The sequence below is a fragment of the Dasypus novemcinctus genome, chromosome 23, assembly GCF_030445035.2.
Source record: "Dasypus novemcinctus isolate mDasNov1 chromosome 23, mDasNov1.1.hap2, whole genome shotgun sequence".
In the NCBI taxonomy this organism is placed as follows: Eukaryota; Metazoa; Chordata; class Mammalia; order Cingulata; family Dasypodidae; genus Dasypus; species Dasypus novemcinctus.
The window spans coordinates 35,347,309-35,419,397 of NC_080695.1; the positions used below are offsets into that span (position 1 = coordinate 35,347,309).

Sequence of the window (72,089 nt, forward strand, 5' to 3'; positions counted from 1 at the left end):
TGGTCTGTCCTGGCTGCTCTGTAGGGCAGCGCTAGGGCCGTATGGTGGCAGTGGAGGAAGAAGCCTGTGATCCTCCTGGACAGCCATTCTCCATGGGGGCATGTTCTCTTTGGCCTGGGCCCACTCCCTCGACAGGCACTCAGCACCTCCATAAAGAGAGCCCACGAGACTGCCCTGCACCTGCTTGGTCCGCACCTTTCTTCTGGTGCCTCTCAAGCCCACCGCCAGTGGGCTGACTCCCTGGGGGCAGCAGAGTACCACGCTTGGAGGCCTGCAGGCCTTGGGGCATGGGGCTGTGGCAGCTGTGGGGAGAGTGAGTCTGGGCATGGCACTGGCGCTGTGAACGACCAGCAGCAGCTGGCCAACTTGGCTCCCATCCAACCAAGATCCTGCCCTTTGAGTTGGCCCAGCCCAACATCTACTCCATCGGTGAGCTGCTGGAGTGCGTGGAGGAGCCGGTGCTGCAGATACAGGTCTGGAAGGAGGTCATGGTCATTTGATCCTGAAGACTGTTGCAAGCTCTAGACACTCCAGCTTGTAAAATTCTTCTTTAGTCTATTCTGAATCGTTCCTTTAATATGTCATGTGTCAACTTAGTAAAGTTTATCTGGAATTTCAAGGGGAAATAAACTATGTCTTTATGAAAAACAAAAAAGGAAAGCAATGAAAAGCACAAAGCAATAAACATCCTTTAAAACGCCAAAAACTGAAAACCAGGAACTTCCATCGCTAGAGTCACAGTAGTTCTATAGCAGAATACCAGTGAGTCCACTTTAATGTATAATTTATTCCTCCATCCTGCGGACCCTGGGTTGGTTATGTCCACTCCAACTCTCAGTGAAGAGGGGGCTTTGACCCCACATGGTTGGGGGATGTCATTCTCCTGCTTGCAGGTGTAGATACTCTCATTTCCCTGGTGTGGTGGGTGACCATCTTCATCTTCCTCTTAGCTCACCTGAGTAAGTCCAATGAACTGGAAAGTAGGTTTTGTAACTCTGCTGAGGTTCAGGACCCAGCTGGCACATGGGCAGTCCAGAGACTCAAGACTCCTGAGTATACACAAACCCCAGTGCCAAACACAGCTTAAGTCAAAGTGACAGAAGAGGCATGTGTAGAAAGTCACATCAGAGTCCAACTCCATCACACTCAGGAGCACAATTTCCAAAGTAGGGCCCACTGGCAGGGCACTGAAATCTGGAGTCATCAGATATGAACGTAGACTGTGTGTCTCCTTAGCACTCAGGAGTACTAGTACCTGTGGTTGTACCTACTCAGCTGGTCCTCAGCAAGAAGGTGTAGTAGCAGAGAAGTCAGGTGTATGCAGTATTAAAGGCCAGGACATGAGAACTCTGGGAAGCAAGGTGGTTTATTTCAACCAGCCAGACTTGGCAGACTCCTGTGCTAATAAAAACTGAGTGCCTAATAGAATTTTTGGGTCCCTTTTATACAGAAGGAATAAGAGTGGGGGTCTAATGGTGTTTGTATGCCAAAGGACTTTTTGTTAGTTTCTTCAAGTGTTTTACCTGAGTATTAGATAGGTTATTTCCTCCAGGTAAGCTTGATTTAACACATATCCCCCACATTCAGGTAGGCTTGCCACATTTGGCTTGCATCCTTTCTGAATATCCAAAGCTTATAGAGTTTATACTTCTCAATTGGTTTTCTAGACATATTTGGATATAAAATAAGTTTGAATCTATGCACAGGCAATATTATTTCCTTCCTTTGATGCCTGCTTAAGGTTATTAAGCTTTGGCATCACTATTGTCAGAGTCTCTCTGGACTGACTGGTATGTATATACTGCCATGAGATGGGCAGCTGTCTGCCTTTTTACTATATCATTTATTAGGGTGCACATTCTGTTTATGATGAAAGGGAGGAGGCAAGGAAGTATGGTGCATTCTCCTATGATGAAGGCAATTATTCCCAGTAGAAACTTGAAAATTGTTTACTATTGGCTGCCAGCTTCCAATGGGATTACTTAAATTCTACCCATTCCAGCTCTGGACTGGAATATGAGCAATTTTTACCATTTTGCTTGTAATTTCATCAATAACCTTTCCAGTGCTGTCTAGTTCAAGGTAGCAGTTAGAGAGATTGAATTTTCCACACCTCCCCTTTCAGCTGCCAGGAGATAGTCTAGGGTGAGATGGTTTTGATAGATAGCATTTCTGAATTTAGTTTGCTGTTGGGCTAGTAGGTTTAGAGCATGGGCAGTTTCATTAGTTATTATTTCCACCATGGCTTGCAAGTGGATGATTCAGTTTAGCATATAGATAAGGGTTCGATAACTTCACATGTCATCCTCTGCCTGAGATGCTGGCCCACATAGTACTGGATGACACATTCAGGGGGCCATTCTTCACCTCTCTAGGTAATGACAGCCCTTTCTTATATTTTGATACACTGGCTAGCTTAGCTCTTTCCCTTCTGTTAAGGGAATGAGGAAGAAGGAGGGTTTTATTGTACTGAGCATACAAGTACCACACCAGTTTTGGGGAAGTTCTCAGAATGCAACTTTCCCACAAATCCAGTACAGACCATTTGGGGCATTAAAGGGGCCTTTTGCAGTGGAGTTCCACACTGTGATTAATTTGGGGAAAGTGCAATTTATGAGAGTGAGGTCAGATTCATTCCATGTTCCCCAGGCTCTGTTATATTGGTGGTATAATTTTGGAATTCTCCCCCTGTACATGTTAGGTTTCCAACAGATATAGAAGAGTTTAGGCAGGCCCTTGAAGCACAATATTTTCCTATGACAGAAGTTTACAAGGGTCACATGCTATCTCAGGGGGCAGCTAAGAGGCCAGTTTCATTATATGTTTGGCTGTAATTGTGTTCTCTAGTTTCCCAGGGCCATTGGTCTTCCATATTAGTACCTCCACATACATAGCACAAGGAGACATTTAAGCTGCCCCTCCTACTTCAGCTAGGCTTCTGAAGAGGCTTCTCACTCCTTGTAGAATGGAAAAGGGGTTTTCCATTTCTTCATAGTAAAGGAGTGGAACACAGAATGGGCTTTACTTGTGAGTGGGTATTCCCAATACCCAACCGAGATGTAGTCTCCTGGGTCCATTCCTCTACCATCAATGCAGAGACTCATTTGGACTCCCTGAGTCTGTCAGGATTCACTTTTAAGGATGGTGAGGTTTAAATGGTTACAATGACAGCATAAACAGCCAGGACCATTCCTTTGGTGAGGATGGCTGTTTAGTTGCATCTGTGTTCCACGTGGCCCAGGTGACACAGGACCAGTAGGGGCAGTAGTATGCACCTATGTATTTGCACCAGAAGGTCCCCCTTGGGTTGCACTTTTCATTTCTGGAGCACAAATATACTTATTGTTATGAGTATATTTTTCCTCCCTGCTAAGCCCTCTACAATTGGTGTTCCATGGTATCCCAGAGTCTATAACTTGGCATGCATCAAATAGAAGGGACACTCATTTGTTCTGGCTAGTGACTGGGGTAGAGCTAAGTAGCTCCCCATTTTGATTAAGCACCCTTATTTCCCATTTATGGGAGACTGTTGGAGGTTTGGGGTCATAGCAGGTTATTTGACCAGATATGTTACAGACACTATAGGAGATTCCTTGAAACTGGCAGGTGGCTATATGGCCCTTGCAGATGTAATGGTTATGATATATTAATGTGGTATTGACATGGGCCCCCATTCGCACCTTTTGGATAATGGCTCACACTCTGTGATGCCAACCTGGGACCATGGGAGGGTCAGGGCTATGAATAGGAAGAATAACCAAAGGGGCATTGTAACTGGGATTAAACTGGGTTCCTATTCTTTGGCTGTACATAGACCTATCAGTTTCTGGGGTGTGACTGGAGCAGAGCTCGGTGTCCCATCCTCAACCTTCAGCCATGCATGGACCAGTCAGCTTCTGGGGTGTGACTGGAGCAGGCTTGGTGTTTTGTTCCTTTGCAAGATGAGTTTGGTTGAGTTGTGGGCATCTGGAATACAGGTCCAGGACTCTGGGGCAGCTTGCTTGACCCAGCTATGGTGTATCCATGGGGTGCTTTCAGCTACTTTAATTGCACTGGGGGTGGATAAAATGACAAGATAGCGTCCCCACCATAGAGGGATTAGTGGAGCTGATTTCCAGTCTTTGACACAGACTGCATCTCCTGGCTTGTACAGGTGTATATAGTTGCTTAAGCTAATGGGAGCTCTTTCTTGGACCTAGTGTTGCAGGTTTTGTAAGGTTTTTCATAAGCTGATCATTTGCTGAGCTATTGATAAGTTTCCTCTTTCTCTGAGATCCCCTTCTATATTTTGGATTAAGGGAGTGGTTTCTGAAAGGATTTCAAAAGAGGTTAGGCTCGGCTTTCAGCTTGGGCTTGCCTGAACTTGGAGAAGATGACTCAGAAGTTCTTGCACCCATTTTGGCCCAGTTTCTTGGCAAATCTTGGCAATATAAGTCTTTATTGTATGGTTCATTCACTCTACTTTCCTGAGCTTTGAGGATGGGAAGAGGTGTGCAGTTTCCATCAGACGCTCAGTGCTTTGGCAATTTTTGAGTGATTTCAAAGACGAAGGTGGGTTCATTTGTCAGAATCAATTGAGAGGGGTAGCCCATATCTAGGAATGATTTCCCTGAGGAGAACTTTGGTTACTTCTTCAGCTCTTTCTGTTCAAGTGGGAAAGACTTCTACCCAGCCAGAAAAGGTGCAAACAAGGACTAGAAGATATTTATAACTTCCAGAGTGTGGCATTTCAGTGAAATCAACTACTAGATCTTCAAGAGGCATATTGTCAATTCTTTGGACTCCTGGGACTCCCATAGGCCCCCTGCCAAAGGTTTTATTTTTGCACTTGTGATGCACCACTGCCATATGGCATGGGTGATAGCAGCTAGACTTGGGATGTAGAAGAATCTTTCTTTAAAAAAAAAAAGATTTATTATTTATTTCCCCTCTCCCCCACCCCAGTTGTCTGTTCTCTGTGTCTATTTGCTGCATGTTCTTTGTCCGCTTCTGTTGTTGTCAGCAGCACAGAAATCTGTGTTTCTTTTGGTTGCATCATCTTGTTGTGTCAGCTCTCCGTGTGGGTGGCACCATTCTTAGGCAGGCTGCACTTTCTTTCGCACTGGGTGGCTCTCCTTACTGGTTGCATTCCTTGCGCGTGGGGCTCCCCTATGCGGGGGACACCCCTGCATGGCAGGGCACTCCTTGCACGCATCAGCACTGTGCATCGGCCAGCTGCACATGGGTCAAGGAGGCCCGGGATTTGAGCCACAGACCTCCCATGTGGTAGACGGATGCCCTCACCACTGGGCCAAGTCTGCCGCCTGAAGAATCTTTCTAAAACTTCTTTAAGATGGGTTTTTCCCAAGTGTGTCTTCTCATGGTAATGTTGAACTAGAGTTGTGGCTAATATTTGTGACACAACTATTGTGTGATCAAGCAATGTCCACCATCCATTTTCTCCTTATATCCCACCCTCAGAGAGTATCCACTCTCTCTTGGCTTGAGTATATTGCAGCTCTTGGTGATTCAGAGGCTGTGGGACAAGAGCAGGCAGTGCATACTGGAGTTTCTGATAATTAAAAGGTTGAGGAATGAGAGCAGTGGCCAGGTTTTTAGATAGGGATCCTTCCCATGCCACTCTTTTTGCTTCAGCATCTGCCCTCTGATTTCCCTGGGTGACAGGACTGTGGCTTGTCTGGTGTCCCTTGTAGTGCATTACAGCCACTTTGATAAGTTCCCAAACTGCTTCTAGTAGTTCCAGAATCTGTGTGCCATATTTAATGCTCTTTCCTCCTGAGTTAATGAGTCCTTTTTGTTTGTATAAGGCTCAGTGCATGTGCAGGGTAAAGAAGGCATATTTGGAGTCTGTGTAGATGTTAACCTTTGCTCCAGCTGCAAGTTGTAGGGCTTGGGTGAGGGCAATGAGTTTGGCTTTCCGTGCTGATGTGTTATCCAGGAGGCTCTGGGTCTCCTGATACCACAGCATGTCCCACTCACCGATTGCTGCCCTGCATAAAGCTACTCCCATCCATGAAGAACTCCATGTCAGAATTTGCCAGTGGCTGGTCTTGGAGGTCTGGCCTGCTGGAATATACTTCTTGTGATGTTTTCAGGCAGTTATGGGCTATAATCCCCAGCTCCATGGGTAGCAGAGTGGCAGGATTTAGGATTTTTACAAGTTCCAGTTGAAGGGATGGATTTTCACATAATGGGGTTTGATATTTAACCAGGCAGCTGTTAGTTAGCCGGTGTGTTCCTTTGGCTTCTAAGATTGTGGTTACTGCATGCAGAACCCAGACAATTAAAGGCTGACCAAGAGTTAATTTTATAGCTTCTAGCATAAAAATGACTGCAGCTGCTACAGTTTGCAGACATAAGAGCCCATCTTTGGGCTAGTGTCCAGTTGCTTGAATAGATAGGCTATGGGTCTTTGCCAGGAACCGAGGTATTGAGTTAGTGACCCTACTGCAATACTTTGGCAGTTGTGAACATAGAGGTAGAATGGTTTACTGAGATCTGGAAGCCTGAGGCTCAGTGCTTCCATTAGAGCTTGTTTGAGAGCAATGAAAGCATTTTTCTGTGGGCTTTCCCAGAACAGGGAATCATGATCTTTCCCTTTTGTGGCTTCATATAAAGGGCATGTGAGGACCCCAAAATTTGGGATCCAATTGCAGCAGAATCCTGCTTCTCTGAGGAACTGGCAGCTTCTGGTGGCTGTTGGGCTCAGGGAGACTACAGATTGCTTTCTTTCTTTCAAGTCCCAATTCATGGTGCCCCTGCATTATTTTTATAACCTAGATATTTGACCTGAGGTAGGCAGAGTTGGGCTTTTTTCTTAGACACTCGTTAACCTTTTTGCTGTAGATGCTTTAAAGGAGCATGGGTTCCACCAGCGCAGTCTTGGTAGGTGGGACTTCTGAGAATGAGGTCATCTACATAATGGAGAAGAAAACAGTTATGGCTTTCTGGTTTAAAGGATTTGAGATCACTAGCCAGACCTTGTCCAAAAATGGGGAGGGGGGGGAGCATTTCTAAACCCCTGAGGCAATCGCGTTCATGTTAGCTTCTGCTTTTCATCTGAGTTCAGATGGTCCCACCTAAAGGTGGGAATTGGCTGACTGCGGGGCACTACCCAAATGCAGAAGAAGGCATCCTTAAGATCTAGGCATGAAAAGTAGATTGCCAATGAGGGTATTAAGCTGAGAAAAGTATATGGATTAGAAACTGCAGAATGAAGGGCTATTACTGCTGAATTAACTGCTGGTAGGTCCTGGACTGGGCGGTAATCCCCATCAGCTTTTTTAACTGGAAAGTGTGGGGTGTTCCACAGAGACTGGCATGGCCTCAATATTCTTTCATTCAGTAATCTCTGAATAAGTAACTGGACATTTGCTTGTGCTTCATGTGGTACTGGATATTGCTTTATGCTTATTGGACTGGCTGTGGTCTTTATTTCAATAATAACTGGAGGAATGTCATGTGCCACCCCCATTGGGTTACCCTCTGCCCATACTTCAGGCACATCTTCAAAAGGGAGCTGCATGGGCATGGACTGGCCAGTTTCACTGAGGCAAAACAGTCTCCATTCCTCCTGCAGAGGAAGGGTTAACACTATTCTCAGAGGGTCCTGTGGCCCCAGTGTCAGTGTGGATTACCCCATGACATCAAAGGTAATTTGAGCTGCAGTTTAGACAGCAGGTCACAACCCAGGAGGGGGACTGTGCACTCTGGAAGATAAAGGAATTTGAGAGTGACCTCTTTTCTCCGGATGTTGCAGGTCCTGGCTTGCAGGAAGGGCCGTTGGGTATTTTTGCCAGTTGCACCTATGACAGTGGCCTGTCTCTTTGAGAGAGGCCCAATTGGCTTGGTCATTACAGAATGTTGAGCCCCAGTGTCAACCACCATATGTATGGTGTGGCCCCCAATTTGGACTCTGACCATAGGCTCTGCAGGACCGGGAGAATAGGAGCCTGGACTGTCCTAATAATCTCTATCAGAGTCCTCTATTCCTGCCAGCCCAATTATCTGATTTGTGGGGTTTTTTTCCTGAACTTTTTTGGACCCAGGTTTTGGTTTGTGATGCCCCACTAGCTTTCCTGGCTAATGTTTTGGCTGCAGTGGCAGGGTCGAGTGGCCAGCTGGGACACTCTTGCTTCCAATGCCCATCCTCTTTGCAGTACACACACTAATTTTGCCCTAGCATAGGCCCTTCCCTCTCCTTAGGGCAGGGGATTCCCAGTTTACTCTCCTTGACACAGGAATGGATTTTTCCATGATTGCTACTGTCAGAAGATCAGCCTTCTTCTTCATCTTCTGACTTCCTTCCCTCCTTGTTTCTACATCATGGTTGACACAGACTTTAGTAGCTACTTCCATGAGCTGAGAGATATTCAACCTAGCCATGTGCACCGTAAAAAATTGGGGTCCAGCCTTCATGGAGAGGTAGCTGGTAGGCAGGCTTTCTCTCTGCTTCCTCTGCCCCTGGGCTTCCTGTGGTTTAAGTTGCTACCTCTCAGCATCTCCCCCCTGAATGATTGGCAGCACTGCAGCAGCATTGCCAGGGGCAGTGGGCTGTAAAAGCTGCAGATCTGTATTTTCCATTGCAGAAGGTATCAAAAGACCACTGAGGAGATGGTAAAAGCTACTACAGGGATGACGTAGGCTCTCTGGTGCAGATGTCAATAAAGGCAACTGCAGGGATGGTATAGGTGCCCTCTCAGATGGTGATAAAAGCAGTGGTGGGGGAGGTATTGATGTGGGCTATGGGTGGCAGGCTCTTTGTCTCTTCAGAGATAATCTAAACTACCTGTGACTTGTGGGTGTGGGATGATTAAAGGCTGCAGTCCTGCCCTTGGGGAGCAGGAAACAGTTTAACAATGCAAGGTCTATAAACTTTAAGTATTCAGGGGAAATGCAAACCAAATATGCTAAAGGCTTATCTAGAATGTCTGGAGTCCATGCTAAAAGCTTACCTAAGATGTGGAAGATATATATGCTAATTGAAGCCTATTGAGAACTGAAACAAAGCGACCATTTGGCCTTTCCTCGCGGTATAAAAGACATTTGAAAATCTTGTTCAGGGCTCGGGATTCAAACAGAAAGCTCCCGAGTCCAGCTGGGCGTCAATAAACCATTTTTCCTTCTCAAAATCATTCCTGAGTCCTGGCCTCTCTATACTCAAATAATTGAACTTCTCTCAAATTCTACAACAGTATGGGTGTCACACTTCCCTGTGTGGATGATGACAATGGGGCACTGCTTAGGGAGACTAGCTCATTTTCATTCCTTAGTATTGCTGGGGCAGGAGTCTTTGCATAAGGCAGCAGAAATTCATGTTTGTATGGCCCTTCTAAAATGGGCAGATTGGCACTGGACTTGGGGTACACTTTCTCTGGGCCCTTTGCATGGTGATTGTTTGGTCTGGTACCTGGGACAGCACTCTGTGGTTTCTGTATTAGGCAAATTCTAGCTTCCATATTCATGCACTACCCTAACCAAGGTGGATTTTGGCTTACAGCATTTTCCTAAGGATCAATGTAGGGGAATTGTTCTGGGTTTCCTGGCTTTCCAGTTACTCCTGCAACATGGACTTTATGGATGATCCAGGTATCTAAAATGCCATCCTGGGGCCAGCCCATGCCAAAAGTTGGCCATTCTAATTCACAAAGCATCCTAAGCCTTCCTGGTTGGAACTTTATGCTGTATACCTCTTCATGGAATGCACGGGGGAAGTTTTTCAGTATACAATTGAACAGGGTCCTACTTTGTGTGTTTCCCATGTTTCCACCCTGTGCTGATGGTACACAATAGTCACTCAAGCCATACACTTAGTCCATCTCTGGTTGCGACCCTCATGGGAACTTTTGGCACCTCTTAACCTTAGCGGGTCTGTATAAGCCCCCAACTTGGAAGAGGGTGCAGGGACCCCCCCAGTCTGCCCTTGATCATATGAGGTCACCACAGATCCACAGATCAGGACTCTGCACTTGCCACACAGAAGTGACTTTCTACATCTCACCCAGTTGCCACAATCACATGCACACAACCACCCCCCTTTCCTTTTCTTGGACCTGGAGAGGATGTAGCTTCCTCCTGTATTCTCAGGAGTACTGGGGCCTCCCCTATTAGAGAGCTGATCAGTCTCCCTCCTTATTATAGAATTAGGCTTTTCCTGCACTATGCCCCTGGGGGTCTTACCCATCTGATGTGTGGTGCTCCTTGCTTCATTCTCAGGGTCTCTCAAATCCACTGGTGTTCTGGTTCTTCCAGGAGGGCTCTGGTGAAGACCACAACCTCTTTCTGGACTAAAAGGGGAGTCCAGGGGCACCCAGGGCTGGGTTTCACCTGGGCCCTCCCAGCCTCCTCAGAGACATCTGAAAGGGGCAAACAGTTGTTGCCACCTCTGACCTTCTCAGCACAATCCTGGACAAGCCCCCAGAATTGTAGTAGCAGAGAAGTCAGGTGTATGTGGTGTTGAAGGCCAGGACACGAGAACTCTGAGAAGGAAGTTTATTTATCATTTTTTTAGAGATTTATTTATTTAATTCCCCTCCCCCCACCCCAGTTGTCTGTTCTCTGTGTCTATTTGTTGCATCTTCTTTGTCCACTTCTGTTGTCGTCAGTGGCATGGGAATCTGTGTTTATTTTTATTGCATCATCTTGTTGTGTCAGATCTCTGTGTGTGCAGCACCATTCCTGGGCAGGCTGTACTTCCTTTTGTGCTGGGTGACTCTCCTTAAGGGGTGCGCTCCTTGTGTGTGGGGCTCCCCTATGTGGGGGACACCCCTGCATGGCATGGCACTCCTTGCACACATCAGCACTGCACATGGGCCAGCTCCACATGGGTCAAGGAGGCCCTGGGTTTCAACAGCAGACCTCCCATGTGGTAGGCAGACACCCTAACCACTGGGCCAAGTCCATCATCCGGAAGTTGATTTATTTTGACCAGCCAGACTTGGTGCACTCCTGTTCTAATAAAAACCGAGCCCCAAGTAGAATTTTTTTGGTCTCTTTTATACAGAGGAAATAAGAGTGGGAAGAAAAATTGTGCTTGTACATATGCAAAAAGATTTTTGTTAGTTTCTTCAAGTGTTTTATCTGAGTATTGGATTGGTTATTTTCCCCAGGTAAGCTTGAATTAATGCATATCCCCCACATTCCAAGTCAGCATTTAGCACTAACCTCCCACATTCCAGCTTACATCCTCCCTGAATATCCAAAGCCTACAGAGTTTATACTTTTCAATTGGCTTTCTAGGCATATTTGGAAATAAAAATAAGTTTGGATTTGTGCACAGGCTATATTACATCTGCTGCTTTCAGTCCTCCATTTACAAAGGACTCCAGCAAGAGGACCAATACCCACCCTAGACTCACTGAAGCAATCCAATCAAAGACCCCAAATTGAATCCAATTCAAGTTCTCAAGCCCACAGGAATGAATTAGCTCCAAGAATATGTGATCTTTCCTGAGCTCCACATAAAGTTTCAAAGTGCCCCAACATGAAGGTCAGTTTCTTTCTCTTGCCTAGTATTTTATTGTTGATTGGCTTTATATTAAAACTCTTCTCTAACACTTAGAAATGGCTGTATTTAATTGATCAAATTTTCTCAGTTCTTCATCTCATTCTAGCCCTGGATATTTGGTATAATTTTTAAGATTGTACTATTTGTGTAATTGTTTTACCCTAAGAAAAAAGATTCTTTCCTAGTTCCTTCTCTGAGAATATTGATCTGTTCTGTTTTGTTTTTTTTGTTGTTGTTGTTGTTGTTTTTACACACTCCTTTCATTGCCTCTAGCTGTTTTACATGATATGCAAAATCTTGGAGGATGGTCACCTCAGAAAGGACTTTCTGAAGTCAGTATTTCCAGTCAAATGAGGACCAGAGACTCACAAAAAGGGCTCAGACTAGCCCCAATGAGCCCTGGAGAGAGGTACAGGTAAGACACCAGAAGTCTTTTTCACAACTCAGTGAAGCTTGAATTCCTGGCCTGCCAAAAATATGGCACCCTTTAGAAAACTGTTCCCTGCAACCCCAAGGAGGCATTGTGCCTTTAAGCTTTAACTGCCTTCCTCCATGTCAGCAGTGGGGTTGAGTCAATGGCAGTGGCTGTCCTTGTCTAGGTTAGCTAAAACAGCAGTTCAGAACTGGAACTCAGTAATGAAAACTTGCTGATCAAAAGATATGCTGAACCTCACCATTCTCGGGGTAGACTTGCATGTTCCTCTCCACCAACAACAGCCAGCCAGGGACTAGATCCTAAGATAGCCCATATCATGAATGGGGGATGGGTGCCAGCTGTCACTGTAGAGTGAGCTACTCAATATTTTTTAAACTTGATAAAAATTGTAATTAGACTGTGTAGTGTTCTTTTTTAACAAATCAATTTTATTTATACATATTAATACAGCTTACAAAGTATAAAAACAGTGGAATTTGGTATGATCACATAGTTGTGCATTCATCACTTCAATCATTAGTGGAGTACTTCTATTATTTCAGTAATAATAAAAAACAAACAAGAAAATTTCTCACCTCTCAACCTCTCTATGATTCTCCTGCTGTACATAGCATAGTTGCTACTTCTGGCTACTCTTGCAAAATTATTTATTAGTTCATTAAGTTGTTTTTTTGAGATGTATTCACATACACTGTGATCTATCCAAAGTGTATAATCAATGGCTTTTATTATAATCATAATGTACATACAGTTTTTAGCACAATTTCTCAGCCTTTTCCATACACCATTCTCTGGATGCTGTATAATGCTCCTTTGGCCTCCTGAGCTCCAGAACAGTTGTTACAGACAGTTTCTGACTCTTCACTAGCTCTTTTGGAAGAGAAGTGAGTCCTGAATCTCCCTGCTCTGCCATCTTCCTGGAAATTCCTTTGCTAGTGTAAATATCTTTGGTATACATGGAACAAGATAATCTAGTACACATCTTCCTGGCCTAACATGGAGAAAAGTTTTATATATTTTCCCATATGGAAAATAAGCAATCCAATATGATCTAAAGTTAGGTTAAGATTAAATCCAGAAAACCACCTTGAATGTCTCTCTATTTGTATTTTTTTACCCTTTAAGGAGGTCATATAAGCATCAGCACATTGCCATTTTACAAGAGTCCATTAGTCCAAGAAAGAAGAAAGCACTCCTATTTAAATGATGTAACAATTCATGTATATTACTCCCAATTAAGTATGTTGAGTTTCCATTTTAAATATAACTTGAATATTGACTAACTCATGTTATGTAAGTTTATCGTATTGGGTAAAGAGTTAATGCAGGCATTACACATGCAAGTGGGATACTTGTCATTGAATCAATATCTAATTTAGTGATTTTCTTTGTTACATCAGTAAAAGTATCATTATTGGAGTCACTTTTAAGCTCTCTGTCTTTGAAAATGGGAGTCCCATCTCATTGTCTGAATCTAACCTGACTGATTGGTTATATACAACCAATATATACAACCAGTCTTATATATATCCAATTTTGGCCCGGTCTTATCACAGTTTTCTTGCATAAAGAAGAGTTTATAGTCACCAAATTATAAGTTGTGAAAAGCTAGGTAAAGCTTCAAATAAAGTGTCCCAATGCCAAATACATTTAACTTATTGATCTGTAACAAGGGCTGACTAATTTTTAACAGGATACCAAATCTTTTTATTAGACATTTACCTCTTTTTTTTGACCAATGATCACTTTTGCCTGAATGGAACATTATTTTAGGTCCATCTTTATCATTTAGATATTGGTGAACCCAGCAGTCAGTTAAATTTATAATGCTAGGAACCCTATAAATAACTGGAGTTGAGATAGATCTAACCTTAGAGAAGCAGCAGTGATTAATAGCATTGCTTTTTAAATTTTTAAAATCACTTAATAAGTTGTTTCTTTGTAAATCAATCAATAATATTTTACACCATGCTTTAAAATTTAGGTAATTAAGACCACATTAATAATCCATAGGCATTTAGAATGAGATTCCATTTGCTCAGAGTTTTGCATTGTAAGCAGCATAATCACTGCATAGATATACTCTGAATGTATATTAAATTATCTCATTTATACTAACTCTTCTTAGAAAGGATGTATTCTGTTTAGTTCTAGTTGGAGGTATCATAAATTAAAAATTAATTAAGCTCTACTGTATTTGAGAATAGCTTTGGCTTTATTACCAATACCTTCAGCTATTTGTTTTATATTTACATACGTATACATGGGTAAGTCATATGTGGATGTGTTTATTGTTTTTATGAAGTCTATCTATAACAATCTACTGCTAGTAACAGACAAACTATGTTGCTGTTTAAATTGTCCCTCAGTTCTATTCTAAACTCATAGTTCAGTTTATTTTATTGCCCTCAACCTGTCATAACCTGAAGCAAAACACTGGAACTTTAAATTAAAACTCAACTCCACTTATCTAAAGGTTTGTTTATTCATACTATTTTGCTGAAGGACTCATATGTATATATAAATCAATAAGTTAATCTGTGCAGTTTGACAGCAATATTAGAATCCCATGACCCTGTAATTCTTGAAGGAAGTGGTGTATATTTTCTGGATAACTTAGAGAAATGTTGACCTTTCCAGCTATTTTTAAAAAAATGAACAGTTCTTCCTTTTAACTGATTTACAAATTAATCTTCCTGAGTTCACTGGTTTCTGAAACTGGTCTTAAGCAAAGGTCTGATATCTAGGCAATTAATAGAGACTGTGTAATCCTGTCTAAGAAGACACTTCAAAGTGAATTAAACTGTTTTTCACTTGAGAGAAACAAACAATTCCCACCAAACCCTGAATATGTATGTCACATTGGACCTCCCAGGACAACTCCACATTTTACTACAGAGCTTTAAAAAAGTATTGGCTCTTCTGAAAGACTCTCAATGGACAACATCATCACCACCTATACCTGGAGAAGAAGTGGTACATTTTTTACTTCAGTAGCAGAGAATATAACTACCAATTTCTATTTATCTGAAAAGAATATTTTTTAAAGATTTTTTTCTCTCTCCTTCCTGCCCCCTGCCCCCAGTCATTTGTTCTCTGTGTCCATTTGCTGTGTGTTCTTGTTTTTGTTGGCTTCTGTTGTCAGCGGCATGGGAATCTGTGTCTCTTTTTGTTGCATCATCTTGCTGCATCAGCTCTCCATGTGTGTGGTGCCATCCCTGGGCAGGCTGCACTTTCTTTCATGCTGGGCAGCTCTCCTTATGGGACATGCTCCTTGCACATAGGCTCTCCTACACAGGGGACACCCCTGTGTGGCACAGCACTCCTTGTGCACATCAGCACTGCATGTGGGCCAGCTCCACACAGGTCAAGGAGGTCTGGGGTTTGAACTGTGGGCCTCCTATGTGGTAGACAGACACCCTAACCACTGGGCCAAGTCTGCTTCCCTGTAAAGAATATTTTAAGAGACTCTGAAAGAGCAGAGTAAGGATGAGAAGATTTAAGAGTATCTAAAATTTAAATAATAAATCTTTCTCACAAAATTTATCTCCTTAAAAGAAAGGTACTAAATAACGTGTATGTGAATACCCTACTTATATTTTGAAAAATCAGATATTTTTGTTTAAGTGAAGGTGGAAATGAATTAAAATATGAAGGATAGAATTAAATAACCAGCTATATAGCCAATTCAAATTACATTAAAACCCAAATATGAACTATAAACAGAAGTGAAATTTTCCTAAAATGAAATGAATATTCACTAAACCACATCCCCTCCCCAAGTAGGTAAATTACATTAAGGAGAAGAATTCTATATGGTCTGAGATACTTTTACACTTCAATATGTATAAAAACATAAAAATAAATTTAATGTTGCTAAAATAACTGTCTGAGTTTTTAGAGTTACATAGTTAGAAATATATAATTCTACTCTTACAAACAAGTCAACTAGAAGAAGTAAGTTAGCATAATCATTTGAACTAGCTGCCTACATATTGGGCAGGCCTTATTTTTTTTTTTTTTTAGCTTTTTTTGAACATGTAAAACAAGCCATAAGATGTCCTTTTTTGTCATGGATGATACAGTCAATTTTAGGTCACAAGGTTGAATGGCACAAAGATGGAAACTAGATTCCATGCATTTTTCTTTATCTTGTGTTTCATTCCTCTCAAACTCTCTGACAGCTTTATTTAATTTTTTTAATTTTTAAAGAAGCTTTAGATTATATAAATGTTTAATAAAAAATATAGGGGATTCCCATATTCCCCAACCCCTCACCCTAACCCTCCCACACTTTCCCAAATTAACATCTTTCATTAGTGTGGTAAATTTGCTACAACTGATGAACACATATTGAAGCATTGTTATTAACAATGTACTATAGTTTCTATTATAGCTTACACTCTGCCTTACCCAATTTTATAGGTTATGACCAAATGTAATGGCCTATACCTGTCATTGCAATGTCATGCAGGACAATTTCAGTGCTCCAAATGTCCCCATATTATATCTATTCTTCCCTCTCCCTCACCTCAGAACCTCTAGTGGCCACTACCTTTACATCAATGATAAAAGTTCTTCCATTGCTAGAATATATGAAGTCTATAATAGAATAATACTAAGCCTACTTTAGTCCATTGTTCACTCCCCAGTCTTGAGGATTTCAGGATGGTGATCCCACTCTGCTTCTACTTGAGAGGGGGCTTAAATCCCAATGGGCAGATGGTTGATATCTTCTTGACTGGTATATATGTTGCTACTAGAAGTTGATGGCTGAGAATAGCCCTCATTTTCTTGAGATTGGGAGTCTTGTGTGATTTTATTATTTTCCTCTATGTCATTTTTCTGAAATCAGGAATATTAAAGCCCTCTTCTATATGTGTTGAGTTTTCTAGTATGGCTTTCCCAGGTATTTTCCCTTTATCATTTCCTTTATCTTCAGGAAGCCAATCCTCACATCTGTTGTAATGCATTTCCACAAGGGGAGGATACATTTCATTGCATGAAGTACATTTCCCACAGAGAGCTAAGGAAATTTCAGGATTTTCTTCAGATGAGTCTGTATCACTCTCCCCTGCTTGATATACAGTAACTTGATAAACCTGATCATCTTCATATGAGAGTTCTTGTCCTTCACTAATCTTCTGAATCAAGAGATTCAACTTCAAATTATACACTGAACTGATCTGAAACTGAATCCTGATTCAACCAATCACCAGAATGTTCACTTAAACCAGTATCAAGATCCAGATTCGATAATCTCCATTGATTCACTCCTACAGAATCTTTTACACCATATCTTCCTTATTATACATAGAACAAGATTTTCATCAGAGGAAAGGTAAATGCTAGCAGATTTGTGGTGCTTTTTCTGTTGTCCACCAGCTAAGTCTTCTGAATTTTCTGTCTCGCTAATTACTCTCCTTTTAGATGAAGGTCTAAACATCAAATTTGAGGATGAAGGTTTCTCCTTCTACACCTCTTGCACAGGGTCTCTTTGATGGCTGCCATTTTTTTAAAGATTTATTTTATTAATTTATCTCCCCTTCCCTCTCCCCTGCCCCAGTTGTCTGTTCTCTGTGTCCATTTGCTGTGTGTTCTTTGTCTGCTTCTGTTGTTGTCAGCGGCATGGGAATCTGTGTCTCTTTTTTGTTGCATTGTCTTGTTGTGTCAGCTCTCCATGCATGTGGCACCATTACTGGGCAGGCTGAACTTTCTTTCATGCTGGGTGGCTCTCCTTATGGGGTGCACTCCTTGCTCATGGGGCTCCCCTATGTGGGGGGCACCCCTGCGTGGGGCAGCACTCCTTGTCTACATCAGTGCTGCACATGGGCCAGCTCCATATGGGTCAAGGAGGCCTGCGGTTTGAACCGCAGACCTCCCATGTGGTAGATGGACACCCTATCCACTGGACCAAGTCTGCTTCCTGATGGTTGCCATCTTGAAGGTGACACCTATTTTCACTTAGAGATGCACCTCAATCTGATGGTTCCTGCTGGTTGACTACTACCAAGTTTCTGTAGACATTTTCTTGTGTTCTTTCACAGAGGAGCTTGGCACTACAAACAACTCCCCTAGAAGATAATTTGAACATCAGCATGTAAATGCAATGCCTTCCCCCCAGCGTGGGACATGACACCCGGGGATGAGCCTCCCTGGCAACGAGGGACCACTATCAACTACCAACTGATGATGCAACTGGAAAATGACCTTATACGGAAGGTTCAATGCGGATCAGCAGAATATCCATGTCTACATAAAATACCATGACTTTAAAATGCTGTTTGACCTAAAGTAAGGGGGAAATGGAAAGGAGAAATGAGTTTATATGGCTACGAGTTTCTAAAAAAGAGTCTGGAGGCTGGCAGAAGGTTTGCCCTCATGCACAACTGAGCAGAGTCAGAGAGACAGATAAAGCAGATACAACCCCCAGATATTGGTTCCTTTGAGGGCTAAAGAGACCCATGGGAGTTATGGTCATGGCCGATGGGGTTAACTACCAGGGCAGATGGCCCCTCTTTGGAAATGGTGTTTATGTGTGATGAATCTGGACTCAGATGGGATCTCCCTTCATAAGACTTTCATGCTAATGTGCTGGAGGTGCAGTTAATGTTGGGGTTTAAGATATATTTAGGGGATTTGAATCTCTGGACTGACAATGTGATAGCCAGATCCTGAGCCTCAACAGACTCCAGCACCTACAATCTGATTTATTGGACTTACCACACTCAGCTAAGATGGAGGTGAAGAAGGACAACCACCACACCATGGAGCCTAGAGTGATTACAACTGAAAATGGGAGGATTGCATCCAGCATCCAGGTGGAATCTGAGCCTCCTCTTGACATAAAGGTGCAATGGACACAACCAATCCAGTGTCCACATAGAAGAGGTGGCATTGGATTGGGAAAAGTGGACATAATGGACAAAGGGTATGGGGAAAGGCAGGAAGAGATGAGAGGTGGAGGCGTCTTCGGGACATGGAGCTGCCCTGGATGGTGCTTCAGAGGTAATCACCGGACATTGTAAATCCTCACAGGGCCTACATGATGGAATAGAGGAGAGTATGGGCCATGATGTGAACCAATGTATATGAGGTGCAGAGGTGCCCAAAGATGTACTTACCAAATCCAATGGATGTGTCATGATGATGGGAACGAGTGTTGTTGGGGGGGCGGAGAGGGGGGGTGGGGGGGTGGGGTTGAATGGGACCTCACATATATATTTTTAATGTAATATTATTACAAAGTCAATAAAAAATAAAAAAATTAATAAAAAAAAAAAGATAATTTGAACAATATACAATATAGTGTTGTTTCTCATCACTTGGTCATAATATAGTGGCCAAGATAAAATATAATGTCTTTCATTGTGTGTCTTTTTGTGCACCAACAGACTTTAGCAACTTCAGTAATGATTGTTTTGTTCTAATCAGGGTCTCTGGTTCTGAAACAGGAATCTGTGAGGTGCTCATAGCATATCAGTAGATAGATAATTGTTGATATTGCACATTTGCCATGCAGGGTTTTTCATGCCTACAGTGGGATCTTTTTTTTTTTCATTGGAAAATATTTTATTAATGTACTGATGGTACTATGAAATTAGTCCCTATTTTGTCAGAAGCAAATATTAGTTTTTTTAATTGACTTTGTAATAGTATTAAATTAAAAATATATATATGAGGTCCCATTTAACCCCACCCCCCACCCCACTTCTCCCCCCCCCCCCCAGCAACACTCGTTCCCATCATCATGATACATCCATTGCATTTGGTAAGTACATCTTTGGGCACCTCTGCACCTCATGGTCAATGGTCCACATCATGGCCCATACTCTCCCCCATTCCATCCAGTGGGCCCTGTGAGGATTTACAATGTCTGGTGATTGCCCCTGAAGCACCACCCAGGGCATCTCCATGTCCCAAAGATGCCTCCACCTCTCATCTCTTCCTGCCTTTCCCCATACCTATCAGCCACCATGTCCACTTTTCCCAATCCAATGCCACCTCTTCTATGTGGATATTGGATTGGTTGTGTCCATTGCACCTCTATGTCAAGAGGAGGCTCAGATTCCACATGGATGCTGGATGCAATCCTCCCACTTTCAGTTGTAATCACTCTAGGCTCCATGGTGTGGTGGTTGTCCTTCTTCAACTCCATCTTAGCTGAGTGTGGTAAGTCCAATAAATCAGATTGTAGGTGCTGGAGTCTGTTGAGGCTCAGGACCTGGCTATCACATTGTCAGTCCAGAGATTCAAATCCCCTAAATATATCTTGGGATCTTTTGAGGCTCCCCAGTTCTGTTCATGGGGTACATGGAAGCCTTCGTGTCAATTTCACACCACTATTGTATTCCAACACATTAGGTTGGGAGTAGGAGATTCCTTGAGGCAAAAGCATCAGAACCTGAGTCAGAAGTTCTGACCAGAAAAAGGCTCAGCTTCTTGCTCCATCCCCCTTCCAGTCACACAGGGCAACACAAGCCCCAAACAAAAGGAACAAAGGTTGCTAATAGCCATGCTCTCCCCTCTTCCCATCTGTCCTCTTGATAGTGGGAGGCCACTGGGGCTGGGAAGCTAAATGTGGAGGCCCTCCCAACCTCCTGAGAGCCTATATGGATCAGAACATTCTGCTTTGATGCCTTGAGAGACATGCTTGTTGTCTCTGCTAACTAAAAGGGAAGACGATTAGAGCTCTTCTGTTTTATTTATGCTCTTAGATGCTCTTATCGTTTTAAACAATAGAAGCAGCATTTGGAAATGTACACATACATCTTGTCTATTCTCCTGTATGTAGCCAGAAATGAAGCAGTTACTTACAGATAACAAAATGCTTCTCAGTTTTACTGCTGTGTGGTTAGACTGGTAAGAGGATGTGTCTGTCCCCTTGAAGTTGGCACATGGTCTGTATGAATGCCCAGAGCCTGGAGAAGCCCTGGGCTCCCACCCAGCTCTTCAGGGTGACAGTGGCCCTCCACCCTGCCATCCTCCCCAGCCCAAGGCTGTGCTACTTATATTTCACCAGGTCCTTGTCTGGTCAGCACCAATGTGAAACAACCTTCTCCATTCTAAAAGATTCTAGAAAGGAATCTTGTGGCTCTTTTAATACTATTATTATGTAGCAAAAGTTTTCTCTTCCTTTCTAGCATGGTGTTTTTTGTTTGGGTTTTGTTTTTGTGCTGAAATGACAATTCTCTTTCTTGCTCAGTCAGCCTCGCATCTGTTCTTTATAATATACCATGGCCAGACTCAGTACAGGCTCAGCACACCAGTGTCTTCCCAGCTCATGTCCATGATAAAACAGCCCACTTCCCTAATTGGCTGACCAACCTTGTGGGTTTAAATTATGTGACACTGACAATTTTCCCAAATTGAGTAATTCAGTTGTTCATATGACCCTCATGGTATTCACAATATATGTAGATTCACAACATAAGATGATACATTATCAATATGATACCGAAATAATAGACTGTATATGTCATTATTTATAACAATGTAACTTCCCTCTGAAAGTTTTTTTTTTTCAGATTTTTGCTAACATGGGGGTCAGGGACTGATTCCACAGGCATCACGTAGACATCAGACAAGGTTGTTTTCAAGCACCATGTTTTAAAAGAAAATATTTATTTTGCCCCATAATGATAGCAATGTATGTAATTTCTGTCATAAACCTCAGCCCAAGTCTAGATGTTTTTAAGGTACTATGAACTTAGGGTAGCACTGGGCAGTTTAGCACTTGCTGAAATGTGTTCAGTGTTCAATTATATTTGTACACACTTCTTTACTGTACAATAAGGAAACCAACATTTAATTTTCTAATTATCCAGAGAAAGTAATGTAAAACAATGTTTTACTGAGAAATAAGAAATTTTTCTTGTTGTTTTTCAGGGGGTTAGGATTATTTTCTTTGCTCTATTTATTTTTAAAGTTCTTTTGCATTCTCCTTTTCATATATTTCCTTCATTTTACCAAAATCAAAGATTGGGTTATTTTTCTTCTAATGTTTACAACCTATTTTCTCCATTTAAGGAGTGCTGCTTCAAGAACTATGTGGTATTACAGAAAAAGTTGGCAATTAGTTTGAGGACTATTTATTGTTATACTCCTTGCCAATCCCCCACTGATTGAAAGAAAAATTGTTCCAGATAGCTTATCTTATCTTAGGATGAGGTCTTAGTTGGTATTTAAAAAAACCAGTCCATTCTTAGCTTTAAGCTTTCAATTTTAAGAATAAATGCATACAGCAGGAATTTAGAAACTTAAATGTGTGCTTAACTTATTGCAGTCATAGTTTCCTCATAAATTCTTAATCAGCTATTTCATGTGCATTAGAAATAACAAGCTGGGCTCCAGTCTTGTGAAGCTGCTGCTGGCTAAAGAAGGATGTGCAGATGCTACCATGTGTGGCATCTGGACCCCACACTGTCATGAAGCCCGAGTCAGGGGAAAGGAACTGAAATAAAATCATTGCCTTTGTAAACATGAGAACATTTACTTGGCCTTATAAGGTGGGAAGGGAAAGCTAAGATTAAAAATCAGCCTTGAAGGGTGGGTGCAACACCATTTGCTTTGTTAGGTGGTTTGGTGAACGTTTTTGCATGTGAGTCTTTCTCTTTTTACAGAGTAGATCGAGGTTCAGCCAAGTTGACTATAAAGGAAGTCAGATATCCCATTAAATTGCTATAAATTAGGAATGTCCCATTGGAGATCATATCCACCCTACATTATTCAGAGCAACAGCAGCTGTTTGCTGAGGGAGAAGGTTCTGTGGTGTCCTCATCACCGGCCACCTTGAAAGGCTGCTGCCTGCTCCTCTTTGGACAAAACTGCCACATCCAGCCCTTCCATTCCTCCCCAGTGTGCTTTGCTTTTAGAGTGGAAATTCACAGAATGAATTCCAGCCCTTCATTTGCATGGTTGTGGCATTGACTGAGCCTCAACTTCAGGGTCACAGTGGTCAGGAGGCACTGGTGGCTATCCTGAGTGCAGTGGCCCTCACTGAGCACCTGCCATCCAGTCTTCAGTCCATGGTAAGTGTTGCTGCTGGGGAACCAGAGCTGAGTCTAAGCACTCCACCCATCACACTGCATAGGACAGATGCAGGATTTGAGTCCACATCTGGGAGCCCAGTATCTGGAATTTCCCTTCCTGGGTGTTTCTCAGTCAGCTAATTAAAGTATTTAGAGTAAGCATGCCTATTTTAAATTAGCAGCATTTCTAATATTCATTGTGCTGTTCTAGTATACAAAGTATTAACTATAGTCCTTTAAGAAACATGTATCTGCTGTTCACATCTTATTACAGCTACTTAAAAAGATAATCAGCTGTGCCAAAAATAGGGTGTTTTTGCTTTCACTTACTTTCTTAGAAGTTTAGGTATTGTTTGTTTAGTTTTTTAGTCAACAGTGTATTCAAATCAAGTTCTGGAAATATAAAATTACTGCCTTATATTACCTAATATAAAGGCATTCCATGAAGTTTGAAACAAGCTAAAAGGACACTGAAGTTCTTCTTCCTTATAAAACTTCAATAATTTTCCTGATGAAATTAAAGAGTGTGGTTGAAGACAGTTGTTCATCCAACTTTTTCTTTCTGGGGAAATGTGGTCTCTTCCCTTTACACTTTTAGAAAAAGGGTCATATTTAAGTAGGTTGGTAAATTTGTAGCTGTGGTTAGGAGACACCAGTGCATGAGCCTGCCTGTCAGCCTGCAATAAACATAGCCTTGTTCCTTTCTGAGTGATTTAAACTACACAGAAGTCCATTAGAAGGCTCTCTGGAGCCATTGGGCTTCTGTCTTCTCTTCTAAAACCGCTGAGCTCATGACCCTTTATAAATAGCACTTTTTTTGTTTGTCACTGACATAAGGGAGGTTGAATGGGAGGCTGGGTCATGACAAGACTGGGAATCTTAGGGCACAGAATATGCAGAGGGCTTTGTATGTCAGGAGCATTGTGGACCTCTGTTTAGGCAAGAGGTTCCTGGTAACCTGAGTCCTGCACCCTCTCCCCCATCACTTCCACCTGCACACACATCTGTGGCTCAGTGACACCCTGCAAGTGGGGTCTGGGGTTGGTGTGCTGCTCTGCTAGCTACTTCAGGGGTAACTCCTCTCCTGTCCACCTCTCCTCCACACAGAGAACCTGCAGTTTTGGAGGATTTGACCTGACAAACCATTCTCTGCACATGGGCAGTAGTAACGCCTCCCCAGTGGTGAGTGCAGTCAGAAGGAGACCAGTGGTTTATACTGGAGGGATGTGGTTGGCAAGGGCTCAAGCTCAGTGCTTAGAGAATAGAGGCCCTGTGAGCAGGTGGTCCTCTATGGCCTTCAGGCTCTTCCCTGCTCCATGGGGGTAAGTGAGAGCTCCCCCAGCCTGGTCTTCTCCCTGGAGGCAGCCACTTCCCCAGGTCTTTTATCACTCTCCTCACAGTGGATCCAGGTGCCTTTGGTTTGTGCAGAGAACACCAAATGGAGCATGGCTGAATGGAGACTGAGATTTCCCACCAAGCCTCTGGGCTCCTGTGGCCTCTCTGCTGCCTTCATGGTCCAGTCCCCACTCACAGGGGATTCTGCTTGTGGACCTCAGCCCCAGAGGCTGCTGGCGTGCCCAGCTTGCTCCCTAAAGGCCACTCTCTCAGGGCCCAAGGGTTTAGGTGAGCTTTCTGTGCAGCTTTGGAAAAACATGCATTTTGTCATGAAACTGAAATTTAGATTACCTGCTTTATATTTGTTAGCATCATATATGACACAAGAAGAGTTTGAGAAATTTCCTGGGAGAAAAACTATTTTATTTGGATGTCAAATTTTATTACTTTGTAAACCCATAATTTTATGTAGTGATGCTTTTAAAAAATGAGAGAAAATATGATTTTTTTCCTTTCTCAGGAGAAAGTTTTTTTTTAAGCAAAACAAAATGAGTCCTGACCACAGTCTGCCTTTTCAGACTAGGAAATTCAAACCTAGAAGAGCCAATACCCTTGGCCATCTGATGCTGACTTTGCTGACTTGCCTTTTGTTCTCCTGGGAAGGGCTACCTGGATATTAGTCCATGTAAACCACTGTTGGACTGATGAAGTGCAGTCCCCTTGGGATTTTTGTTGTTGTGTTTGTTGTCTGTTTGAGGTACCAAGGCCAGGGTTTGAACCAGAGACCTCATATTTGGGAAGCTGGAGCTCAAACATTGAGCCACATAGGCTTCTCTGAATTGATTTTTTCTTTTGTTTTTCTTGTTTGTTTTTCTTAATTTTTTAGGAGGCATGAGGCAACTGAATCCAGGATCTCCAATGTGAGAAGTGGACACTCAACCACTTGAGCCACATCTGCTCCTAATAGTGTTATTTAAACTAAGGGTTTTATCTTGATGTCTAGAGAAAGTATGGAAAATCGGCTTTTGAGGAAGATGACAAAAGCATAAAAACAAAATTGTAAATATAGATAAAAGCACAAGGGTGTCAATTAAACAAGGGAATTTTGGTGTAATGAAATAAAAAAATTATTTTGACACATCTTCGCCTTGTCCTGACTTAGTCATTTTGAGCAATCACCTGAGTTAATACTTCCCTGGATATAACCACAACTAGCAACACCTGCACCTTCACAGGTATGGATGATAAGAGCTAACCTCAGCTTCTATGATCAGCCTCTGCCACTTCTTTTCAATTGACCCCTTGGCACTGCAGCTCTTTCCTGCTGCATAATTTATTTGCAAGGCATCAATTTCCATATGACTTGGATGATAAGAAGCTGCTCTCAGCTTCTCCACATGGCCTTAGTCACATCTGCATCTTGTACCATATATTGTGAAACTGCCAGGCCCAGGATCCATTGGATCCTTCCCATCTGGGTCACAGTAAAGACAAGAGCCTGGAATAAACATGTGCTCCAACCTGCCCTTCCATGAACCCTCACAGGAACCTAGGTTATGTAAGCTGGGACCTGCCATGCCAAGATTCTCCATTCTCCCACTCCAGATTCATTGATGTTATGAAACTCATTTCATGCAGTCTTGCTGGGTATCTGGGTTTGTACCTCATCACTGAAAAAACTTCCCCATAATCTACAAAACACTTGGTTGAATATGTTCTTGTTCCATGATCTTGGCAGTACCTGTCCACTTCAGATACGCACACAGTGTCAACTGCTTCTGGATTATTTTGGTTAATTTTAATTTTGGATCATATACCATTTCATATACCCACCTTGGAAGTGACATCAGTTTTAGCTGCATGTGTTGTACTCGTCTCATTTCCTTCTAATTTGACAGCTATATGTGAAGTTATTAACACCTGATAAGTTTATTTCAAGTACGTCAGAGATTGGTTTTTCATTGTTTTCTTTTCCAGAATATAATGTCATCAGTTTGCAGGTGGTGGGATGTTGTCTTTTGGTGGTAGAGGGTCAGTAAATCTTCAGCAACTTAAAAAATATATATCCCTGAGGATATTCCACTGATTTCCTACAATACTGAAAAACCTCAACTCACTACCATTGGATCCTGTTTTAGTTAACCAAGGCTGATGAAAACAATATTTCCCCAAATGAGCTGGCTTTTCCAAAGGGAGTTTATTGACTTGCAAGCTTACAGTTGTGAAGCTGAGAAAAGAGTCCAAATCAAGACATCTGGCAATGCTCTCTCCTCAAAGATCAGCTGTGGGTGATCCTGGACTCTTCTGTCATATGGGAAGGTACATGGTGTCATCTGTCAATCTCTGCTTTCTCCTCTGAACTCTGTTGCTTTCAGTTTCTGCTTTCTCTCTCAGGTTCTGAGCATTTCACTCTGAACACCTGTGTCTGTCTCTTTCCATATGGACTCTAGTAAGAGGATTAAGTCCCACTCTGGGGCATGCCTTACAGAAGTAATCTAATCAAAAAGTCCCATTTACAATAGGTCCACTCCCACAGGAATGGATTGGCTCTAAGGACATGATTCTCTGGGATCCATCCAGCATCAAACTGTTACCGATCCTCTCTAGTGAACTGTTCCCCATACATGGGCTGCCCTATAATTATCTCTTGTGGGATCAGTGGTGTTTGCCTGATGGCATAGACCTCAGGGCCTTGAGGACCAAAGGGAATGTTTTGGCCAAGACAGCACCAGTGAGTCAATATTTAAACTTTAATTTATATATCTCATGGATTTATTCTACCTTACCATAGGTGTTGGATGGTATGGGCAATGGATGATTTGCTGGCTGGGAACCACTTGACACAAACTTTAAATATATATATATATATTTTTTAAAAGATACTTAGATTACATAAATGTTCATTGACTTTTTTTATAACCTTTCCAGTGAAGTGAGTTTGAAGCTTGCTTGAGAGTTCGAAGGGTACTCCCTGTTTTGGAAAACCATTTTATTTTTTCCCCTACAGTAAAAGCATTCTTATTTTGACAAGAGAATGCCTCAACCCATTCTTAATACCTGTAAGCCATAAACTATATATAATTATAATCCATTGAAAGAACTGGCTGGTAAAGCCCTTCAGCTGATGTTCAAATAGGCCAGTTGTGGAGGTTAAGTTTAAGGAGATATATACATTAATAAATTTTTGCCTAGATTACAAGCCTGTCATGTATGAATCTGGTTACAGATTTTTTAAAGTACCTTATCAAAGACTGCCCACCAATATATCTCCTTGTCCTTTTTCATTTTTTGCATTCTGTAATGGGTAATTTCATGGAGTTCTCACATGTAGTTCCTTCTAGGGACTCTCGAGCAAACAGGGCACTATCCAGCACTTCCTAGATTCTATCCCCAGAATTTAATTGGTGACCCTACTGACTCTATTTTTCTTTTTCAAATACAAAAACACATTCCTAACTGTGAGCTAACTCATTTGAAGAGGGCTTATGAGGGACATTATACAAGGAAAATGTTTTGCTGTCTCCACATATTGTTGAGCTGCTGGGTTGGCATTTTTCTTCTAATTTTTGTGAGTGTGAGCTTCCATTTTTTATCACAGCATTTTTTCTTTGTTTTACCTTTTCCTTAGGTGATAGAAATATGTCTATTATTTCAGATATTTACCATTTTTTATTTGGTTCCTAATGACTTCAGGGAGTCTGTTCATTTTCATAAACTTCCAAAATCATGAATTACTCCAAACACATATCTATGGTCAGTACAAATATTGTGATTTTCTTTTAGCTAAATTGATATAGCCTGTGCATTAAATCAAAATTATTTCCAAGAGTACCTAGTCTCCAAGATGGCCAGATAAGTAATATAGGCCCTACAGTCTTTGAATGTTCAGAAGGGATGTGAGACTGAGTGTGTATTCAGGGCTGCCTCCAGACGATGTGGAGCTATGCTAATCCAAACTGGCTTGGATGTGGAGAATATGTAACTCACCTGGAGGAAATAACCTATCTGATACTAAGATCAAACACTGAAGAACCTAACCAAAGGTCTGTTTACCATCACTGTTAGTCTTCCTAATCCTATATCCTCTGTATAAAAGGGTCTGGAAAAGGCTGTTCGGGGCTCGGTTTTTATTAGGACAAGAGTCCACTGAGCCCGGCTGGTCAAAATAAACCAACTTCCTTCTCGGTATTCTCGTGTCCTGGCCTTCGATACCGCACATATCCGAATTTCTCCACTACAAAATGACTCCCTCTATTTAAAAGTTTTACCACAGGTCACTATGGTATGGTGAGACTAGGGGCTTGTTGGCCAGTAATTGCTTCTACTGTGGTGGTTACTTCATAGTCTGCCTCATAATTATCTGTTTCTGTTTTATGGTAAGACACATCTTAAAATATGATCTAAGCCAGGTTTAGCAAGGATTTTTATGTTGTTGTTTGTTTCGTTTTGTGTGTGTATTTTGCTTTGTTTGGCTTTATTTTTGGTAAATCTGGTCCTGGGGATAATAATTGAGAAACAGGAACCTCACAATCTTGAGAATCATCTTTTCCAGGCATGGACAACAGAGTACTGGATTTAAAGTATCACAGTAGAGGATTTGGATATTTTAAGGAGTGAGCAGTATGATTTCAAAAAAGGTCAGTCTGTGAGTTGACATATGCTAGGTTTTTCTTGAGATTAGCAACCAGCAAATCATGAGTGCTATTAACTAAAAAGAATGCCCCTGCCCAAGTCAGCTGACACCTCATGTAATGTTGCAACCTCAGCTACTATCCTTTCATGGCTGAGTATGGTATAACTTCTGCATCCAATTATAGACTGGAATATTCTATAGCTTTTCCCCTTTGGACACTGAAGCACAGTGGTCTCACAAGGAGAGACATGCTGTTTCCATGGCTATGCTTGCAACCTAAGGAATGTGGTAATAAAGAGTTCCCAGTAAACAGGAGGAAGCTGTTAAAGACTAAAAGAAAAGATGAGCACATACCTTTTGTAGTAAATTGAATACTTAGACTTTGTACCTTAAGATTTTTTAAAAATTCCTTAGACTATGAGTAATGCTGATAGTTAACTGCATGTTGCTGCTTGTTCTCATGTAGACTGGGGTATATATCGAGTGCCTTGTAAACAAAAAGTTGTCTGATGAGTCTCTACTCACAGACCCCCTGATCCCAGCTCTCTCTCTTCTTTCTCTTTCTTTCATTTTTCTTTTTCTCTTTCTTTCATTCCCAATAACCTTCAGGCCCAAATCTCCAACAAATGGTGCCCAATGCAGGGCCCAAAGAAGTTAGTCTTCCAAAACAGTATTGGGACCCATGGAAAGGACTCCTATGAGGGTCATGAATGACGTCCAATGCAGTGTGACTCAAGTCTTCTTTTAGGTAAGTAACATTTCCACGAAGTCATCAGGGTAATGGGTATTCAAATGGGAAGTGTGGAAGAATATTTGCAAGTGTTAAAAACTTTGTTGAAAGCTAGTGGGGTGCCTGTAAAAAGTTGTAAGTTAGTTGAATTGTTTGCTTTAATACAAAAGCATTGTGGTTGGTTTCAGCCTCAGGGGCATAATGTTTTAAATTTGAAACAGTGGAGATGTGTAATGAAAGCTTTACAGAGAGCATATCAAAGAGGGGAATCCATTCCTTTTATCTGTGTGAGCTTTGTGCCAGCGAATTACTGCCACCTTGTGGGTAGAGCTGCTGAGACCTTCAGACTCACTGCGCTGTGTACTGCCAGATAAGATAACTCTCAGGCATACACGCTTTAGGGCACACCCTAAAGATGGTGCACCGGCAGAGAGCGGAAGCAATCAAGCACCACCCTCCTGCCTCCGTCTGTTGGCATACAGTCCAATTAAAAAATTACAAAAAGAGCAACACTGTGCTAGCGCCAATAGCTAACTAACACCCCACCATTCATTCTATATAAGCCACTGATGCTGCGCAATAAAGTGGATTCATGTCCTGAACCAGTCTCCGGAGTGTGTTTATCTCCATCGTCCTCACCCCAGCGGGTAACCGAGTTCTACACCATCTTAGATCCTTTATAATCAGAGGAGATGACAAAGAAGAAATTACTATATTTTCAAAACCCGTAGACAAACAGAAAGTGGAGGGCCATTTGAAATAAATAAATCCTGAGCCAAAAGGCAGGGGAGAGTCTCCTGGCTTTATGCCTAGTCCTAGTACTAACCCTTTTATAGTTGAGAAAATAACTATCTACTCTAATGAAATATCCAGTCTCCATATATTATCCAGGTCTTTATCCTAGCTTATATCCAGTTCAACCTAATGCACCTGTTGAGCCAGCAATTATGGCTGCCCCAGCATCAGCACCTGGAATCTTTTCAGATATGGCAGATGCTTTGCCCTATGTTAAAAAGATAGTTGTGGGTAGGAGGCAAGATGGTGTCTGAGTGAGTGTACCTTATAATCTCTCCTGCAAAGAAGTGGCTGAGTAGGGTTGGAGTCCTGCTGGACCAGGCTGTTTTGGGTGTTTGAAGGAAAGGAGGTGTCTGGACGTTGATTTGGTGGAACAGCGACAGAGGAGATTCTTGGAAGAGGTAGAATTTTGGGTCTCTTTCACGGAGGTCAGGGTTGTGAGTGGGACCCTTCCCCCTGGGGCTGGCAGCCCAGTGGCAGTGATTCCTGGAGGCTTTGCTTTGCTGAGGAGTTCCCAAGCCTTGAGCAGGCTATTTTGGGGGCTTGCAGGGTGGGAGGTGTCTGGAAGTCGATTTGGTGAGACAGTGACGGAGGACATTCTTGCAAGAGGTGGAATTTTGGGTTTCTGATTCAGAGGTCAAAGGTTCTGGCTGGAGCCCCTCCCCCTAGGGCTGGCGGCTGGGCCATGGTGATCCCTGGGATCTTTGTTGTGTGGGGTGTTCCCAAACCTGAGCAGACTGTTTTGGCGGCTTGCAGGGCAGGAGGTGTCTGAATGTTGATTTGGTGAGAAAGTGACAGAAGAGATTCTTGCAAGAGGTGGAACTTTCGGTTTCTGACATGGAGGTCAGAAGTTTTAGGAGGAACCCTTCCATCTATAGCTGGCAGCCTCTCTGGGGTGGTCCCTGAACTCTTTGTAGTGCAGCAGTGCACCCAGCAGGCTGTTTCAGGGGCTTGCAGGGCAGGAGGTGTCTGGATGTCGATTTGGTGAGACAGTGACAGAAGAGATTCTTGTGAGAGGTGGAATATTGGGTTTGTGACACAGAGGTCAGAGTTTGAAGGTGGGGCCCCTCCCCCTAGGGCTAGTGCCCAGCTGCAGGAATCCCTGAAGGCTGTGTTGTGCTGCAGTGCTCCCAGGCCCCCTGTTAACTGGATGCATGGTTCCCAGGTCTGTGTCCCCTAAACCCTGGTGGCCCACACTCCAGAGACTCACACACTTTGAGTCTGCAATATCAAAGACTTCCCATCCCTGAATTCACCACGCAATGAGGTCCACGGAGGTCTTTGATTATCCTAGCCCTCAGCATCTGTTTTTTTTTTTCTTCTTCTTTTTTCTTTGTCTTACTTGCTAATATTGTATTATCTCCTGGTCTTTTCTCCCATTTTCTCCCCCAAAGTCCTTTTTTGCTTATTTAGTTTTTCTTCTCCTTTTCTTTTTCTTGCTTGTTTCCCTCCCTTTTCTTTGCCCACCCTCTTTTTTCCTCTTTTTTCTTTTCTCTCTTTTTCTTCTTATTTTATTATATTTAATTTATATAATAGAAGCTGCAGGGAGTGCTTCATATTTGCTATGTTTCCTCAACCTCCATTTCCTCTTTTCTGTGTGAATTGATTTTGGCCACCTACACTATCCCCTTTCTCCCACATCTTGTTATCCTCCATCATCTACTGTCTCTCTTACATTCCACCTCCCTTTCTTTGGCCCCCAAATTGTCTGACTTTTAATTTCTAAAACCTTTGTTCTGTTTTCTGTCTTTTATCCACTCTTGATATTATTGTCTTTCTTTTCTCTTTCCCTCTCTCATTAAAACACTGGCTTTTTTTTTTTAATTAAAATATTTTTTTAACTATGTCTTCTTTTTTTAAAATTTAAATTACTTATTTATTTTTAAAAATTACATTAAAAAAATATGAGGTCCCATTCAACCCCACCGCCCGCACCCCCCACTCCCCCCACAGCAACACTCTCTTCCCTCATTGTGACACATCCATTGCACCTGGTAAGTACATCTCTGAGTATCACTGCACCCCTAGTCAATGGTCCACATCATAGCCCACACTCTCCCATGTTCCATCCAGTGGGCCCTGGGGGGCTCTACAATGTTCCGTAATTGTCTGTGAAGCACCACCCAGGACAGCTCCTCATCCCGAAAACACCTCCACATCTCATCTCTTCCTCCCATTCCCCAAACCCAGTAGCCACTATGGCTACCCTTCCCACACCCACTCCACATTTTCTCTGTGGACATTGGATTGGTTGTGTCCATTGCACAACCATTGCACAAGTGGGGGCTTAGATTCCACATGGATACTGGATGCACTCCTCCTGCTTTCAGTTGTAGACACTATAGGCTCCATGGTGTGGTGGTTGACCTTCTTCAACTCGATGTTAGCTGAGTGGGGTAAGTCCAATAAATCAAAGTGTAGGAGCAAAACACTGGCTTTTTAATTCATACAATATTCCTCCCATATTCAGTTGACTGTCTCATTATAGGTACTCTACTTACCGCTATAACTCTACACAACTTACATGAGTCTAATATCCATTTTCCCAGATCTCACATTGTTGCTCTGTTAACATTTATTACCAATACTACTTTACACATTTTCTTTTCTTACTCATTTTGCTTTCCCTGGCCCTAATATTTTCCTTCAAAGTGAACTTAGCCAGCAACAAGAAAATAGAGTAAGAAGAACAAAGTGACAAAGAAAAGACCTAACACTTATGCAAGAACAACTAATTAATCCCCAAGACTAGACAAAGAAGCTAAGAAATTGATTAAACCCATCAAGATAAAATGATGACCAGACAGCAACAAAAAACCACAAACCAAACCAATAATCAGGAAAACATGGCTGAATCCAATGAAGAAACTAAAAACCAGGAAGGGGAGCAGAACATCGGACAAGTAATTAAAGATCTCAAAACATATATTAGAGACCAACTTATTGAAGTAAAGGAAGAGATTAACAATAAGAAGGAAACACTTGAAGAGGAAATTGCAGACACTTGCAAAAAGATAACAGATATGATGGGAATGAACATCACAGTTCAAGAAATCAAAAATACACTTGCAGCAAATAGCAGCAGATCAGAAGAGGCAGAGGAGAGAATTAGTGACATGGAAGACAGTACATCTGAAATCAAACAGATAGTAGAACTGATCGATAAAAAGATAGAAACAATCCAACTAGGACTTAGGGACCTGAATGACAATGCAAAATGCACAAACATATGTATTATAGGCATCCCAGGAGGAGAAGAGAAGGGAAAGGGGACAGAAGGGCTGTTGGAGGAAATAATGGCTGAAAACTTCCCAAATCTACTGAGAGAGATGGATGTACATGTCCAGGAAGCACAACGCACCCCAAACATCATAAATCCCAACAGGCCCACCTCAAGACATATACTTGTCAAATTATCCAATGCTCAAGACAAAGAAAAAATTCTAAAAGCAGCAAGAGAAAAGAAAACTATCACACACAAGGGAAGCTCCATAAGATTAAGTGCTGCTTTCTCATCTGAAACCATGGAGGCAATAAGGCAGTAGGATGATATAGTCAACGTACTAAAAGAAAAAAAAAATCCAACCAAGAATACTCTACCCAGCTAAACTAGCATTCAAAAATGATGGAGAGTTCAAATATTCACAGATAAACAGAAACTGAAAGTTATGCCAACAAACACCCTGCCCTTCAAGAAATAATAAAGGGAGTTCTGCAGGAAGAAAGGAAAAAAGAGGAGAGGCAGAGTTGGAGGAGAGTGTAAGAGCAACAAAAAAAGACAAAAAGAGTAGAAAACAAACAAACAAACAAAATATGACAAACACAAGTCCAATCAAAATATGGCTAACATAAATAATTCCTTGAAAGTAATGATACTGAATGTCAATGGATTAAACTCACCTATCAAAAGATTCAGACTGGAGAGTGGATAAGGAACTATGACCCATCTATATGCTGTCTACAAGAAACACATCTTAGACCCAGGGATCCATGGAGGTTGAAAGTGAATGGTTGGAAAACAATTTTACAAGCAAACAATAACCAAAAAAGGGCAGGAGTAGCTATATTAACATCAGACAAAATAGACTTTAAATGTGAAACAATTGTGAGAGACAAAGAAGGCTACTACATATTAGTGAAAGGGACAATCTCTCAAGAAGAAAGAACAATCATAAATATTTATGCTCCTAACAAGGGTGCCTCCAAATACATGAGGCAAACACTGGAAAAACTAAGTGAAAGAGTAGATGCCTCTACAATTATAGTGGGAGATTTTAATACACCACTATCAACTTTGGATAGAACATCTCAAAAGAGAAGCACTAAAGAAACAAAAACTTTAAACAGTATATTAGAGGAGTTGGATCAAATAGACATATACAGATCATTACACCCGAATACAGCAGGATATACATTTTTCTCAAGTGCACATGGATCATTCTCCAAGATAGACCATATGCTAGGCCACAAAGAAAGGCTCAATGAATTCAGAAACATCAAAATCATAAAAAATAATATCTCTGACCACAATGGAGTGAAGCTGGAAATCTGCAAGGGACAGAGGGCCAGATTTTACACCAACATTTGGAAATTAAACAGTACACTCTTAGAAAAACAGTGGGTCAAAGAGGAAATCTCAAAAGAAATTAGTAACTACCTTGAAACTAATGAAAATGATAACACAACATACAAAACTTATGGGATGCAGCAAAAGCAGTACTGAGAGGGAAATTTATAGCCATAAATTCATACATCAAATGCGGTCACCCCTCGGGCTGAAGTGTGGTTTGCTGGCCTGGCGGGGGAGCAGCCATGGCAGGACAAGCTGCTGCCCCCATAATAGGGTGGCTGGTTGGACTCACCGCCACCCCTGAAGGAAGCTCGGCATGGGTGCAGAGTGCCCTCGGGTCTCCCCTTCTTGGCAGCCATGCATCCGCGGCTGCCCCTTCTCCCGGATGGCGCCACATGATGCCTGTGGGGCGGCACCCTTCTTCTTCCTTCTCCCTGCGCAGGCGCAGGGCGGAAAATTCCAGTCTGCCCTTTTCCCCTCCCCCGACAGCAGCAACAGCCAGGCGTGGGTGGAAAAATCCAGTCTGCCCTTTTCCCTCCCCCGACAGCAGCAACAGCCAGGCGTGGGCGGGAAACTCAAGTCTGCCCTCCACCCCAGCAACAGCAGCCACCAATCCCTAAACCCTGCCCCTTCCCCCAGCAACAGTGACAGCCAATCCCTAACCACCACCCCTCCCCCATCCAGTACCGCCCACTGACCTTTCGCCAGCAACCAATCAGAACAGGGCATGGCTTCGACCAATCAGCCTTCCCCAGCCCCTATAAAACTGTTGCCTCTCCCTCAGTAAAGTGGACTTGCGTGTTTACCTTGTCTCCGCGGTAGTTCTTCTGCCGTGCGCCCTCCAGTCCTGAGAGCCCCCGATAAGGGCCTGGCCTCCCTTGTCCCCAGTTTGTCGCCTGCTTCTCCGGGCGACCCCTTCATCGCCGGCTTCTCCAGGCGACCCCTTCGTCGCTGGCTTCGCCGGGCGACCCCGTCAGCCGAACCGTGCAACCCCTTGTGAGACCGATCCCTCGTCTGCTGCCGGACCGACCCCTCATCCCAAGTGGGACCGACCCCTCATCTCAAGCGGGACCGACCCCTTGTCCAGAGATGGACCGACCCCTCGTCCGCAGCCAGACTCCACCTCTACCACCCGAGCAAGCTGTCGCAATCAAAAAAGAAGAAAGAGCAAAAATTGAAGAACTAACTGCACATGTGGAGAAATTACTAAAAAATAAAACAAAGTAACCCAGCATTAAGAAGAAAGAAAGAAAGAACAAAGATAAGAGTAGAACTAAATGAAATAGAAAATAGGAAAGCACTTGAAAAGATAAACAAAACCAAGAAGCTGGTTCTTTGAGAAGATCAATAAAATTGACAAACCCTTAGCAAGACTAACAAAGAAAAAGAGAGAGAAGATGCAAATACACAAAATAAGAAATGAGAAGGGAGATATCACCATTGACCCCACAGAAATAAAGACTATCATGAGAGGATACTTTGAAAAACTATATTCCAACAAAAATGACAATTCAGAGGAAATGGAGAAATTCCTAGAAACACATAAACAGCCTATATTGATGAAAGAAGAAATTGATGATCTCAACAAACCAATCACAAGTAAAGAGATAGAATCAGTCATTGAAAACCTCCCAACTAAGAAGAGCCCAGGGCCAGACGGCTTCACAGGTGAATTCTATAAAACATTCCGGAAAGAACTAACAGCAATCCTGCTGAAACTATTCCAAAAAATCAAAACAGTAGGAGCATTACCTAACTCATTCTATGATGCCAACATTACCCTAGTAGCAAAGCCAAAGACACCACAAGTAAGGAAAATTACAGACCAATTTCTCTAATGAACCTAGATGCAATAATCCTCAACAAAATAGTTGCTAACTGTATTCAATAGCACATTAAGCAAATTATATACCATAACCAAGTGGGATTCATTCCAGGTATGCAAGGATGGTTCAACATAAGCAAATCAATCCATGTAATACACTATATAAACAGATTAAAGGGAAAAAATCACGATTATATCTATAGATGCAGAAAAAGCATTTGACAAAATACAGTACCCTTTCTTGATAAAAACACTGCAAAAGATCAGAATACAAGGAAATTTTTTGAACATGATAAAGGGTATATATGAAAAACCCACAGCCAACATCTTTTACAATGGTGAAATCCTAAAATCCTTCCCAATAAGATCAGGAACAAGACAAGGATGCCCATTCTCACCCCTTCTATTTAACATTGTCTTAGAAGTACTTACTCGAGCACTGAGGCAAGAATCAGGTATAAAAGGCATTCAAATTGGAAAGGAAGAAGTCAAAATTTCATTATTTGCAGATGACATGCTCCTATACATAGAAAACCCTGAGAGGTCTACAACAAGGCTTCTAGAACTCATAAATGAGTTTAGTGAAGTCGCAGGTTATAGGATGAATGTGCAAAAATCAGTATTTCTATACACAAATAATGAGCAAGCTCAGGAGGAAATCAAGAAACAAATACCATTTACAATAGTAAATAAAAAAATCAAATGCCTGGGAATAAATTTAACTAAAGATGTAAAAAACTTATACACAGAAAAATACATAAAACTGTTCAAGGAAATCAAAGAAGACCTAAATAAATGGAAGAATATTCCCTGTTCATGGATAGGAAGACTAAATATTATCAAGATGTCTATCCTACCAAAACTGATCTACACATTCAATGCAATCCCAATAAAAGTCAACACAGCATTCTTTAAGGAATTAGAAAAACTCACTATGAAATTTATTTGGAAAGGAAAGAGGCCCCGAATAGCTAAAGACATATTGAAAAAGAAAAATATGTCAGGCCCCTGCAGCCCTGCCGCTGACCACCCTCTCCCAGCAGCTCTGGCACCCCCTCGGACCAGCGGTCCTCCAGCGGGAGGGAGCGAGGTGGGCAGTGGTGGCAGCAGCAGTGTGAGCTGCAGGACTGCCTCAGGGGATGGCCCCAGCACCCAAGCGCTAGGAAATCATCTCCACTGCTGCATCAAGGGCACAAGTCTTATAAGTCAGCAAGATTTGGAATTCCTGGAGAATTGCCTTCCTGAAAAGCTGGAAGAAATCTCCTTAAATTCCATCTCTTAGTTTTCCATTTTGTTGTGTTTCAGTGGAACATCAACAAACCATAAACAACTTCAGTAATGAGGAGTTTGACTGCCATTTCCTTGATGAAAGTTTTACTGCCAAGGACATTCTGGACCAAAAAATTAATGAAGTTTCTTCTGATGATGATAAAGATGCCTTCTATGTTGCAGACCTTGGAGACATTCTAAAGAAACATCTGAGATGATTAAAAGTTCTTCCTCATGTCACCCCCTTCTATGCAGTCAAATGTAATGACAGTAAAGCCATAGTGAAGACCCTGGCTTCCATAGGGACAGGATTTGATTGTGCCAGAAAGACTGAAATCCAGTTGGTGCAGAGTCTTGGGGTGCTGCCAGAGTGGATAATCTATGCAAACCCTTGTAAACAAGTGTCTCAAATTAAGTATGCCGCCAATAATGGAGTTGAGATGATGACTTTTGACAGTGAGGTTGAGTTGATGAAAGTGGCCAGGGCACATCCAAAGGCAAAGTTGGTTTTGTGGATTGCCACTGATGACTCCAAAGCAGTCTGTCACCTCAGTGTTAAATTTGGAGCCACACACAAAACCAGCAGGCTTCTTTTGGAATGGGCTAAAGAGCTCAATATAGATGTCATTGATGTCAGCTTCCATGTGGGGAAGTGGCTGTACGATCCTGAAACTTTTGTGCAGGCCATCTCTGATGCCTGCTGTGTCTTTGACATGGGAGCTGAGGTTGGTTTCAGCATGTATCTGCTTGATATTGGTGGTGGCTTTCCCAGATCTGATGATGTGAAGCTTAAATTTGAAGAGATAATCAGTGTCATTAATCCAGCATTAGACAAGTATTTCCCATTAGATTCTGGAGTGAGAATCATAGCTGAACCAGGCCGATATTATGTTTCTTCAGCTTTCACACTTGCAGTGAATATCATTGCCAAAAAAAATTGTATTTAAGGAACAGACAGGCTCTGACGATGAAGATGAATCGAGTGAACAAACCTTTATGTATTATGTGAATGACGGAGTATATGGATCATTTAATTGTATCCTTTATGATCGTGCACATGTGAAGCCTCTTCTTCAGAAGAGATCCAAACCAGATGAGAAGTATTACTCATCTAGCATATGGGGACCCACGTGTGATGGCTTTGATTGGATCATTGAGTGCAGTGGCCTGCCGGAAATGCACGTGGGTGACTGGATGCTGTTTGAGAACATGGGTGCTTACACTGTGGCTACTGCTTCCACTTTCAATGGGTTCCAGAGGCCACCCATCTACTATGTGATGTCAGGTCCTGCATGGCAAGTCATGCAACAAATTGAGAGCCGGAGGTTTCCACCCAAAGTAGAGGAGCAAGACACCAGTGCTCTGCCTTTTTCCTGTGCTTGGGAAAATGGGATGAAGTGCCACCCAGCCACTTGTGCTCCAGCTAGTATTAATGTGTAAATACCATTTTTGTAATGGCTAACTGTGAGTTTAGCTTGAATGGAGGGAATTGGGGGGGGCATTTAACTTAATTACTTCTAGTTTTGAAATGTCCTTGTAAGAGTAGGATTGGCACAGATACAGTGATAAGGAAGACTAGGAGATGGGGTTACACTTATCTGTGTTCCTATGGAAACTACTTGATTATTTGTTTTATATGGATTTTTATTCACTTTCTAACATACTTCTAAGGGATGTCTCTCACCTGCTGAGCAAGCATTTGTAGCTTCTATAACAGCAGAAGGGACCAAAAGCTTAATGTTGTGACCTGTTTTAAAAATAAAAGTATCTTAAAATTAAAAAAAAGAAAAAAGAAAAACAAAATTGGAGGAATCACACTACCTGACTTCAAAACATACTAAAAAGCTACAGTAGAGAAAAAGCATGGTATTGGCACAAGAAGAGACACACAGACAAATGGAACTGAATTGAGAGCTGATAGAGATCCTCATATATATAGTCATGTAATATTCAATAAAACCACCAAACCTTCTCAACTGGGAGAGAATGGCCTATTCAAAAAATGGTGCCTGGAGAACTGGATATCCATATGTAAAAGAATGAAAGAGGATTACCAACTCATGCCTTATACAAAAATCAACTCAAGATGGATCAAAGACCTAAATATTAGAGCCAAGACCATAAAGACTTTGGAAAGCAGTGTAAGGAAGCATATACAAGACCTTGTAATAGGAAATGACTTCATGAACTTCACACCAAAAGCATGAGCAGCAAAAGAACAAATAGATAAATGGGACTTCCTCAAAATTAAAGCCTTCTTCACCTCAAAGTAGTTTGTCAAGAAAGTGAAAAGAGAGCCTACACAATGGGAGAAAATATTTGGTAACCATATATCTGATAGGAGATGTATAACCCGCATATATAAAGAACTCCTATATCTTGAAAATAGAAAGATAAACAACCCACTTAAAAAATGGGGAAAAGATTTAAACAGACACTTCTCCAAAGAAGAAATACAAATGGCTAAAAAGCACATGAAAAAATGCTCCAAATCTCTAGCTATCATTGAAATGCAAATCAAAACTACAATGAGATACCATCTTACTCCCATAAGATTGGCAGCTATGAAAAAACAGAAGACTGCAAATGCTGGAGAGGATGTAGAGGAATGGGAACACTCATCCACTGCTGGTGGGAATGCAGAAGGACCCAACCATTCTGGAGGACAGTTTTGCAGTTTCTCAAAAAACTAGTCATAGATTTGCCATATGACCTAGCAATTCCACTGCTGGGGATATACCCAATAGAACTGAAAACAAGGACACAAACTGATATATGCACACCAATATTCATAGCAGCATTCTTCACTATTGCCAAAAGTTGGAATCAACCCAAATGCCCATCAACAGATGAATGGATAAATAAAATGTGGTATATACATACAATGGAATACTACTCAGCTTTAAAAACAAATACACTACAAGCACACGTGATAACATGGATGAATCTTGAGAACCTTATTTTGAGGCATTGAAGGACAAATACTACATTACCTCAATGATATGAAATAAGTAAACCAAGCTGCCTTAGAGAGCTAGGGCCTGGATGATAAGCTTACAGGAAATTGGGGGGTAGAGGAAGGTTGCGAGCTGACACCTACATGGGTGAAATCTATGATAAGTTGGAGGTAAGTATTTGTACAAGGAAGGGATAAAAGGGGGGCATAGGGTTACCTTTGGGTGGGGCTTTGTGGTCTTTAGGGGGGTTAGGGATGGGAGGATGGGTAATATTGCCCAAGAAATAGGGGGGTGGAGGGTGGGGAAACATACGAACATAGGAGATTGTCAGGTATCTTGTTGAGAGTATAATGCTGAGAAAACCTTTTCAAAAATATAATAAGGAAAGTTACCTGTTCAAATGCTTAAAGGGGATAATCTGATGCAGGACAGCCTCCTAGGGAATATGTGGATGCTCATTTTGCCATAGTGGGTTATATTATTGAATAGAGACCCATATAATGAGAGTGAAGGTATACCCATATCCTTGGGAGGACTGAGGCCATCAAATAGAGGGAACTGTATCTCTCAAGAGAAATGGTGGTTCCCAGGGCATTAGGGCAGATGAGCATGTCAAGCCCTCAACACTGTTGCAAGTATCTCTGAACATGGCCCTGCAAGCAATGAAGATTGACTGTCACTGTGGGCCCTAAGGGGAGGGGGAATAGATGGAACCAATGTAACTGTGTGGGCAATAGAATTGTTTCACAAGAGTATGCAAGGATGGATACAAGACATGTAAAATTACACCAAAAAAATATAGGGGCTGCTAGGCTAAAATATAAAGCATAACATAAAACATAGATAACTAAACATTTAGAAAATTGTATCATCTAAAATATAAACCACAATGAAAACACAAACGTTACCTTTTTTGAAAGCTATTGTCTCAATATCTGTACATCAGTTTCAGTAAATATAGTATGAATATGTAAAAAGATTATTGCTGTGGAAGGGAAAAGGTTTTATGTTGGCTATGTGAGAGTACTGTATATTGTATATATGAATTACTGTGATCTAACACTCTTGTGAAGATAAGCTTAATAATTAGGAAAAAGAAAAGAAAAAGATAGGACGTAGACACTGAGGAAATGATGCAAGTAGTTGCCTTGACAATTTGCATACAGGGCAACACTTATTGCAGTGATGGAAGGCAAAACATCCAAAACAAAGCTTTTGCATTTTTAAATTTTTTGATACCCCTATTTATTTTTACTGTAATTTTTCCAAATTAATATGTATTCTATATCTATCCTTTAAACTCATTGCTATATTCCATTTTACTATTAAGGGAACCTGGCAATATATTGGGCTTCACTTTTCAGGAAGTTTTGGATCACAGAGAGGTTCAACAATGGCAGCAGAGAAACACTGGTGTGGGATGTTATTGACAGGGGACACATGGTTGGCAGGGAGTTCTACAGGGCATATATCCAGGGTACATAAAAATGTTTGGATATTTTCATAGTGGATACAATTAAAAACAACAACTGAGGGAGTGCTGAGTTCCTAGCCAGGGGAGCTCTGTTACAGTCCCTAAAGGAACAGCAACAATCCCCCAAGTGCAATGGCAACACCAAAAAAGAATGAAGGTCCAACAATGAGCCCTTGATACTAATGACTATGCTTGTGAGCCTGTGCACCTGAAATAAGAAAAAGGCCTAGAGCTGCAGGGTGCCTAAGTGTTACCTCCTGAGAGCCTCCGTGTTGCTCAAATGTGGCCAGTCTTGAAGCCAAAATCAGCATGTAAATGCATTGCCTTCCCCCCAGCATGGGACATGACTCCCGGGGGTGAGCCTCCCTGGTGCCAAGGGATTACTCCCAAGTACCAGTTGATGATGTAACTAGAAAATGACCTTGAATAAAAGGGTCAACTTGGACCAGCAGAATATCTCAGTCTACATAAAATACCAGGAGTTAAAAATGCTTTTTGACCTGAATCAAGGGGGAAATGGAAAGTACAAATGAGTTTATATGACTATGAGTCTCCAAAAAAGAGACAGGAGGTTATCAGAGGGTTTGCCTTTATGCACACCTCAGCAGAGTCCCAGAGACAAAGTAGATACAACCCTGGGTACTGGTTCTCCTGAGGGCTACAGAGACCCACAGGTTCTATGGCCATGGCAGATGGAGTTCCATGCCATGTCAGTTGGCCCTTCTTTGGGGTTTGTGTTTCTGTGTGATGGAGCTGGACTCAGATGTGATCTTTTTTCACAAGCCTCTCCTGTTAATTTTACCAGAAATGTAGTTGATGCTGGGGTTTAATATATACCCAGGGGATGTGAATCTCTGGACTGACCATATGATAGCCAGACCCTGAACCTCAACAGACTTCTACTCCTACACTCTGGTTTATTGGACATACCCCACTCAGCTAACTTGGAGTTGAAGAAGGTCAACCACCACACCATGGAGCCAAGAGTGCCTACAACTGAAAGCAGGAGAATTGCATCCAGCATCCTTGTGGAATCTAAGCCCCGTCTGGATATAAATGTGGAGTGGGCACAACCATTCCAAGATCTACAGGATGCAGGAATAGAATATGGATTAGAGTGGACTTACTGATATTCTATTCATGAACTATAATGATTAGTAATCTAAGAAAATGTGACATTGGTGTGGAGAAAGTGGCCATGGTAGCTGCTGGATGTGGGGAATAGGAGGAAGAGATAAGATGTGTAGGCATTTTCAGGACTCAGAGTTGTCCTGGGTGATGCTGCAGGGACAGTTACCGGATATTGTATGTCCTCCCATGGCCTACTGAATGGAAAGTGGTTGAGTGTGGGCTATGATGTGCACCTTTGACCATGATGTGCAGCAGTGCTCAGAGACGTATTCACCAAATATAATGAATGTTTCATGATGATGGAGGAGATCGTTGCTATGGGGTGGTGGTGTGGGCTGAGGGGGGCAGGGGTATATGGGAACCTCATATTTTTTTAATGTAATATTAAAAATATAAAGACAAAAAATAAACAATTGCCGTATGATAAAAAAAAAAGATAGTTGTTTCCAACCTCACTCCTCAAACAACCTTCATATGCTTTTTATTGCAAGGATCTTGACAAGGGGATCTGGAGGCCATGCAATTCTTATCAGCTTTTCTGGTTATATCATGACCAACTCCATCAGATGCTAATAATCCTCAGGGAGGAACTGAGTTCCATCATGAACCAATACCTTTTAAACTATGGGAAAATTTAAAACAGATAAAAATACTAAATAAAGTCCTTATTAGTGAAATCAGGCTTGTAAGAAAACTCTCTGTTAAAGTGTTAACTAAGATAAGGAAATTATTCTGGCAGCAACTCTGTAAACCCCTGCTGTCTACATAATAATGTAGTTGTGGGTTAGTGAGTGTTAATGGAATTAAACTCCTGGAAAAGGAGATAAACATAGCAACATTAGTGTCCTGTTTTGTTTCCATGCTAATTCTGATTTGGCCTATTTAGCCAAAATAACAAAACTATTCCAAAATTTTTATAAAGGTGTTAAAAGGAATTTTTGGTTTTAAATCAATAGTTTACTCCTGAACTTCAAGTCTCAGTATAGTCTTACAGAGTAGTAATCCAAGAAATGTGTGTTCTAAACTGCTAAATAAGAGCTTAACTACATTTATGCTGCTCAAGTTATCTTAACTGATTGCTGATAACTAATAAAAATGTTTCCAAGCACAAGCTTGCATGTTACAGGCAACATGGATTCCAGAAAAAATCTTACAAACAGTAAAATCTAATGTGCTATGATGGAGAACTTAAAAACAACTATACCAAAAAAGTAAGGAAGTAAGAATTATGAGTCAATTGTAAACTGTATGTTTCTATTAATGTGTTGTAATTGTTTTGTGTTTGTTTGTTCAATGTCAGTTTATATTTTGATACCTCTGGATGGTGATATAAATTAATAAATAAAAATTCCTAAGAGTTCTATTCAAATGGCACAAAATTAAATAAGTGCTTATATTAATACTTAAGTTTAAATGTTAATGGGATCTCTACAATGATAAAAAATTGTAAGTCTTAATTAATGAAATTGCTGTGTCTCTTCATAAAAAAATGGTTCTTGCCTAAGTTGAAATGAATAGTTTACTTTTATTCACAAAATAAAGGATGTAAAACTTGAATAAACATTTTGAAAAGTAAAATTTTGTAGAAGTGCTAACTAAAAGTTGATATGTTTGTTTAAAAAAGTGTATTTTGTCCTAAAATAAGACAGCTGGTCTTCATAAAATCAGAAAGAACATACGCAGAACGGAACTTGAATGCATGTAGTAAGTTATAAAGGGTATTGTAGTAACTTTGGGTAAGGGAATGTGTTCTGTGAAGGTAAAATTTGTCTTAAAATAATATAATTATAGTCTAAATGGTTACAAATAATTATAAGAAATTTAACAAAGCATTGTTTAAATTAAGGTACTTAAATGGATAATTGCAAAAAGTCATTATTAAACAAAACCTGAATTGATAGTAATAATAAAAGGTAATTTTCTAACAAGAAAACTTGTTGGCAGCCAGCCTCCCCTGCCAACCTGCTTTTAAAAGACTATTTCTGGTATTACATGCTACTAAGTATTTAAAATGAAGAAAAGTTCATTATTTTAACAAGTTTGTTTAGTGTTGATAGTAATTATATTTTTTAAAAATTTGCCTGAAAAGTTTCCAAAATTGTTTTGGTAATTTATGTATGTGGGATATATGGAAAGTGTTTTTATTTGTCAAGGAAACAGGAGATGATTTTGTCCTAAGAAAAATGATTATTAGGAAAGAATAAATGTGTGACAAAACCTGAATGAATACTGAAAGTGTAGACAATTAATGGAAAAGAAATTTTTATGGTTAAAGTTAAGCAAGATTTGATGGGTCTGTCTATAAAGTTTTAAAAAGTTTAGTATCAAGTAGTATACTAATGTAAAGTTAAAATTTTCTTCTTTCTCAAAGTCTCTCAAGTCATTAGCCTGTTTTGGTAAAAGTTTATAAAAAGTTTTCATCTTGAATAATCAGTATACGAAGGAAGTCTGTTTTATCAAAATAGCTTCTTGTGCTTTAACCTCATCATTTCCTCAGTGTTCAAAGAAAAAAAGGTCTCATCTCTTTTAATGAAATTAATTTTCAAACCTGCTTTCCTGAAAAGTAGCTTTTATTCCAAACTAATTACAAGAGATTTGTTTTTTTACCTTGAAAGAAAAATTAAATAGTTGAGTTCATTTAATATGTTATAAATTTAATGGAAGGTGTTTAAAAGTGTTATAAAATTAATGGGATTTTTAAACCCTGTTAACTAAAGTTGTATATGTAAAAGGTTCATATGAATGCTTAAGAGTGTATAAATTTACCAATATTTCAACATAATATTAAACAAAAGTACAATATGATTAATTATGGCTTTAATTAATATAAAAAGGTGTGTATCATAGAAACAACTTCTTATCATAAATTGAAGTAATACCATGGTAGTATGGAGCAAGACCAAATATTGCTAGTTTGTTGCAAAAAATTAATATCCAACTATGCCATTATCACTTTGTTTTAAAATGTGCTAAGACTTTCTTTAGTATTTCCTTAGGCAAGTCAAGTCAGCCTGCATTCTCCTACCTGTAGAAAAGTCAACAATAGACTTTTGCAGTGCCTCCCCAAGGCTGTGTATATAGCCCAACCATCTGCCCTGGCCTTGTGGCAAAGAATCTGGCTGTGCAGAAGAAATCTGTGGCTGAAAAATGCTACTGAATGACATTATGTTAATAAGTAATCCTTTTTTAAAAATTAAAAGAAACAGCAGAAACAATGGTATCTTATCTTGAGAGCCTGGGGTGGGCAGACAGTTGGGATAGACTGTGAGGTCCCTGCTGCTCTAATGAATTCCTCATTGTTGTTTAGTTGGGTAAAACAAAACTATAACCTCTGCTGTAATTGATAAAGTACAATGTTTTCTCATGTTAATGTAGTTTGTAATATGGTTGGAAAACTGAAAATCTTTCATCCCTCACTTAGCTCAAATATTAAAACCTTTGTATGTATTAATAGGGAAAAGTCCTTCATGGAAGTAGGAAAACCTCCAGCAATCTGCTTTAAATAATAATAAAAGGAAAGTAAATTGTGGACATTAACTTAGCCTATGAATTGGATGTGGCAAGCACCAATATTGGCTTTGGGTGGAGTTTGTGGCAAAAGCAAAATTCTAAACAAGTATCTCTTGGATTTTAATTATAATTCTGGAAAGAGGCCAAAAGTGCAATATAAAAAAGCCATTGTGTGCAGCATGGGAGGTCCTTCTAAAAGTGAAAGATTTAAGCCAATAGTGTCTGGTCACTCTAAAGACTTCCATCCCTATCCATAGGTGTATTGCAAATACTAAAAGCAAGACAGAAATGATGGACTGTTGTAAATCCCCTCAGATTATGAAAAAGCATCTGGGATACTTGCTAGTAGTAACAGGTGGCTGTCATGTCCCTGCCCACTCCACTAACATCCCTTTTAGGACTGTTGACACAGATACCTTTGTAAAGATCCAGGGTCCTATCACTGAAACCTAAGAAAAGGCAAAAGTGACTCCACTGTAAAGGTGAATATCAATGAAGAAACAATAGTGATGGCCAGAAGAAGAAAAGGCATCTGGATACCTGAGAGAATGATGTGGAATTTGGCAGTCATTTCCTGAAAGTCAGTTATTGCTACATATGGCACAAGAATTCTTGAAATGGACTAGATGCTTTATTGGACTGCTTATTATAAGCATTTTGGGGATGATTGGTATCATTACAGTTGCTGCTATTGCTGCGATAGCTTTACATGAAAGTACGAACACAACAATATGTACATAATTGGCATAAAAATGCTAGTGATTTGTGCCATAGTCAAGAGCATATAGATTCTGGGCAGTTAAATAATTGAGTTAATTATTTCAAATCGGCTGTGTCACATATTAGAAATCAATTGTATAATTTTAATTTGTTAAGGGGTTTGAGATGTGGTTGGAACGAAAGTAATTTCTGTTTAACTCTGCTTGCATATAATACATGAGATATAGTATGGAAAAAATTAAGAATCATTTATTAGGCCATAAAAGTAATATCTCTCTGGAAATAATTGAAGTACAAAGGAAAATATTAGAGATGTCTCATAATCAAATTCATGTAGCAAATGATAAGGACAATATTTTCTCAGATATGATTTCACATATTACAAAATTTAACCCAGTTAATTGGTGGAAGGCACAGCATATCCTGTCAGCTTTAGGAACAGGGCTAAACATATTTGTTCTATTGCTCATGATTCTTGCCTGTGCTGGACAGTGCTTTCAAAGAAAATTGCAAAGTGTAACAGCCATGGGACATGCAAATAATCTGGTGCTAGCCAAAGCACTTCAATAATCTCCCCAAGTCGAAGAGCTTGGCGGGTAGTCAATGATGAGTAAGACTCTCAAGAGGAGGGCAACCTAAGACAGGCATGGTCACCTCAAGTAAAACAAAAAGCAGGGGAGGTGGACTTGGTCCAGTGGTTAGGGTGTCCATCTACTACATGGGAGGTCCACGGTTCAAGCCCCGGGCCTCCTTGACCCATGTGAAGCTGGCCCATGTGCAGTGCTGATGCACACAAGGAGTGCCGTGCCATGCAGGGGTATCCCCCACATAGGGTAGCCCCATGTGCAAGGAGTGCACCACATAAGGAGAGCTGCCCAGTGTGAAAGAAATTACAGCCTGCCCAGGAATGGTGTCACACACACGGAGAGCTGACACAACAAGATGACACAACAAAAAGAAACACAGATTCCTGGTGCCACTGACAACAACAGAAGTGGACAAATAAGATGCAGCAAATAGACACAGAGAACAGAAAATGGCATGCGGGGAAGGGGAGAGAATAACTAAACAAACAAACAAATAATAAAACAAAGAGGGAAATTTTGGAAACTGAGACACAGTGGTCCCACAAGGAGAGACATGCTGTTTCCATGGCTATGCTTGCAACCAAAGGAATGTGGTAATAAATAGTTCCCAGCAAACAGGAGGAAGCTGTTAAAGGCTGAAAGAAAAGATGAGCACATGCCTTTTGTAGTAAATTGAACACTTAGACTTTGTACCTTGAGATAAGATTTTTTGAATTCCTTAGACTATGAGTAATGCTGATAGTTAACTGCATGTTGCTGCTTGTTCTCATGTAGACTGGGGTATATATACAGCCCTTTGTAAACAGTGAAGTTGTCTGATGAGTCTCTACTCATGGACCCCCTGATCCCAGCTCTCTCACTTTCTTCCTCTTTCTTTCATTCTTCTTTTTCTCTTTCTTTCATTCCCGATACCCTTCAGGCCCAAATCTCCAACACTCCCCATGTCTCCAGTGAGGGCTTTTAATAGTTATATTTTGATTTTCATAAACTTGAAATGATAAGTTTAATTGTAATTGGGTATAAGGTTAAAGTCGGAGGTGGTAGAGATTGTATAAAGTCCACTTAAAGATGTTTAAAGGGTCCTTTTTACAAGGTATTTGACACCTCTTGAACTTTCAGTTTTACAAGTGTTGTGAAGTTGACAGATGGGGCAAGGTAAATATGCTAACCTTCCTTCTCATTTAAAGTTTATTTATTTATTTATTTATTTATTTATTTATTTTTGCTGAAGATAAAAAAAGCACCAGAAGAATATAATGTAACTGGCCAGGCAACTTGGTTATTTTTTGGACTGGAGCATTTTATAAGGATAACTTGAATGACTAATAATACTGCACTCTTGTATAATACCTTACAAATCTGCACTAGTGCCTATCATGAGCATAAAGATCTTGACAACTCTCTAAGAACTTCATATAGTTTCTGAAATGTTTATATGAATAACTTTTTTGCCCACTCAAATTTAACCAACAGAAAATTAGAAAATTCTTTTTAATTTGACAACACATCCCATGGAAGTTGCAACATATCAAATAATCCTAACAACTTTTAAAATTTCTCTTCTTATAAGGTAAAATATTAACTATTTTTTGTCAGAGTCATGGACCCAAAGGATATCAGGAATGAAAAAAAAAAAAAAGAGAGATTGGGATCAGGGGATCTGAGAGCATTGAAGTCTCAAGCTCATCAGACACGTTTATTAATCTCAGGGGCTTCTTTATATACCCCAAGCAACCATGAGAACCAGAACCTATCCTAACTAACTATTCCCATTACCTCAACCTGTGTAACACAATGGATCAAATGCTATGATTATAAATCAAAGTTCAAAATTTCAATGTCCTATTATATTGTTGAGAAAACATACCCATAAATCTTGTTGCCCAGGTTGTTCCATTCTACCTAGTCCTTGTTCCACCTGAATGTACACATCTCCTTGCTAGATTTATGACCTGCACGTATAGCTATGGAGACAGCATGACTCAGTGGTCAAGGAAATAACTTGCTTCCATGGAAACAACATACTTTTGTTTCCCACAATTTTTTATTTTCTGGGACCCCTGCAGAAATCTTTGATCAAGGAGACATACTTAGGATTTGGTTGAGGGAATGCAAGATGTCAAAATTGCCAGGAGGTTTGTAATGTATGTGAAATAAGATCATAGGTCACCATGAACAAGACTTAGCTCCTTATTTAACCAAAGTGACAACAAGAGATTAAAACAATATTCTGGAGGTAGTATGATCCTTTACAAAAATAGATATTTTAAAAGGGAGATGAGGGGAAGCAGATGTGCCTCAGGTCATAGGGCTTCCGCCTACCATATAGGAGGACCTGTGTTTGATCCCTGGGACCTCCTGGTGAAAAAGAAGAAGAGGAAGCATGCCCCACATGATGAGCCAGTTACACGATGAGTCAGTGTCTGTAGAGTGAGCCAGTGCCCATGGAAGTGAGTACCACAGCAAGATGATGATGCAACAAAAGAATGATGAAGGGGAGAGTCAAAGTGAAGCACAGTGGAGACCAGGAACTGAGGTGGCACAATTGACATCAAACCTCTCCACATCAGTGGTCCCCAGGAACAAATACTGTTGAGTCCTAGAGGAGAAAAAAATGAGAAGAGAAAACCAAAAGAGAAATAGATGCAGAAGATCACACAGTAAATGGACATACACAGCAAAAATAGCAGAGTGGTGGGAGAGGAAGAGGATTAAATAAATAAATATTTTTTTAAAAAGAAAGATGACTTGATTCTCTTTAAAAATGCACTTCTATTAAAGACTACATGCAGGGCAGTGAATTGTTGTGATAAGAAACATAATAAATGCCTTCTAGGCCAATTACTCATAAGGCAAATAAAACTTCTTTCAATCATCTACTAAAAGCAGAACAATAATTCCAGAAAATGCTGTCATTTTAATGGGAAAAACCAAATTTCAAATTTGCATGTATATGCTGTTTATAAAAATCTTATTGGAAAACCCATTATGTCTTATCCAGCAATAGCCATGAAAAACAAAATTCCTTTTCAGCAAATCCTTTGCAACTTTCCTATTCTTTCAGGTTTTATCCTGTGTTTTTCTCTTTTTAAAAATTTTCAATAGCCAATGATTTTGCTTTAAGAAAGAACTATTCTCTTATTTTTCTCTACAAAACCATATCCTGCATACCATGTGTATTAGTCAGCCAAAGGGGTGCTGATGCAAAATACCTGAAACTGGTTGGTTTTTATAAAAGATATTTATTTGGGGTAGGAGCTTGCAGATACCAGGCCATAAGCATAAGTTAATTCCATCACCAAAGTGTATTTGGAGCAAGATGGCTGCAGGGTTCAGGCTTCCTGGGTTCCTCCCTTTCAGAGTCTTGCTTCTCTCTGGGTTCAAGGTCCTTTCTTCCAAGGGCTTGCTTCTTCCTGGGCTCAGCATTCCTCTCTTCCCTGTGCTGGCTTCTCTTTCCTCTGTGAGCTTACTTCCCAGGGCTCCAGCTTAAGGCTTCAGCATCAAACTCCAAAATTAAAAAAACAACAAAGGCATGTTGTTTCCATGGAAGCAAGCTACTTCCTTGACCACTGAGTCATGCTGTCTCCATAGCTATATGTGCAGGTCATAAATCTAGCAAGGAGATGTGTACATTCAGGTGGAATGAGGACTAGGTAGAATGGAACAACCTGGGCAACAAGATTTATGGGTATGTTTTCTCAACAATATAATAGAACATTGAAATTTTGAACTTTGAATTATAATCATAGCATTTGATCCACTGTGTTACACAGGTTGAGGTAATGGGAATAGTTAGCAAGAATAGTTGCTGGTTCTCACAATTGCTTGGGGTATATAAAGAAGCCCCTGAGATTAGTAAACTTGTCTGATGAGCTTGAGGCTTCAAAGCTCTCAGATCCCCTGATCCCAATCTCTCTTTGTCTTTCACTCCCAATACCCTTCAGGTCCATGACTCTGACATCTGGCACCCAACGTGGGGCCCAAAGCAGTGACTGCAGCAGAGATTCTTCCATGGCAGTATTGGTTACATGGAAACTGAAAACCTTCCTGAAAGGTTGAGGTGTCCATTGAAAGGTGACTCGAGTCTGACAATACAGTGGTGAGAATCTTAAATTAATTTTGTTTTCTGCTAGCATCAGAGTCATCTGATGCTACCAGGACATCTGGAAGAATATTCACAGGTACTAAAAACTCTTTTAAATACTGTTGGAGTCTCAGTGAAAACTACTGATTTACTTGAATTTTTGCTCTAGTACAAAAACACTGTTATTGGTTTCAGCCACAAGGGATAAATCTTTTAAATCTTAAACAGTGGAAACAGGTAATGAAGGTGCTACATAGACCATACCAAAAAGGAGAGACTATACCACTGTTGGTGTGGGCTTTAGGGCAACAGATTGCAGCCAGCCTTAGATCCACTGCAGTCTGAAGCAGAGGAGGAAGAAATTACCATCTTTTCCAGGGAGTCCCATGACACGGGCCATCAGAGTGAGGACAGGGAGGAAATAGAGGACAAGGACAAGGATGAGCCCCCCAGTGAGAAGGAAACTAACCCCTTTTTGCCTAAAGATGTCTAAATTGAATATTTTTAAAGCCAGCATTTACCCTAATTTGTGTAATGTAGCCCCTATGGTCCCACCGGTTACAATGCCAACAACCCTGGGAATATTTACTGATGCCATTGACACTAGGCCCTACACTAACAATGTATTTATACCTAATCCAGTTCCAACTACTCCCTTAATGCATTGTTTGCTGCAAGGATCTTGACAGGGGGCTACTGAAGGAATGCAATTACTAACAGCTTTCCCAGTAAATATTCTACAAGTTTCCCCAGATGCAAACAACCCTCAAGGAGGATATAATTTTCATCATGAACCCCTGCCACTTAAAATTCTGAAAGAACTGAAACAAGCCTGTGCACAATTTGGAACTAATAGTCCTTATGCTTTTGGCTTAGTGCAGGAGCTGGCTCAAGGTGACTGACTTATCCCCTGGGATTAGGACATGCTGGCCAGAACGGTTTAAACTTGGCTGAGTTTTTGCAATTTAAAACCTGGTGGACAGATGAAGCGAATATGATTGCACGCTGTAACACAGTACAGAATCCTCCCATTCTTATTTCTGCTGAACAATTATTGGGTATTGGTAATTGGTCTGGAATTCAAAGACAGCTCCTATACAATGATCAGGCCATAACACAAGGGCGCAGTTCATGTTTGGCAGCTTGGAAACGGATTTGTGTACCTGGAAAACCTACTCAATCTTTTGCCAAAGTGATCCAGGGAATTAATGAACCATATGTGCAATTTGTAGCCCGATTAACTGACATTTTGATTCAAACAATTGAGATACCAGAAGCAAGAGAGTTAATTTTGTTAATGCTTGCTTTTGATCAGGCTAACAGTGAATGTAAAAAAAGGCGGTCTTGGCTGTAGCCTTCAAAGGTAGCTTGAAGGAGGAGAGAAAGAAAGGAAATTGTTTTGAATGTGGGAAGCCTAGTCACTATCAGAAAGAATGTAGATCTTTCTAGCCCTAGAACATTGTCTGTAGAGGCTGAAAAAGAACTGGCATTGATAGAGGATCAAATCTCTCAAGGGCAATTCACACAAATAGAACCTGACAAATCTGTTGATTTATTTTCTCAACCCCTCAATCTCCTGCAGCTTTATTTTGGCAAGAAGGTACACTGGAAAGGGTTTTTGGTTTTTTTTTTTTTTTAACCTAATAATAAAGAAAAGAGATTGCAGACATGTCTCCAAAAAATTATTTCCATCCTAGCAAAAGACTGTGTTAGATTTTTACAATTAAAGTGGTCTGATCCAGACAGGATTATTTGTGATCTTTCTCATGAAGAAAGTCAACACTTATATATAACTAATCCTCAATGGCAAATTGCTATTAGTAATTTTTCAAGGCATTATTGATAATCATTATTCTACTTCCAAATTGTTAACGTTCTTATGAAGAACCACTTGGATTTTACCAAAAAATGTGAAAACTGTTCCTATTGAAAATGCATGTACACTATTTACTGAACATAGTACTAATGGAAAAGCAGCATATGTTACCTCTCAAAAGGAACAGGTTTGGTAGACTCCTTATTCATCTGCTCAACTCACAGAGCTTTCAGTCATCATTAAGGTTTTACAAACGTTTCAGGAGCCCTTGAATATTGTCTCTGATTCAGAATATGTGTGTTTAACTGTAGCTCATATTGAAACAGCTCATATATTTTATTACCAATGAATTGTCTCAACTTTTTGCTGACCTTTAAGCCCTCATTTGGCAAAGAAGTCAGCCCATATATATTACTCATATATGGTCTCATTCTTCCCTTCCTTGTCCTCTAGCTACCCAAAATGCGCAAGCTGATCTGTTAGTGGGATGTTTGCAGGATGCAACTAAATATCATACATTGACTCATATTAATACTAAGGGACTTAGACATAAATTTCCCCAATTGACAAAACATCAAGGTCAAGAGATTATTCACACCCATCCCACCTGTGGACCCTTGGCCACAGTGCCTTTTCAGGCTGAAACTAATCCCAGAGGCCTGGCTCCTAATCAACTGTGACAGATGGATGTTACTCACATGCCATCATTTGGTAAATCACAATATGTCCATGTCTGTATTGACACTTATTCTCATTTTTTCTTGGCTACTGTACAAAGTGGTGAATGTTTTCATTATGTTCATTCCCATTTGTGGTCTGCTTTTGCTGTGATGGGATGCCCCTTGAAAATTAAAACTGATAATGGCCCTTCTTACACGAGTAAGCCTTTTGCTTCCTTTTGTTCTATGTATGCTGTTGAACATCTTATTAGTATTCCTTACAATCCTACAGGTCAAGCCATAGTTGAACACAGCCATCATACCCTATAAAGTATGCTTTTAAAACAAAAAGGGGGAGATGATGGTATTATAACACCAAAAGATCAATTGACAAAAGCTTTATTTACTTTAAATTTTCTTAATGTTTATAATTCACTGACACCTGCAGAATGTCACTTTGGAAAATGCCAAACATCTACAGTGGACACTGGAAATAAAGATCAACCATTATTCTGGAAAGATATTTTAAGCAATAAATGGAAAACAGCAGGATTAAAGTATGGGGTGGGCTATGCTCTTGTATTTGATAAAATGGAGAGCAAATTTGGCTACATGCAAAGAGGATTAAACCATGGAATGAAGAGATGGGGTCTCCTACAACTTCTGATGATGGTGATCATAAGTAATGAGGAAGCCACGGGTAATTACACCTATTGGGCCTATATACCTAACCCCCCATTACTCAGAGTGTTAACCTGGAAAGACCCATCCTTTCCTATTTATCTGAATAAGACCCATATATTCCCTGGACCAGTTGATGATAGGTTACCAATTAAGTCCCATGAGGAAGGATGAAGAATCTATAATCTCATATTACCATTTGATTCTCGATCCCTATGCATTGGTAACCATCCTCCATGCATGTATGTTAAAAATTGGACTATGATTATCTTTAAAAATAATAATACTAAGTCTTTAGTGACGTTATTTCCTTCTTATAACTATATGGTGACTGAAAAATCTACCTATAACTGTCTGAAAAGTGATATTGGGGATAAAGAAGGATGGCAAGAATGTCATATAGGAAGAGAATTTGTCATTTTTAATGATTCCTATGGAATAGTGTGGGAAAGTGCCCCTATGGGGAGTCCCACCAAATATAATGGCAGATTTATTTGGTATGGTCTAAATAGTAAAGAACAGGAAATTAGTAATATGCAATATCCCTTTCATGAATCCCTTGAATTGGATGAAAAAATAATTTTTACCAAAAATAATAGTGTTTGGAAATATAAAGGAAAAGGGATCCCTTCTCTATGGTGTAATATTACATCTATGCATAGTCAAAAGAATTTGTGGAAAGGTTTTCTGGGAATAGCACCTACTATAGAATGGATTGGGAATAATAGAATGGTCAATATTTGCATTTAGATCAAACTCATCCTTTTCAATTGTGTGTAAGAGATCCTTATGTGTTTGTGGTTGGAAAACTAACTATAAGAATGCTCTGTTTTATAAAAGTGGGGTGTTGTATATCTGTTTGTCTGAGAATATTTTACAGAATGGAGATTTCATTACAATGGCTTGAAGGCAATGGGGAGTGTGGATTCCAGTGCCACTGAACCGAATTTGGCAATCATCACCTGAGAGTTAACTGCTCTTCCATATGGCTGAAGAAATCCTAAAGCGCTCAAAGTAATTTGTATGACTGTTAATAGCTGGCATATTGGGACTGATTGGTGTTGTTGCAGCTGCTTCTACAGCTACTGTGGCCTTGCATGAGACTGTGCAGACTCAGCAATATATGCATGATTGGCATAAGAATGCTAGTGACTTGTGGCATAGTCAAGAACATATAGATGAAGAATTAAACAATAGAGTTAATGATCTAGAATCAGCAGTTTTACATCTTGGAGATCAAGTATATAACTTAAATTTACTTAGAGGTTTAAAATGTGATTGGAAAGAGAGTAATTTTTGTATTACTGTGCTTGCTTATAATAATTCTATGCTTGACTGGGAAAAGATTAAAAGTCATTTGATAGGTCATAAGGGTAATATGTCATTAGAAATAGAAGAATTACAGAAAAAAATATTGGAAATATCTCATAATCAGATTTATGTAGCTGATGATAAGGATATGTTTAATGATTTGATTTCTCATTTCAGTAAGTTTAATCCAGTAAATTGGTAGAAGTTTCAACGTTTTTTTAATCAGCATTAGGAATAGGACTTTGTGTGTTAATCTTGTTCCTCATTGTTGTTGCCTGCCTGGGACGAGGTGTTTGCCAAAGACTGCACCATGTGAATGCTATGGGACAAGCCAATAATTTGGTACTTGCAAGAACCTTGCAATGAGTTCCCCATGGTCAGTGCACTTGGCTGGTAGTCAATGATGGGTAAGCCTCTCAGAGGAGGGCAACCTAAGACAGGCACAGCCATTCTGACTAAAACAAAAAGGGGGAAATGTGGGAAACAAAGGTATGTTGTTTCCATGGAAGCAAGTTACTTCCTTGACCACTGAGTCATGCTGTCTCTACAGCTATACATGCAGGTCATAAATCTAGCAAGGAGATGTGTACATTCAGGTGGAATGAGGACTAGGTAGAATAGAACAACCTGGGCAACAAGGTTTATGGGTATGTTTTCTCACAATATAATAGAACATTGAAATTTTGTACTTTGAATTATAATCGTAGATTTTGATCCATTGTGTTACACAGGTTGAGATAATGGGAATAGTTAGCAAGAATAGTTGCTGGTTCTCACAATTGCTTGGGGTATATAAAGAAGCCCCTGAGATTGATAAACTTGTCTGATGAGCTTGAGGCTTCAATGTTCTCAGATCCCCTGATCCCAATCTCTCTTTGTCTTTCATTCCCGATACCCTTCAGGTCCGTGACTCCGACACCCTCATATCAAAACTCCAGCTCTGTCCTTTGCCATGCCCTTTGTCTGTGAATCCCCACCCACCAAGGGGTGGGGACCCAATGCCCTAATGATGTGGCCCAATCAAAGCCCTAATCATAACTCAATCATGCCCAGGTACAGATGAGATTATAAGCATAATCCAATATTTCTTTTTTGAATTCATCAATTAAATCAAACTGCTACACCATGCAAGCCCAATTTAGCATAAGCCTAAGCTTTTAACGTATCAACAGATCTTAGGCTGTATCTTAAAGTTGAAAATTTATACAAAACTCAAGTACTATTGAAATCAAAGTTTGATTCCCCTTCCTTAGGTTAAAACTTATTTTTTTCTACCATAAACATCTAAGAGCATGCTATAAGGAATCTTTTAAAGATGCTATTTTTGAATCATTAAGCCTTTTAGAACTTCTGAATATCAATCAAATATGCACTCCCTAATTTGTTAAGATCAGGAGTTTCTTTTTCAAGTGCACACCTCAAGTGGTTGTCCTTGGTTAATTCAAACATTCCCCAAGTAGCCACTGCAAACTCAAGTCATCCTTGGTGAGATTTACCCATGTATTCAGAAAAAAATATGAACTGGTACCATAGTGAGAAAAGAGATATTAGAGAATTTTTCAGGAAAGAAGAAAAGAGATTTAGATTTTGAAGCCCCCATGTTTAAGTAAAGGTTCCAAAAATGAAAATTGTATAGGCCTGTATTAGTCAGATTCTCTAGGGAAACAAAACCAACAGAGGATATCTGTAAATAGTTTGAGGTTTTATAAAATTGCCTCATGCAACCATGGCAATGCATAAGTCCAAATTCTTCAGGGCAGGCAGCAAACCAGGGGTTCCAGTGAAGATCTTTGATGAGTTCCCAGGAGATGTTAAAATAGAGATAGGACATGCCTTAAACCAGTAACACTTCCTTATTATATTTTCTAAAGAGTTTTTTTTTCAACATTATAGTTTCAACCACATACCCAACAATCTCCTGTGTTCACCTGCTACCCCTTAATCCTTCCCCCAATTCCATGGACCATCTGACCCATCCTCCCAACCCTAGCCTACCTGAAGCCTGCAAAGCCCAACCCAATAGTATCCCTATGCCCCTGTCTTATTCTTTCATTGCACAACTACTTACCTCCACTTTATCATAGATTTTGCCTATGTGGGCATTGGCTCACAACCTTTCTCTCTCCCCATATTTTCTGTAAGCCTATCTTCCAATCTCTAGCTATCTGAGACAGCTTGATTTGCTTAATTCTTATCAGGGCGGTCATGTAGTATTTGTCCTTCAGTGCCTGGCTTGCTTCACTTAACTTAAGGCCCTCAGGATTCATCCTTGTTATCCCATGTGTTAGTACTATATTCCTCCTTACAGCTGAGTAGTAGTCCACTGTATGTATATACCACATTTTGTTTATTCATTCATCTGTTGATGGGCATTTGGGTTGATTCCAAGTTTTGGCAGTAGTGAATATTGCCACTATGAACACTGGTGTGCATACATCAGTTCATGTCTTTGTTTTCAGTTCTAGGTATATACCCAGCAGTGGAATTACTGGGTCATATGGCAAATCTATAGCTAGTTTTTTTAGTAACTACCAAACTGTCCTCCAGAATGACTGGATCCTTCTACATTCCCACCAGTAGTGGATGAGGGTTTCCATTCCTCCACATCCTCTCCAGCACTTACAGTCTTCTGTTTTTTTTTAATAGCTGCCAGTCTAATGAGTGCAAGATGGTATCTCATTGTACTTTTGATTTGCATTTCCCTAACAGCTAGTGATGTTGAGTGTCTTTTCATGTGCTTTTTAGCCATTTGTATTTCTTCTTTGTTGAAATGTCTGTTCAAATGTCCTGCCCATTTTTAAAATGGGTTGTCTTTTTATTTTCAAGATACAGGATTTCTTTATATATGCTTGATAGGGGCAACTAGCACAGGGTTCACTGGGGCAGGCTTCTAGTGAGTATGTGAGTGCTTATTTTGCCCTACTGTGTTATATCATGGGTGGAGACCAGTACAATGAATGGAAAGGTGTTATAACCCCATCCTGGGTAGGCCTGATATTCTCAAACAGAGGGGAGGTTGTCTCTTGAGAGCATGGGTGGCTCCCAATGGGGGAGGACAGACTAGTCTGTCAAGCCTTCAGCATTGGTGCAAATATCTATGAATCTTGTCTTTCAAGCAGTGAAGATTGGTTGTCACTGTGGGCCCCAATGGAAAGGGAGAGAGGAATAGAATGGATGTAAGAGGGGGTAACTGGTGGCAATGGAAGTATTCTGCATGATCCTGCAATGATGGATACAGGCCATGTTAAATTTCACCAAAAATTTATAAAAGTGTATAGCCTAAAGTGTAAACCATAATGAAACCATGGTTAGTAGCTATGTATCAATAGTTGTACATCAGTTGCAGCAAATGTGACATCCATGTGTAAAAAGATCATTGCTAGGGAAGGGGGAAAAGGGTTTGATGTTGTGTATATGGGAGTCCTATATATTCTAAATGTGACTTTACTGTGATCTAAAACTTTTTTGAAAACATCATTTTAAAATAGGATGCAGACACAGGAATAAATGGAAAAGATTGCCTTGCCATTGTACATACAGGGCAACACCTAATACAGTGATGAAAGGCAAAAAGTAAAAAAAAAAGTTTTGAATCACAGAGGTGTTCAACTGTGGCAGAGGAGAAGTACTGATGTAGGATGTCACTTAAAGAGGAGGCATGGGTGGGAGGGAGTTTTCCAGGGCATCCATATAAGTTATAAACATATGTTTGGATGTTTGTTGGGTATTGACATAGTGGGTAGAGTTTCACATGATAACAGAGGGAGTGCTGCCCATTTTAATTGTTCTAAAGTGACCCTGCTGCTACATACTACTGGTATACAAGATATCAAGAAGTACAAGAATGAAATGAAACCACTGTCTATGATCTGAGCTTCCTGCCACTCTGAAGTAGGTCCATATAGTTTTCTTGTTTATTTCCGTTGGTTAAAATAATATATTTTGCATGATTTCAATCACTTATAATTTTTGAAATTTGTCTTATGACTCAGAATATACTCTCTTTTCAAATATCTCATACACACATGCAGACATTTCTGCAGTTCTTTGGTAGAGTGTTTTATAAATACCTTTTGGTTATGCTGTTGATTAGATAGGTCAAGTCTTCTCTATATTTTTAATGACTTTTTGCTTACATTCTATTATTTTTTAGGGTGGGTTTTGAAATAGCCAAATAAAATTGTTGATTTTTCTGTTTTTTCATTCAGTAGTAGCAACATTTTTTCATGTAGTTTGAATTAAACAACATATAGTCTTGATGAATTGAACTCTTTATTATATTGAAATGTTGCTCTTTATCCCTTGTAATTTTCTTTGCTCCAAAATATGATTTTTCTAATGATAACACAATCATTCCAAACTTCTGTTTGTAGATCTTTACATGATTACCTGTGTTTATAAATATAAAGGGGGTTTCTTATGGAAATAATATAATTGGTTCTGCTCTTTAAAATAAAATCAACCTCTTCCTTTTACCTGAATTGTTTAGACAATTTTTGTTTAATACAAAAATTGGTATGGTTGGGTTTAAATTTATTCTTTTGGTGTTCTATTTTTCCTACCTCTTCTTTGTTCTTTTTTCCTATCATTTTATTTGTAGAATGACCATTTCTTTTCTTTATTAGAGAAGTTATGGGTACAGAGAACAATCCTGCATAAAATGCAGGATTATCATATACCACTCCACCACCACCTTGAAATGGCATGCAACATCAGTTACAATTCATGATAGCACACTTTTATAATTGTACTATTAATTAAAGACCATGGTTTAACTTAGGGTTCAATGTACAGTGTAGTTCCTTAGATTTTTTTTAAGATTAAAAAAAAAATTATTTCTCTCCTCTTCCCCCCCCCCACCCTGGTTGTCTGTTCTCTGTGTCTATTTGCTGCATCTTCTTCTTTGTCTGCTTCTGTTATTGTCAGCAGCATGGGAATCTCTTTTCTTTTTGTTGCATCATCTTGTGTGTGAGCTCTCCATGTGCAGCACCATTCCTGGGCAGGCTGAACTTTCTTTCACACTGGGTGACTCTCCTTACAGGGCACACTCCTTATGTGTGGGGTTCCCCTATGCAGGGGACACCCCTGCATGGCAGGGCACTCCTTGTGTGCATCAGCACTGAGTGTGGACCAGCTCCACATGGGTCAAGGAGGCTCGGGGTTTGATCCTTGGACCTCCCATGTGGTAGACCAATGCCCTATCCACTGGGCCAAGTCTGCTTCCCTCCTTAGATTATTAAAATAAATTTTCTTCTGTTACCATAGATACAATCTAACAATTCCCCTTTTAATCATATTCATATACATGTATCAGTGCTGTTAATTTCATTCACATCATTGTGCTAACATCTCCACTATGCATTACCAAAACATTTCCATCATTCCAAATAGGAACCCTGTACAGTTTAAGCCTTAACTTCCCATTCCCTATTACATTCCATCCCCTGGTAAACTATATTCTAGATTCTGACTCTAGGAGATTTCTTATTCTAGTGATTTCAAAACAGATAGCTCATACAATATTTTGGCCTTTAAGTCTGACTTACTTCATTCAATTTGAGGTCTTGAAGGCTAACCCATGTCAAAACATGCATCAAGACTTCATTCTTGATACGTGGGGCAAGATGGTGTCTGAATGAGTGCACCTTATAGTCTTTCCTGCAAAGAAGTGGCTGGGCAGCTTTGGAAGTTCTTCAGGATCAGGCTGTTTGGGATTTTGCAGGGAGGAGGTGTCTGGATATCGATTTGGTGGGATGGTGACAGAGAAGATTCATGTAAAAGTGAACTCAGCCAGCAACAAGAAATTAGAATAAGAAGAACAAAGTGACAAAGAGAAGATATAACACTTACTCAAGAACAACAGCTAATTAATCCCCAAGACCAGTCAAAGAAACTAAGGAACAGATTAAACCCATCAAGATAAAATGATGACCAGAGAGCAACAAAAAAGTACAAACCAAACCAGTAATAAGGAAAACATGGCTGAATCCAATGAACGAACTAAAAACCAGGAAGGGGACCAGAACTTCGCACAAGTAATTAAAGATCTCAGAACCTATATCAGAGACATACATAATGAAGTAAAGGAAGAGTTTAACAATATGAAGAAAACACTTGGACAGGAAATTGCAGACACTTGCAAAAAGATAACAGATATGATGGGAATGAACATCACAGTTCAAGAAATCAAAAATACACTCAAAGCAAATAGCAGCAGATTAGAAGAGGCAGAGGAGAGAATTAGCAATGTGGAAGACAGTACATCAGAAATCAAACAGATAGTAGAATTGATAGATAAAAAGATAGAAAAAATCCAGCTAGGGCTTAGGGACCTGAATGACAATGCAAAATGCACAAACATACGTATTATAGGCATCCCAGAAGGAGAAGAGAAGGGAAAGGTGTCAAAAGGGGTGTTGCAGGAAATAATTGCTGAAAACGTCCCAAATCTACTGAGAGAGACAGATCCAAGAAGCACAACGCACCCCAAACATCATAAACCCCAACAGGCCCACCCCAAGACATATACTTGTCAAATTATCCAATGCTCAAGACAAAGAGAAAATTCTAAAAGCAGCAAGAGAAAAAAAATCATCACATACAAGGGAGGCACAATAAAATTAACTCCTGATTTCTCATCTGAAACCACGGAGGCAAGAAGGCAGTGGTATGATATAGTCAAGGTACTAAAAGAAAATAATTTCCAACCAAGAATATTCTACCCAGCTAAACTAGCATTCAAAAATGATGGAGAGTTCAAAATATTCACAGATACACAGAAATTGAAAGAATGTGCCAAGAAACCTCCCCTTCAAGATATACTAAAGTGAGTTCTGCAGGAAGAAAGAAAAAAAAAAACAGGAAGGCAGAGTTGGAGGAGAGTGTAAGAGCAATAAAAAAGAAAAAAGAAAAAACAAACAAAATATGACAAACACAAGTCCAATCAAAATATGGCTAACATAAATAATTCCTTGAAAGTAATAACACTGAATGCCAATGGATTAAACTGACTTATCAAAAGATTCAGACTGGGACATTGGATAAGGAGATATGAGCCATCTATATGCTGTTTACAAGAGACACATGTTAGACCCAGAGATTCATGGAGGCTGAAAGTGAATGGTTGGAAAACAATCTTACAAGCAAAAAATAACCAAAAAAAGGGCAGAAGTATATTAATATCAGACAAAATAGACTTTAAATATGAAAGAATTGTGAGAGACAAAGAAGGATACTACATATTAGTGAAAGGGACAATATCTCAAGAAGACTGAAAAATCATAAACATTTATGATCCTAACAAGGGCACCTCTAAATACGTGAGGCAAACACTGGAAAAACTAAGTGAAAGAATAGATGCATCTACAATTATAGTGGGAGATTTTAATACACCACTATCAACTCTGGACAGAACATCGCAAAAGAGAATCACTACAGAAACAAAATATTTGAATAGTGTATTAGAGGAGCTGGATCTAATAGGCATATAGAGATCATTACACCCAAATACAGCAGGATATACATTTTTCTCAGGTGCACATAGATCATTCTCCAAGATAGACCATATGCTAGGCCACAAAGAAAAGCTTAATGAATACAGAAAGATCGAAATCATACAAAATAATATCTCTGAACACAGTGGAGTGAAGCTGGAAATCTTCAAGGGCCAGAGGCCCAGATTTCACATAAAGATACGGAAATTAAACAGCACACTCTTAGAAAAACAGTGGGTCAAAGAGGAAATATCAAAAGAAATCAATGACTACCTTGAAACAAATGATAATGATAACACAACATACCAAAATTTATGGGATGCAGCAAAAGCAGTACTGAGAGGGAAATTTATAGCCATAAATTCATACATCCAAAAGAAGAAAGAGCAAAAATTGAAGAACTAACTGCACATTTGGAGGAATTAGAAAAAAAACAACAAAATAATCCCACAGGAAGAAGAAGGAAGGAAATAACAAAGATAAGAGCAGAACTAAATGAAATAGAAAAAAAGAAAAAACTTGAAAAGATAAACAAGACCTAGAGCTGGTTTTTTGAGAAGATCAATAAAATTGACAAACCTTTAGCAAGACTAACAAAGAAAAAAAGAGAGAAGATGCAAATACACAAATGCCCCGGCCCGCGGGACGGCAACGGAGACCCGAAACCTGCTGAGAAAGAATGGTGGGACAAGAGACACAAAGAATGACAGCAAGACAGGGTTCTGATCAAACTGCAACTTTATTAAAGGGGGCAAAGTACATATACCCTCGGGTGGGGGAGGAGTGGGGAGTGAGGTAGTAGAGGCTAAGGATTGGTTGTTGCTGTCGCCGGGGTGGGAGGCAGACCTTAGTTTCGCGCCTTGCGCCTGCACACTATCTTATCAGCCTGGGCAGTGGCGGGAAGACAGAGAACAAAGAACTGAGGGGGAAGAAGAATGAGGAAGTAACAGGGCAGATTTGAGTTCTGCCATGATGTGGGACCCACCATGTTGTGGTGAACTAATTATAGCTTACTCAAATAGGAAAGTTGGCTCTGCTCTGGCGGCCGTGCTGCTGGCTCTGCTAAATTCAGTGTGTGCTCATTTTTACTGCCCCCAACATCTCCTCCCTTTTTCTTTTATTAGCACAGTATTTCTCGTACGGCTAGCTGAGGGAAGTAGAGGCCTCACTTCTCTGATGTGGATGGCTCTGATTTTTTGGGAAGGGGTATTATTGAGTATGCAGTAAAAGCAGATGGAATGAGGGGGGGCTGTGCCTGATTTGGGTCAGAACCATGCCCGGTGAGCCGTTTCAGCTCACTCACACATGTGACCAGTCTTACCCGTCATGGGGAGGCATGGCAGCAAAAGGCCATGTCCCTGTCTTAGGTTGACTGTTAGGCCAGTTCAGTTGCCTGTCATTGGCTAGCCAGCCCAGCTCCCTGAGCAGTCAGAATGCTATCGACGCGTCCCGCCTGTCTATGCAGGCTGAATGTGGTCGAAGCACCCTGCCTAGTGGCCTTAGCAAACAGAGCGTACCCCTGTAACAATGAGGCATACTTCTCAGAGATCAGTTAGGTTGTGCTTACCTCTAACTGACTCCTGCAGTGCTGTGCCTGGCACTCAGCAGCTTATTGGCAGGGAGGATTCATCCAGGAAGGGAGACGGTCTGCATGGTCCATAGACACACCCTGGTCAGCGAGGTGGAGCCGGTGGTAATGCACCTGGATAGGCCTGCCAAGAGCAGAGTCAATTTGGCCCTTAACTAACTGAATAATTCTTTTTATGGCCCAAGGTCCAAAAGACAATATGAGGAGTATAGTTATTAGTGGGCCCAATATGGGAAGAATATAAGGGAGGATTCCATTAAACCCCCAGGAGAAATTTCCTTGGGTTTCTCTTTCTCTTTTACGTTTTGCTAGCCCCTCCCTCACTTGGGCCATGTTATCTCTAATGAGGCTGGAATGATTAACATAAAAACAACACTCTTCCCCTAAGGCTGCGCAGAGCCCTCCCTCTTTAAGGAAGAGGAGGTCTAAACCTCTGCGATTTTGGAGGACAACCTCAGATAATGAATTTAGGGACTTTTCTAGATGGGAAATGGAGGTTTTGATGCGGGCTATATCTTCATCGATGGCTCGCCTGATAGAGGAGAAAGAAGTTTGTTGTGTAGTTAGGGCTGCTACTCCAGTACCAGCTCCAGCGAGACCTAAAAGTGAAGTGATTGTGATGGCAGTTATGATTTCTCTTTTTTGTACATAGGCTGGTAGGAGGTGGTACTGCCAGGAGTTAAAGTGGTTATCATTATAAAAATAAATGCGGGGGAGTATAATAGCAAGCACGCAGGTTTCACAGGTGGTGTTGAGGGCTTGGATGCTAAGACATGGGGTGAGGCCGGTGGAGGAACACAGTCATTTTGTATTATTATGGGGTATTAAGAATGTTGCACTTGAAGCCTTTTAACTTTATTTCAAACAATGCCAGACTTGTTGGCATAAAAGCAGCACTGTTCCTGCAGAGCTAGACATATTCCTCCACATTCTGCTGTAAGCAGCTTTAACCCTCTTCTGTTCTGTAACACTACCTCAGCTAGAGAGTCTATTTGATCTTGAATATCTTGTATAGTGCTTGACAAAGCCTGGACATCATTAATTAATTGCTTAGATAATTTTGTATATTGGGTAAGAGCGAGTCCTAACCCTGCAGTACCAGTGGCTAGGGCTCCAGAAATGCCTAAGTTAACAAAAAGTGGGATAAGTTGCACAGCTCTTCTAGAGTGGCCGGCAATGTAGTCCATGCTGGGGATAGGTACAGGTTCAGTTCCATTAATAACACTAACATCGGGGAGGAGGATGACTGGGAGGGCAGTATCCCTTCCCGCAATTCTCATATTTTAACATTTTGCTCAACAATACCAGATTTATATAGTAGCAACATTCTTCCTGGAGAAAAGGCAGGTTCCCCCTTTTTCAGCTGTAAGTCAAGGGCCTTGTGGTTTTGTAAAGAAACTTGGGCGAGGGATGTTAGTTGCTGCTGCATAGAGTTAAGAGACTGCGCACTGGATTCTAGGCTAATTTGTTGTTGTTGTTCAAAGTATTGCAAGCTGATGAGGCCATGACCAAGAGCACCACGTGCTGTGGCAGCTGCAGTGACTGAACCTGTGAGGCTAATTTTTTACCAATATAGGGAGGAAGGCGGCTCTCTTTGACACAGATGGGGATAGTAAAATTTTTTAGTTTGCCTTCTCCATTGTATGTTAATTGTGGGGTAATGGCTACTAGGATGCAAGGCCTCATTTTTATAGAATAGTACATTTTTGGGTTATAGTAATTTTCCAACCAAAAACACAAAGATTTCTTACACATGCCTGAAGATGAATTTGATTTAAATGCAGATATTGACTGTTTTTACTATTATTCCCAATCCATTCTATACTAGGAGCTATTCCTAGAAAAACTTTCCACAGATACTTCTGCTTGTGTATAGATGTGATATTACACCATGGAGAAGGGATTCATTTTCCCTTCTGTTTCCAAACACTATTATTTTTAGTAAAAATTATTTTTTGTTGTCCTTTACTATTTAGACCGTGCCAAATAAATCTGTCATTATATTCAATGGGACTCCCCATAGGGGCACTTTCCCACACTATTCCATAGGAATCATTAAAAATGACAGATTTTCTTCCTATATGGCATTCTTGCCATCCTTCTTTATCCCTACTGTCTTTTTGCGGACAATCATAAGTAGGATTTTTCGTCATGATTAAATCGTAAGAGGGAAATAAAGTCACAATAAACTGAGTATTATTATTTTTGAAAATAGCTATGGCCCGATTTTTAACATACATACAGGATGATTACCAATGCATAAGCGTTGATAATCAAATGGTAATATGAGATTATCAATTCTTTTTCTTAATAGGGTTTAATTGGCAATCGATTATCAATTGGTATAGGGAATATATGGGTTTTATTCAGATATATATGAAAGAATGGACTTTTCCAGGTTAACACTCTAAGTAATGGGGGGTTAGGTACATAGGCCTAATAAGTGTAATTACTGGCAGCTTCTTTATTACTTACGATCACCATCATCAGAAGTTGTAGAAGACTCCATCTCTTCATTCTGGAGCTTAATCCTTTTCGCAGATAACTAAATTTGTTCTCCATTTTCTGAAATGATAAGAGCATAGCCTCACCCCCTTACTTTAATCCTGCCTTTTTTTCCATTCATTGCTTAAAATATCTTTCTAGAATATTGGTTGATCTTCATTTCCTGTGCCTACTGTAGATGTTTGACATTTTCTAAGTGACATTCCACAGGTGTTAATGAATTATAAACATTAAGAGAATGTAAAGTAAATAAAGCTTTTGCTAATTAATCTTTTGGTGTCATAATACCATCATCTCCCCCTTTTTGTTTTAAAGCATAGTTTTTAGGGTATGATGGCTGCATTCAATTATGGCTTGACCTGTAGGATTATAAGGAATGCTGGTATCATGTTCAATACCATATTTTAAACAGAAAGATTCAAAGGATTTACTAATGTAAGAAGGTCCATTATCAGTTTTAATTTTCAGAGGGCATCCCATTACAGCAAAAGCAGACCAGAGGTGTGAGTGAACATGATGAAACTGTTCCCCACTTTGAGCAGTAGCCCACATAAAATGAGAATAAGTGTCAATATAAACGTGAACAGATTGTAGTTTACTAGGGGATGGTATGTGAGTAACATCCATTTGCCATAATTGATTAGGAGTCAGGCCTCTGGGATTAGTCCCAGCCTGAAAAGACACTGTAGTTAAGGGTCCACAGGTGGGACAGGTACAGATAATTCCTTGTGCCTGTAGTCTTGTTAACTTTTGATATTTATTTCACAGGCCTTTAGCATTAATATGAGTTAAAGCATGGCAATTATGAGCACTTTGTAAACACCTTACCAATAAATCAGCTCGAGCATTATTTGATGTCATAGGACTAGGCAAAGAGGCATGAGAGATATATGAATAATGTAAATAGATTTTAACCTAATGAGATGTTGCAAGTCAGCGCAAAGTTGAGATAACTCATCAGTAGCAAAGATATGAGCTGTTTCAATATGCTTGACAGTAAGGCATACATATTCAGAATCAGAGACAATATTCAAGGGCTCTTAAAACATTTGTAAAACTTTAATGATGGCTCAAAGCTCTGTGCATTGAGCAGATGAATAAGGAGTTGGCTAAACCTGTTCTTTTTGAAAAGTAACATATGCTGCTTTTCCATTACTATTACTATCAGTAAATACTGTACAGGATGGTTGGGCTATGCACACAGCCTTGAAAAGCACTGCAAAAGTTTATTGTTGGGTTTTTTACAGATAAAGGAATGCAGCTGGCTTGATTTGTTTAAGAAGACACTAAAGAAAGTCTTAGGAAGTTTTAAAACAAAGTGATAGCCATACAGCTGGACTTTAACTTTTTGCAACAAACTAGCAGTGTTTGGGATTGCTGCATAGTATGTTGTTACTTTAATCTATGATAAGAGGTTGTTTTTGTGACACATACTCTTTTATAATAATTAAAACCATAATCAACCACATTGTACTTTTCTTTAATATTATGCTGAAATATTGGTAACTTTATACACTTTTAAGCATTCATAGAAACCTTTTATCCATACAACTTTAATTAATAGAGGGTTTAAGGGAAGAAAAGGTTGTTAATTTTATAACACTGTAAAACACCTTTATTTAGCTTATAACATATCAAATGAACTTAATTATTACTTTAATTTTTCTTTCACGGTAAAAGAACAAATCTCATAATTAGTTTGGAATAAAAGGCTACTGTTCAGGATTAGGTTTTGAGAAAGCAGTTTTAAACATTATGTTCCTTTAAGAGATAAAGCTTTCCTTCTTGGAATACCTAGGAAACGATAAGCACAAGAAGCACAAGACAGACTTTCTTTGCATACTGACTGAGGATAAGAACTTTTACCAAAATAGATTAATGGTGAGAGGCCTTGAGAAAGAACAAAAATTTTTAACTTTGCATCAGCATACTACCCGACACCAAAGCCTGTAAAATTTCATAGATAGACCCATTAAATTTTATTTAACTTTAACTGCAAAAATTCCTTTTCTACTAACCTTCTGCAGTTTTAGCATTCACTCAGGTTTCGTCCTACTCTTTCCAATAATTTAATCATTTTATTTCAGGACAAAATTATTTTCTGTTTCTTAAATAATAAAAACAAATTCCATATAGCCTACATACAAAGTTATTAAGCAAACTTCTTATAACATAATACTGTGAACACTAAACAAGCTTGTTAAAATAATGAACTTTTCTTTAAATACTTAGTAGCATGCAATATTAGAAACAGTTTCCTAGAAGCAAGTTGGCAGGGGAGGCTGATTGCTGCTAATTTTTCCTGTTATAAAATTACCTTTTATTATTATCATCATCAATTCAGTTTTATATATATTTAAGAATGACCTTTTGGAATTAGCCTTTTAAATACCTTAATGTAAACAATGCTTTATTAAACCTTTTATTTATAACCATATAGACTATTGAAGACAAATTTTATCTTTACAGAACACATTCCCTTACTCAAAGTCATCACAACACCTTCCACAGCTTGCCACATGCAAATTAAGTTTCAAGAGTTTATGAAAAATTAGCTATTCTACTTTAGGACAAAATACGCTTTTTTTGCAAAACTTATTACATTTCAGTTAGCATTTTCACAAACTTTTAACCAAATGTTCATTTAAGTTTTGCATCCTTCATATTATCCTGTGAAGAAAGATAAGTTATTTATTTCAATCTAGGCAAGAACCATTTTTTATGAAAAGGCATAGTAATTTTGTTAATTAAGACTCACAATTTTTATTATTGTAGATATCTTATTAACATTTAAACTTATGTATTAATATAATAAACTTAAGTATTATTATAAGTGCTTATTTAATTTTTGGCCATTTGAATAGAGCTCTTTTAAAAATTTCTAGTAATTTATATTTACCATCCGGAGGTATCACAATATACATTGACATTGAATGAACAGACGGACAAACACAAAACAATTATAACACATTAACAGAAACATACAGTTTATTTACAATTGACTCATAATTCTTTACTTTCTTGGTATAGCTGCTTTTAAATCTTCTGTTATATAGCACATCTTAGATTGTACCTTTCAAGATTTCTTCTGGAATTCATGTTGCCTGTAATATGCAAGCTTGTGCTTGGAAACATTTTTATTAGTTATCAGCAATCAGTTAAAATAACTTGAGCAGCAGTTAGGCAGACCATTAGCACACATTTTTGGATTATTACTGTAAGACTATACTGAGACTTGAAGTTCTGGAGATAATTATTGATTTAAAACTGAAAATTCCTTTTAGACCTTGATAAAAATTTTGTACTCATTTTATTATCTTGGTTAAATTAAGCCAAATCAGAATTAGCATGGAAATAAAACAAAACACAAATGTTCCCCCATTTTTCTCTTATACCAGTGGATTAACTATTATTAGCCTTCACTAGCCCAGAGCTACATTGTCA

General features: G+C 40.0%; 2 pseudogenes; one reads left to right on the top strand and one right to left on the bottom strand.

Moving 5' to 3' along the window:
* Window positions 1–15,890: 15,890 nt before the first annotated feature.
* Window positions 15,891–19,453, bottom strand: LOC101444982 (E3 ubiquitin-protein ligase Mdm2-like; annotated as a pseudogene).
* Window positions 19,454–38,436: 18,983 nt separating this feature from the next.
* LOC101444529 (ornithine decarboxylase pseudogene) lies at window positions 38,437–39,569 on the top strand (annotated as a pseudogene).
* The last annotated feature ends 32,520 nt before the right edge of the window (window positions 39,570–72,089 follow it).